At 47.3% G+C, this 62685-nt stretch overlaps 1 protein-coding gene across 1 annotated transcript; it reads right to left on the minus strand.

Moving 5' to 3' along the window:
• Window positions 1–20238: 20238 nt before the first annotated feature.
• Window positions 20239–56170, minus strand: UBE2D2 (ubiquitin conjugating enzyme E2 D2). Its single transcript, XM_064520735.1, has 7 exons — window positions 55839–56170; window positions 44801–44864; window positions 39887–39918; window positions 39703–39780; window positions 39509–39614; window positions 27279–27372; window positions 20239–25271 (listed from the first exon to the last, which is right to left on the minus strand). The coding sequence occupies exons 1-7, from the start codon at window positions 55860–55862 to the stop codon at window positions 25226–25228; spliced, it is 444 nt and encodes a 147-aa protein (XP_064376805.1). The 5' UTR covers window positions 55863–56170; the 3' UTR covers window positions 20239–25225.
• Between the last annotated feature and the right edge of the window lie 6515 nt (window positions 56171–62685).

The following is a 62685-nucleotide window of genomic DNA, read 5'->3' on the forward strand; positions in this document are numbered from 1 at the left end:
CTGCCCCTGTCTCCCGGCATTGCCCACCCCTCTGCAGCTCTGAGCATCCCCGGGAAGCCTGTGCACCTCCCCGCCCTGTGTGGGCACACAGTGCTGCGCAGCAGGAGGTGAGGAATGCGCCTGGCCCCCCGCGGCACCAGCCAGCTCGGCTAGGTGTTCACCTTCCTTAGAGCCAGCAGCAGAGCTAGCTACTGCTGCTGCAAACGCTTCCAGTCTGGGGGACCCCCGTGCTCCCTCACCGCCCTGGGCCTTCCCTTGACTCTTTGCAAGAGCAAAGTTTCCCCGGGAAGGGACTACAGGACAGATCCCCACATTCCCCTGAGTTGTGCTGGGCTACCCTGAGCTGCAAACTCTGCTGAGCAACCCAGCTCCTGCGAGCTGGGAGAATCAGGTTTACCTCCGAGCTGCTCCTGGTCCACAGGCAAACCATAGACAGGGTGTTTGCGGGCTTTGTTTTTCTGCCCTGTCTCAAAAGGAGATTTGTAAACTGTTAAACTTGTTACCCCCCCAACTGTGCATGCTCACATGTGCTTTCGTTCCCAGCGGGACCCCCAATGCCGCTGCCCTGCGACGCAATGTCAAAGGAACTGGGCTCGCCCCGGATTCGCTTATGCTGCGCTTTCTGCCCGGTGCTCTGGTGTCGTTGGCTGCTCATTGCATGGATGCGGCTGGCTCTAAAGGAAAATGAAAAGCCCCAATAAAAGCCTCTGATTGTGCATATATGTATGTGGAGGAAGGATTTTATTACACGGAATTGACAGCATGTCCATTGTTAAAACTGGCAGCTTGGAAGATAGATAATAGGCAGCCAGGCTGAGCACAGCGCCAAGCGATGGCAGATCTATTCCTAACCAACTGCACAACCTTGGCTGTGTCAGTTCATCTGTCTGCTCCTCCGGCCCCCGCTGCCACAGCCTCCGAGCGGCTCATGCTGCTTGACGCCTGCAGCCTCCGGACGTCCTTGGGAGGTAGGGTAGCGTGGCCATCCTCGCTGCGCGGCGGAGGATGGGGCCGGCACCTCCCTCCGCTGCTGCTGCCCCGGCGTGCCCTGAGGACAGGCAAGGAGCAGCAGCTCGGAGGTGGTTTGGTCGCCTCCGCTCAGCCCCAGCCAGGATCAGCCCACTGCTCAGTGATGTTTTCCAGCCTGCCCTCCATGGATGGGCCGTCACCCTCATCCTCATCCTCACCGAGCTACTGATTAACCCCAAATCCCTAAATCCCTCAGCAGCTGGAGAGGATCTCCCTGCAGCAAGCCTGAACCTCCCCATTTGAGCCTTCTTTCTTTGTCCTCTGTCTTTGGACATGGAGAACAGGTTATTATGTTCCTCTTTGTGGCAGCTTTTCACGTATTGGAAGGCCGTTATCAGGCGATAAGGGAGAAAAGGAGGCAGTAGGAATTAGACGAAATTGGTAAGGGAAGGCAAGGGATGCAGGAACTCTCTGGACCCCAGAGAAAAGGAAAACGGAGAGGTTTTTTTCTCACTAGCATCAGTAAAGAAGGGGTGAGCCAGGGGTATTCATGCATTGCCAGGGAGAAACAGTGGCAATGGATATTCCCATTTGTGTTTGGAAACCCCTTCCCAAATGAGACAGTTGTTACCCCAGGGTGATGACAAAATGCCACCATTTCCACAGGGATCTAGAGGACTTCAGGTCACCTCTTCTGACCTCAGGTATTATCAGCGGCGGTTCCTCAGCGCATGGATCTCGTCACACAGGAAACGCTTGGGGTGCTCAAAGTGGACATCTTGACCACTGCTGGATTTCGACAGTGGTTCAAGAAAAATTGAGCATTTTGCCAGTATTTTAAAGGAGGAGAATGGGGCACACCAGTTTGTGGCCTTGCTAAATGAAAGGTTGGAGGGAGGATGGCTGGCGGGGACCTATCAGCGCAGAAGGGAAGGAAAGCTGTGTGCTTTATGCCAGTCAAAATACATGAAATAGATCTTTTCTGATCACTAGGAAATCATTTTCTGAAGGAGATGATGAGCTAGTTGGTAGCAGGAAAACTGCTGCCAGGACAGGCTTCCGCAAGACTTCCTCTCTCATGGCCCTTCGTTAGGGAATTAGGACAAAACATGAACGCAGTGGAGAGGAAATGAATGCCAAGGGACCCGCCATTGGGAGAGCTTCAGGGGCTGTATCGTGGCCCCATTTCACCCAGTGCTCTCATTGGGGATGTGGCAGGACACAGAAGCAGGCTCTGGACGAGGCTGGCAGGCAACTGCAGCTTGGGAAAAGCAGGCGCCTGGCACTGGATGTGGCATCCAGCCAGTCTCCAGTGCTATCTGGGTGCTGTGGCCTGGGCTCCCTGGCCCCAAGCATCACTGAGGGGGAGCTTGGCTACAGAGAGCAGGGAAGCACTGGAGGCCTCCTGGCCTCCCCTCATCTTCTGAGCGTGTTTGGTGAGGAGCTGGTGGGCGCCCGTCTCCCTGTGCTGGGGCAACAACAGGCTGGGGCAGTCTGGGAGAGGAGTTCACGCCATTCACGCACTGCAACATGACCGTGGTCTCCTCTCAGGCAGAGGTGCCTCTGCCAGCTCCTGCCCTGCCCTCTGTGTTGCCGAAAACCAGGCAGGCATGAGACCCCCAGGAGGGTCCCCAACCACAGCAAAGCTCCCTGGCCTCCCCTCTGCACCAGACCCCTCCAAACGCCCCAACAGCAGCCGCCGAGACGCTGCAGAGGGATAACCAAGGTTGGGCTCCAGCATCTCCAAGCTCTTCTTCAGCTGCCATTCCTACCCCAGGGCCTGGGGGACGGTCATGCTGCCCAAAGAGCATGGCAGAGAGGGACTGAAATGCAAGCCTGGAAGCCGTGAAGGTGCATGATAGCGGAGCTGAGGATGCAGCGAGAGTGGGGACAGCAGGCAACGTGGGGGCCCAGCCCTTGGACAAGCCTGGGCGAGATACGCTCTACCCTGGTGTGAGATGAAGGTTGTCCCACTGTCCATACTAGGAGCACAAAGGAGGCCATGAGGGCACTGGGGAGGTGCCACCTGCTTCCCCCCGCACGGGACATCCCCAGGCTTGGGGCAGCAGGCACACATCCAGCTTCAGCTCGGGCTGGGACATTGGCCTGTCCATGGACACTAGTGAGGCAGGCAGGCCAGGATGTGGGTCTGAGCCCTGGAAAGGAACGGGCTGAAGCCTGCGTGGGGTGCGCAGAGCCGGGGAGCTGCCGGGAGGGCACTTCCCTCACCAGGCCTGAAAGGTATAACGCCGGCCTGCCTCTCCGCCCTGGAGCCTTCCTTCCGGACCCTGGCCCGGGTGGGACGGCTTTGCAGGATGTTGCTGTATCAGATCCCCCCGGGACACTGTGGCCTTTGCCCTTCTGGGCTCCAGCCTGGATGCAGCCCCAGCTCCGCGTGCCGCTTGCCAGCTCCAGCCCAAATGTGCTGGCAACCGGCTGGGGAAAAAACGCCGAAATAGCCCGAGTGGGCTCTGCCTGGCGGGGCTCCAGCGGCTCTCGCAGCAGGGGAGCTGGCCGGCGCCGCGCAGTGTCCCACACCGCCCGCCCGCCCGTACCACGCGGCTCCCTGGGGACGGATCCGCCGCTCGGGGAGGAAGCAGGGAGACCCTCTCCCAGACCCCGGCGGCCCCGGCTCCTTCGCTCCAGGTGGTGCTGGGCCGTCTGAGCCAAGGAATAAGAAACGCCCGGTCCGTCGACCCGAGCCGTCCCTCGCGGGCCCGGGCGAGCAGAGCACCCGGGACAGAGGCTCCGCTCTCGGTTGTTCACTATTTTTAATTGCTCTTTCCCAGAAAGGCTTGCGAACGCTTCGAAACCAGTTTCCAGCTGGGAGTTTCGAAAGCTGCTTCCAGTTAGGCGCTCTGCGCTCGTGGCGCTTTTTAGCCGTTATTTTTAGTAGGGCTGAAGGCAGCAGCTCCCGTTGCCGGGGCGGACACGGGCTCGGCAGCGCGCGTTCAGCCGCCGAGGCGGCACCTCACGAGCGCCTCGCCGGGGCCGGGGGGCTGCCTGCCCCACGCATGTCCCCCCCCCCCAGCCCGCTCGGCTGGGGTGCCCTCCAGCCCAGTGCTCGCTTTCCCAGCCTCCATGGGCCCCGCAAGCGGCGCCCGGCTGCAGCTCCCCCGTTGGGAGCGAGGGGGGATGCCGCGGAGACGTGATTTTACGACTCTCTTTCTCTGGCGCTTTTTGGGTTACTTTCATCTCCCCGCGTCAAGCTGTGCGGAAAGGAAGACCAAAGGCGGAGGATATAAGCAGTGGTCATCTCCGAAGAGCCAGGGCAGAGAGGAACATCTTCTGGTTTTAATTAAAAACCATTTGCTGGCAAACTTTGCAGGACTGCTCGGTGCCTTGGCTATTACCGGGTCTGCAGGGAACGGCTCCCTGCAGCAAGGCAGGCCAAGCACTGCGCAGTGCCGCGGGGACGGGCAGCACCGGGACACACGGCCGCCCACGGGCTGCTCAGCGGCTCTGCCCCACGGCGGGGCTCTGCCCCTTGCCTGGGCTGTGCCGCTTGCCCGGGCTGTGCCCCACGTCCGGGCTGTGCCCTATGTCTTGGGTCTGCCCTTCTCCTGGGCTCTGCCCCATGCCTGAGCTCTGCCCCTCGCCCAGGGTCTGTCCCACGTCTGGGTTCTGCCCCACACCGGGGCTCTGCCCCACATCCAGGCTCTGTCCCACGCCTGGGGTCTGCCCCACACCTGGGCTCTGCCCCACGTCCAAGCTGTGTCACATGCCTGGGATCTGCCCCTTGCCTGGGGTCTGCCCCATACCTGAGCTGTGCCCCTTGCCTGAGCTGTGCCTCCCACCTGGGCTCTGCCCCACATGAGGCTCTGTCCCACACTTGAGCTGGGCTCTGCCGCACAGCTCTGCCCAGGCTCCCATTGTCCCCTCTCAGCGGTGGCAGCAGTTCCCTTTGCCGTGGGGCTCGGCCCTATGCCGTGACCTCCATCCCTCTGCTGTGGCCTCGGCGCTGCCCCACGGGGCTCAGCCCTCTGCCACAACCCCCAGCCCTCCGCCGTGGGGCTCAGCCCTCCACCAGGCTCATGCAGAGCCGCCCTCCCATCACCCTGGCGGAGATTTTTTTGTTGTTGTTCTCGCGGCTTAAAAGCTCTCCAGAGCCGGGCGCGGGGCCACGTCGCAATAGCTGCGTCTAATCAGCGGTATTAGATTTGCCCCCGTTATTCACGCGCGCTGCTGTCGGCCCTCGCCAGCTCCGTCCCCGCGGCAGCGGCCGCCTCCGTCCGTCCTTCCCGCTCGCCGCCCTGACCCCGGCCCCCACGCCGGCCCGCTCGCCGCCCGCGCCCGCCGCAGGCTCCCCCTTCGGCTTCCCAAAGCTGATAACCGGCGGCGGCGGCGGCGGGGGGGGCTGCCGCTTTCCAAAGAGAAGGGCTGACCTTTGCCGCTGCAATGAAAGCCGCATGGAGGCGAAAAAAAAAATTGGCTGCGGAGAGGGAGAGAAAAATCCGCTGTTGTTTTACAATCCCTAAATAACGCCGGGAGCTTAGCTGTAAACACATGGCGATATTGCATGAGCGTGTCTGTGCCCCCCCCCCCCCGCCACCACCACCACCACCACCGCTTAAAACCGAGGCTGGGAAACGCTACCACCGAAAAGAAAAAAAAAAAGGCAAAGAAAAAAAAGCAGCAGCTTTCTTGCAAAAAAAGAAATCTCCTGAATTATTTAGCAAACGGTTCCAGCGCAACGGCTAATTCTGCTGGCAGACGCCGGCCGCCGGAGCCTGGCGTTGCGAGATGGCTATCGGCCGGGGCCGGCGAGGCGGGCGCTCGCGGCGCGAAGTCGGCTGCGGCAGGCGGTCGCCCAGGGGCGAGCGGGGCGCCACGGCCCCCCAGCCCGCGCCCCCCCGCCCCGGGCGCCACGGCTCTGCCGCCGGCCTGAGCGCCCGCTGGGCAGCGGCGCCCGCCAGCGCTGCAACGGTTAAGGCGAGCCCGGGCAGCCGTGCTTGATTTTCACCCGACACGGCTGCATTTTCAAATCACCTTTTGTTCCTGGCTCGATGGGGTGGAGGACGCGGCGGAAAGATAGATGTTTACGACAAATTCGCTCTCCTCCGCTCGTCCCCCCCCCGCCGCCGCCGCCGCCGCCACAACCGCGCGCACGCAGAAAGGAAAAACCCCGCGGGGAGAAATGCCAGGCTGCAGAGCGGCAGATTGCTGCACTTCTCCTTCACCTGCACAAAGTACCAGCCTGAGCACTTCCTCCGCCGGCAGCCCCAGCCCCGAGAAAGCCGGCCAGAACGGTCGCGCCGGCGCCGGCAGAGCCGGCCAGCGGCTCCGGCGCTGCCCTTGCAGCAGCTCTGCTCCCCACAGCCGGGGGCGTCCGCCCTTTCCCGTCTCACCTGTTTCTTCCCAATTTTTTCAGAAGCAACTAACACTCTCCTTTGAAGAGCAACAGATGAGCGAGACCCTCCCAGTGCATTTTATGATGTTAAATTTATTGCCTGGTTCGCAATTGCCATTTTAATGATGAACATTCCCGCTGGTTTAATGCGTTGCGAGCGCCGGCAATGGCAAGCATTAAAAAAAAGCAGGGGGAGAAAAAAGAGGAGAAAAACCCTGCTGTCTGCCACTCTCCTGGAGGAGAACGAACTCCAGCCCATTTCCTGGTCCTTCCACAAAGTTTTGCCAAATAGATAATGTGTTTTATAATTTCGTGGCTGCGCCGTGCTCCGAGCTCTGTTTGGGCAAGGGAGGCCCTCTGCTGGCATCGGATCGGCCAGGGAGCCGAGCCCCGGGAGCCGAGGCTGGAAAGCAGAGCCGGGGAGCCAAGGCGGGAGAGCTGAGCCCGGGGCGCCGCATCTGGCCGTGCCCGGAGAGCTGAGCCCCCCGAGGAAGGGCCTGGCTCCGTCCAAACGCAGCGCCCAGCGACGCCGGAGCACCGAAGCATCTCCTCCACAGCGCGGGAAGCTCCCACCGGCTCGGCCCTGGGCGTGAGACCCCGGGCTAGGGCAGGGACCACGGTGGGGAAACACCAGCGGTGCGGCGGGGAGCAGGTGCCACTGCCCGGGGCCAGCCGCTTTGCCCGGGGTTGGACGGCGGTCCCGGCGAGTCCCAGCAGGCCCCTGTGCGAGCGCCGCCTGGCCCGCGGGGCTCCGGCACGCTCCCCGCTCCAGCGAGCCCAGAGGCAAAGAATAGCCGGAAGCGGCCTCCAGCCTGGAAGGTGTCGCTGCGCGGAGGGCGCCGGGATGCGTGACGGCGCCGGGAGGAAGCGGGTCGCGCTCCCGGGCAGCAGGCCAGACGCGTACTCGCAGGATGCGGGACGGCAGGGCAGAGGCGCCCCGGCAACCTGGGCCTGTCCTCAGTCAGCGATGGCCAGGGCCTGACCTTTCCCGGGTCCCTTTGGCCGCCCTACAGCACGGAGACCCTGGCACTGAGCCAGCACCTTGCAGCTGGAGGGGTGTCTCTGGGGGCCTTTGGGTGCCAGGCCATTAATGCAGGTCCTGCCAGGTCCAAGGTGGGTCGGTGGCCACTGCCTCCCCACCAGGCACCTGGAGCTTGTCGGTGACACGCTCCATGTCGAGAGGCCACTGTGGCCCTGCTCGTTTCTCCAGGAGGACCACCACAGTCACTCTCTGGTGGAAACAGCTCATGGCCAAGGCACTGGAAGAGGCTGGGAAAGGCCAGCACAGCCAGGGTTGGGCTCTCCAGTCCACTGGGGTGGAGGGGGCTGGGGATGGAGCAATGTGTGGGGCAGGAGTTCCCCAGCTGGGAAGTTTCCCTTTGCAAGGAGAGGCGGTGTGAGCTGCGGTCCTGGGCAATGCACCACCTGCATGTGTTTCCACCTCAGGCACATCCACCCTGGCAGTGGCTGGCCACGGCGGAGGTGACTCAAGGAAAGCATCAGGTTTGCTGAGTAACTCCACCCAAGAGCTCCTGCCACATGAGTCCACACTCGGCTGCCCCCTCCATGCCCAGAAGCTGCAGGAGATGGCCTGGAGCAACCTGCCCCACAGGCAAGGCCAGCAACGGGCAATGTGTCCAGGAGGAACACCAGCCACGGTGCAGTTTCAGCTGTGCAAAGCCAGACCCTAGGCTTCAACTAAGGACTTGTACTTTTGTCAGCAGACCTTTTCTTTTCTTTTCTTTTCTTTTCTTTTCTTTTCTTTTCTTTTCTTTTCTTTTCTTTTCTTTTCTTTTCTTTTCTTTTCTTTTCTTTTCTTTTCTTTTCTTTTCTTTTCTTTTCTTTTTTTATTATGGTGACTGAAACTCAGCCTGGGTTATCAGAGAGATATTAAATTGCTATTGGAAGCAACCCCGGCAGGGTGGAAAAGCCATGATGCATTCTTAACTCTTCCCTTCAAGGTCGAGCCAGCCAGCCCTGGGGGATAATGCGTTTGCCTCGTCCTTCCTGTAACGAGGATCACATGTCAGAGCCAAACTAAGTCTTGAGAAAATTAAACCTGTGAGCTCACAGCCTTCCTGGAAGGCAGGCGCCGGTAGTTCTTGTCATCCCTGGTGCCTGTCCTGGAAACGGGGGTGGCCAGGCAGCGGCGCCGCTGTTCGCAGGCACTCATCCCCTACCTGCTCCTGTCGGGTGAAGGGGAGTATTTGATGGGCCAGGTGCTGCTGAGGCCCCTGGTGTGGGGTGCACGTCCCTGCTGGTGACACATGTTTGGAGGACAGCAGGGCAAAGGCAGACCTGGCTTTGCAGGCCTGGGCAAAGGTAGGAGCATTCACAGCCTGGTGAGAGACGTCGGCCCCCTTGTGAGAGCCTTGCCGTGGGAAGCCGGTGGCATGTCACCTAGCACAGCCCCGCTTGGGTGCTGGGCACACCTCGGGCAATGCCTGGGTACTTAGCTAGGGGGAACAGGGATCCCCACTCCAGTGAGCACAAAGGCCCGGCGTGCATCCGCTCCAATAGCTCGGCAGTTAGAGATGGAGGGGCTGCTTTGAATCCCCGTGTGTTTTACAGGTTGATAGCGAAAGACCCACTTCTCACCAGAAGAAGCAGTTGGCTCCAGAAGGACATGTCCTCTGAAAGCTGTCCCCCCGTCCTCCTCCCAAGACCCATGCTCTTGCTTGGGCAAAGGGTCAGACAGATGTGTTGTGGCTCCAGCTGGACAGACACAGCAGGCACAGGCAGGGGCATGTCACCCTTGTCGAGGTCATCCTCCAGGTTTGGGAGTTTCCAAGAACAAGGGTTGGGTTTCCTCCAGGGCATGGTAAGTCTTGCTGCATCATTTCTCTGTGATGTTGGTGCTGGCTTCAGCTAGACAGAGCCAGGGAGAGAAACCCAACGGCCCTATCCCTAGCATAGCTCACTCGGAGAGACTCCAAGGACCCAGAACAAGGACCCAAACTAACCTTCAGCATCTCACAGTGATCTGGGACCAGCACACAGGGAAGCAGCCCAGGGCTCCAGCCAGGCTGGGACGCTTGAGTGGGGCTGAGCCTGCCAGTGTGGGAGCTGGGCAGCGGGCACCCAAGCCTCTAACATCTGGCTGCCGGGACACATAGAGAAATGGCCATCGGCCAAGCTAGCAAGAAGTCCAAGGAGACCACCCACTGCCATGTGTACCACAGGCTGTGGCTGCTCTCAGGGCACCCTCAGCTCTCCCAGTGTTGCTTGCTCTTTCCAGCGAAGGCCAGAGGAGAGCAGAGCAGAGGGAAAACACTGTTCAGCCTCTGTTTGTGCCTCCAGCCTCTCGCTCCTTTATTACCCTGCTCCTCCTCACCCGATCTGGGCCCCAGCCTGACTCTGCCCCCCGGCTCTGTGTGGTCCCAACTGCCCGGAGCCGGTGGTGCAGGGCCGCAGCAGGCATCCCCACAGAGACGCCCACATTGGTGGGGTTTCAATGTGTCCGCGGCAGAGCCCGGGGGCCACAGCCGGCCCCACGGCGGCCACTGGCGCGTCCTGCCTCAGCTTTGCCCTTGGGCAGAGGGGATGGCAGGGCACAGTGGCACCCAGCCCGCAGCCGCACAGGCCCCGGGAGAGCCAGGGAGGCCCCGCGGAGGGAGGGAGGGTGAGCAGCGCTGCACCGCGCCGACGGCTCCCATTTCAGGGGCTGGCGGTCACGGAGCAGCTCTGGTTTCAGTGCCAAGCACACGGCGCGGGGTTGGGGCTCGCCAGCGGCGGCGGGTAGCAGGGCCAGCAGCCGGCAGCGTCACCGGGCTTTGTGCGGCCGTGTTTGCTTTACCGCCCTGCCCGGGGCTGGAGATGCAAAGCAGCTGGGGACAACGACACGAGCGAGGCGTGCAGAGTCCACCTGGGCGCCCAGGCACGGGTCACGAACGCCGCAGCAGTGCGTGAGCGTGAGGACGGCGACCCCGTCCTCGCAGGCATGCACACATGTCACAGACCCCATGGCCAGGGTAGAGGGCAGCAGGCACATGTGCCCCCAGTCCCGGTGCGCAGGACGGCGGACGCACACCACACGGACACCCCATGAAACCCCACAGCCCTGCCGCCACAACACGCATGGGCCCACCAGCCAGCCCAGAGCCCTCCCCGGGGGCACAAGGGCCACATCCAGCCCCAGCCCCTCAGCAGGGCCCTGGGTCCCTTGCTTCAGCTGGGGCGGCAGCCCCAAAGCACGTGGCTAAGGGGCAGCAATGGGCAAGCAGGAGGCGTGCAGGGATGCTCCGGCAGCCGCCGAGCAGGCTCGGGTGGAAAACGACCTTCGGCCGGGAGCAGCCAGGCTTTTTCCAGCCCTGCCCGGAAAAAAAATCCGTAACAAGCTGGCTGCAGCCGTGGTGAAGCGAAGAGGAACGGGCAGATAAGAGCTGGGTTCGGAGCACCAGCTCCCTCGGCTGGAGCCTGCGTCGAGGCCTCCCGGAGATGAAAGGCGATTGCGAGAGCGCTTCCCCATCCCCTGTGGCCAAAGAGCTGCTAAAATATTAACCAGGCCCTGCGCCGCCCCGTCCCCCGGTCCCGAATGGCAGTCGGCGCCCGCAGCGCCCGGGCTCCGGGCCCCGCGGCTCCTCGGGGGCCAGCGGCCCAGCGGGGCGCGGAGCAGGATGCTCACTAATTACCTTCCCCGCGCGGTGCCGGGAAACGGGCCCCCCCTTCCCGCGCCGCCCCAGCAAGCCGGCTGCAGCCGCTGACGCGGGGTGGGGAAGCGCTGCCTTTCCACCAGATTAGCATTTAAAGAGCACGGCCGGCTCCAGGCGCCCGGCGGCGGAGGCAGCTGGGCTGGGTGGGGGAAGGCCATGGCTTGGGGCCCCGTGCCGCTGTATCCGTGCCCTTCGGGGTGCCCCCACCCCCCAAAACCCACTGGGGCCATGCCGGTGGGAAACCGAGGCACGCAGCCGCTCACGAGGCAGTTTCACGCCGCCTCGCTGCACGGCAGGGTGCTTATTCCTGCTTTTTGGGGTCGTGCCTGCCGCGCTGCCTGCCCCAGGGACCCCCGCGCATCGTATGCCCCGGGATCAAGGGCAGGGGCTGGCTGCAGAGGTCCCACAGCCCCCCTGCCCGGCTCCCTGCGCCCCCTCCTCTCCCCGTGGCTCCATCCAGGCAGGGCGAAGGCCCTTTTGCAATGGTTTTGGGGCTCCTTTGCGTGGGAAATGCTGCTGTTTTGCCGCCCCGAGCCTGCTGCCGGGTGCTGGGAGAGAGAGAGGAGCGAGATAATAACGGCTCCTGTCGCTGGGTCCGGAAGCGGGTCTCCGCGCAGCCATCAAATTGGGGGATTTGCATAGCACAGATGGCAGCCCAGGAATTTCAAAGCGTTCCCCCGCGCGGGAACAGCTGAACGGCTCGGCGGCCGGCGCAGCTGCCGGAGGCGAGCCGCGCTGCCCGGGCGGCGGGGGGCCGGGGCCGAGAGCCCCACGGGGGCCAGCGGGCAGGGGCACAGCGGCGGCGGCCGCCCGCCCCGGCGCTGCTCTGAGCCCCTGGCCAGGCGCCGCGGGGCGCCGCCGAGGCGGGGGCAGCGGGGTGCCGTCGCCAAGGGGTCCCGGCAGCGGGGCGCCCGCCGGCACCGGAGGGCGCGACACGTGAGAGACGGCGGGAGCTAAATTTACACCGCCGCGGAGCGAGCTGCCTCCAAGGAGACGCGCTCGCGGGCTATAAATACCTGCGAGGAAACAACGGGGACGGAGGGAGTGAATTATTCACAGGCGCGAGATGGCAGGACACGGAGCCAGCCAGGCTGGGGGAGGGGGAGCCACAGAGGCGAGGGGCGCCGCGGCAGGGGCCGGGGGACGCTGGGCCGAGCCCCCATGGGGCACAGCGGGGGACAGGCCAAGCCCCTGCAGAGGCCGGGCCGAGCCCCTGTGGGGCACCAGGCCTGAGGCCCCGTGGGGCACCATGGCGGCAGCCCAGGCTCGCCCCAGCCCCTCGGGGGAGGCACAAGGGCCTCGAGGGACAGCGCCGGCCATGCCCCAGCTTGGTGCCACAGGAGGTGCCTCCTGCCGGAGGCGGCCCCAGCAGACGGCCGGCACATCCTTGGCACTGGGCTGCCGGGATGGAGGCTCCATGGAGGGGAGCGATGGGGCTGGGGAGCCCCGGTAGCCCCTGCCTTGTCGCCCGGCCTCAGCCCTGCCAGGGCGGCCGAGGAGCGCGGTAACATAATTCCCGGCGCTGGGGCCACGCCGCCGTCTCCCCGCCACCCCGAGCACGTTTCCCAGCAGCTGCCGGGCTCCACCCCAGAAGCAGCCGCGTTTCAGCAGCAGTAAAACAAACCCTCTGCGTCTCCACGCGACACCCCAGGGGACTATTCGGCGCACTGCAGCGTTCAAAACGTGGCTGCCCGCATGTGGAAAAAAAAAAGCTCTCTTTAAAAGGAGAGAGAGAAAAAAAAAAAGAGAGCTTTAGCTTTCTGAAAAAGACCTTTCTGTGCGCTGGCCCCCCACCCCGGGCTGCAGGAAAGAGGGGGACGGGGAAGGGAGGACCCCTGCTTGCACGCTCAGAGGCGGAGGGGAGCAGGCTCTGGCCCCCGGCCAAGTAACCCGGCCGAGGCCTGAAAATGGACCCAGGCGTCCGGGCCTCCCGCCTGCCCGCAGAGCTGCAGTTCCCTGGGCCTTTGCTGCCATCCCCTGGCAGCGCTGCGGATCGGTGGCCACGGCGCCGTCGCAGGGACGCTCTGCTCCCGTGGCCAGTGCACAGGGAGGGCCAGCCGCCTCCGCCGCAGCCTGACAGGGACTCCGCACCCCGGCCCTCCCTGCCCACAGCCCCCTGCAGCAGCATCCCACCCCCCGGTCCCGGGGACCCTTCCCACCATGGTGCTGCCATCAGCAGCCCTAGGGGTTGCCCCAGCTCTTCTCAGGCCTTCTCCTCCTTGGCACCCTGCACGGAGCCAAGCCCACCGCAGAGGGGGAGCTGACAGCAGAAGCCCCTGCTAAAGTATTTCCTATTCTTTTCCTTGCAACAGGTGCCACCGTAGTAAGACACAGCTCAGAGCACCCAGGGGCTTTGGTTTCCCTCTGTCCCCAGCTTCACTCACAGCCAGAAACCCCCAATCTGGCCTGACAAATAACAGGTAAATGATAAGCACTCTTTCCCTGCAGCAACAGGCCTGCCTCATGCACACATCACCAGGGTCGGCTTCTTCCAGCATCGTTCCTGCTGCACCATGGCCTGGGCCCAGCCTGCCAGCAGCACCCAAAGGAGCACGTAGGCAGAGGCAGCTTTCACTCCACAGCCTATGGCCAGCCAGAACAATGTCTGCCTCTTCAGCTTCCCAAAAGCTGCCTTTCTCTCACACATCTTATCACATCTCATCTCACTTGAGGAGGTCAGATCTACTGCAGGGACAGGCTTGGAGGGCTGCACCCCTGCTGAGGGCTCAGCACATATCCAGGACTGGTCCTTAGAGAGAGGGGTCCAAATCTGGTACCACACCAGCTGGCAAGGGCTCAGCTGCACCAGCTCAACGCACATGGGAGCATGGCTCTCACACCTTTGGGGACAGCATGAGAGGTCACTCATAGCCTCCATGGAGATTAGTGCCCCTCTGCCACACTGGCTCCCCACTGTACTCCTTGCTCCTAGGCAGGTCGCCAGAAACCATAAAGCAGACAGGACCCAGGCAGGGGCCAATCTCCAGCCAACCCCTCCTTCGCACAGAGCAAGAAAAGGTCCAAGGCCAAGAGCAGTGTCCACATTGGGGAGGGTCTGACCTCAGGTGTGCTCCAGCACAGAGGCCTCAGGGGACCTTCCATGATCCTTCCCACCACAGGATGCCCAGGAAAGCGGCCTCTGTGGCATCAACCTCCCCAGCGCTGGCAGCTGCCTCCTCGGCGTGGCAGGAGTATGGCAGGCTTGCTCTCTTCCTGAAGAAGCCCTTGAGCACTGCAGTAGTACATGGAGATACAGTGGCCTTGGGGCAGGAAGGAGGGTGGTACAGCCAGCCTCTTTGAAAGGAGTTAGTGGATTGGGAATGCCAACAAATATAAAGTCAGGAGAGAAAACCCTCCTGTGAAGGTTTAGCCAAGGCCATTTGGCTTCCTCTGAGAAAGATGGGCAGGAGATTGAGCTAGTCCTCAAAGAAAGGGAGGCAGGGAAGGGGCATGAATTTAGTAATCACTTGTAAATGGCTGAGTGCTTAAGCCTGGAGATGCTTCTCTTCACCTGCAGCTGGGGCAAACCAACCCAAGCAGGTTTCCAAACTTCCCCCAAAAGGCAGTACTGCTTCTGGCTGTCCCTACACTTGTTGTAGGCCCATAGCACTAAGAGGAGGTTTAAGGGCTCCTTATAGCCACATGCTCAAGGTCTCCTCTCCCAGGAGAGGAAACTGGAACAAGAGCCAGCAGCTGAAAGTCAGAGCTAGGAGAAAAAAGAAAGTAGAAACAAAAAGCAGTTTTTACAGCAGTTGAACAAAAGTGGATTCTCCCTCACTGGCCATTTTAGCTCCTCCTTGATAACATTAAAAGACTGTCTCTCCATCTGGATCCTATAGGGGCAAAACAGTCCCATAACTCTTTTCTGGCCTCCGTTCAGCAGTCAAAGCTGAAGGACCCTCCTCAGCATCAGCCAGAGCTCAAGCCCTGCTAAGCCAAGGTGGGGGATGTAAACCCCAGGCTCTGCCATTACCAGCCAGGCCACCTCCCAGTCCTGCTGGATTGCCTTTGGGCCCACACTGGTTTTCCTGGAACATGCAAAGCCCCTTGTAGGGCAGGTACTCAGTAACAGCCTCTCCTGTTGCCTCCAGGCCTTCTCCCAAAGGATTTGGGAACATGACACATTCCTGGCTAGAGTGGCAGGTCAGAGATGGCACAGTTGGAAGCAGGAAGCCCCTCCGCACCCAGCTCAGAGCTGGTCTTCACAGGGCTCAGGCCCATTTCAAAAGCACAGTTGTGCTGTTTCAACGCAACAACATGTTCTTCATACTTTTAGCCTGCTACTAGGTAGGTGGTTGTTCCCATGGCATCTTCCTTTGCTCCTCACACCCAGAGGGGTGATTCACTCAGGACATTCAGGCCAGTATCAGCTGATACCAGGTCAGAGATACCCCAAGTTGCACACTGCAAATGCAGCTGTGCTGAGACTCAGCCAGGTCAACCACAGGGCTAAGCATCAAAGCAAGGCCTCCAAAGGGGGAGGCCAAAAACTTATTTGGAAAATAAACATGCCCAGAAGGTATACAGCGTGTGTTACTGGATAGGAATGGGTGAATCCCTTGAAAAAGGAAAGCTATGGAAAATTTTATATCCTGTGCAAAACACCATCTCCAAGGCATTTATCAGGAGAGGCCTGGAGACACAGACCCACTGCTGAATAACATGACTCCAGCCGGTGCCAGCTTGAGAAGCAAAGAGGAGGCCTACTGCTTACCTTAGCTGGAACCGAAGGAGTCTTTGCAGTCTTCTTTCCCACTGGCATCAAGATAGGGCTGCTTCTAGAAAGCACAGGTACAGCCCTTGGCACTCAGTACCAGCTGGATCTAGAGCAACAGCCCTAGCCTTGCATTTACCACTGCTGCTGTCACCCAGCCACAAACTGGGCCAGAGGACATGTATCCTCAGATGCTACTTCTAACATGAGCAAAGGCTCCTACTGCAGCTCAGAAAGCATGCTATTGCTACTACAAACAGTCCAGCAGGAAGTCAAGTTTGCTAGAAGGAAAAAGGAAAAAAGCTACAGCAATAAACAGGAAAAATGGGGCCAAGCAGCCTGAAATCTTAAGAATTTTATTTAGTTGTAAGGTAATGCATGACACTCCTGAAAGACAGGACTGTGTAGTTACTTTACATGATAGGAAGTCTGGTCAAGGAAGGTGATGTTCAAATCCCACATTTATCAAAGCAAAGTCCCCTTCAGCTTTGGACCAGGCCCCTCAGAGCTCCCCAAGGAAGTCACCATGTCATTTCCACATATCGCATTCAGCCATGCACCCCTTCACACCACAGCAGCTCTGTGCCATCAGCACAGGCGCTCAAGGCACTGCTGGCAGGACATGCTCAGGTCTCCTCCATTCTACCTCTGGATAATCTCTCAGGCACATGGCCAAGACAACCTTTCTCTGGAGGAGGTGCTGACAAAGGGGAGATCTTTCCTATAAGCCTCTGGACAATAAATTTCATTTTCCATCGGGGTGCCTTACAGAAGCCACTAGGCCATTTGAGTGAGTTACCTGACCAAGGCAAGATTTGGTTTGAGCGAAGATTTCAGCATTTAAATATAGAAGTGCCAGCAGAGTGTCTATGCTTACCTTTTATGTCACCTCAAATCACAGCATTTTACTAGTTATCCCATATTGAACCCAGCACTGACCATTTGGCAAAAGCCTATCTGCCTGCAAGGCATCTGGTGTGGACCTAGAGAAGCACCTACAGCTTTTTTCATCAGCAGTTTCCAATGAGGGTTTACAGGTTGAAACACTGAATACTTTATGTTGCTATATAGGGTTTCAACAGGAAAAACAGAGGGGTTTATATAACACTGATAAATCAACAGGGTCAATCCCAGTCAGCAATTCAGCAAGATTAACACATGCAACACATGCTGCTGACAGCTCACCATGAACCAAGGTGTCACGTATGGGCTACGCACACAGCCATTATCTTTGTAGCCAAGTTGCCTCTTGCACCTGCTTAGTTACAGCAAACAGTCCAAGTGCCTCCACGAACAGGCTGTCACAACACGATCTTGCGTCACTGTGCTTGCACATCTTCACTGACCGCTCTGCTTAATTCCATTTGCTTTCCTGAAAACCTGAACCATTACTCTATAACGTGTCAGCCAAGGAAAGAACTGGGCAGGTCAGGGGGAACTGTGCGCAGAATTAACAGGAGCAGAATAGCAGATCAGACATTTCAGAACACTGCTCCATCCAGACGGCTCAGCAGGAGGCAGGTCAACATAGAAAAAGCCATGCAACAGCTGAAGCTGACACCAAGACAAAGTCATAAGCTTCAATGATTTCTTCCTGAAGCTCTGATGACAGTGAGTTATTCACGTGCTCAACATAACTCACAAATAGGACTATTCAATTTGCTGGGGCTGCTCCCAAGCATGGAGTTAACAACGTGCATGACACTCTGCAGAACTGAGGCCTAATTACTGAATCACATGTTGAAACAACATTAGCACAGAGCCCATGAACAGGCATTCACAATGCCACTGCTTCAACTCAAAGCTCTAGATCAAGATTGAGGAAAAAAAACAATACTCCCAAGCTGCATGAGTTCTGATAAAGCATGCTAAAAACTGCCTTAAGGGCAGATACAACGCACAGAAATCAAATCTCCCAAGCATCAGAGCTACCAGGGGCACCTCAGGACATGAGCCAGGAGAAGATTTAGATGCTAAAAAACCAGCTTCTCTTGTCTAAGGGAAAGAAGTTCAGAATCCTCAGCAACTGTAACTCCAGAGGTTACCTGCAGAGCAAGTAAATCATGTACCTATCTATATATATGCATATACATATGTATTAACACTTATTACCATTTTTCCTTGTCTTGCAGCCAGCTTCACTCCAACATCTATCCTGCCCTTCCCCAACCCTGGCTCAATCCTTTCCCAACCTGATCAGCCCACAGAACCCCCAAAGTCTGAGAGAGCAGCAAGCAAGGAACTGGCTGCTTTAGCTGGAATCATCTCCTGACCCTACCATCAGCAGCTCATGCTGGACAAGGGAGTAAAGGACCATGATCTGTCAGCCAGACACAGGGACCATGTATGCAGACAAGAGGGAAAGAGATGTACGGTGTTTGTGGCTTCAGAGCACCTGTCACATCAGAGGCACTTATAAGCTCTTCCTCTAAGTGCAATTTGTATTTCCCACCAGAAAGGCTGAGACAACTAGTAAAGCTCCAGTGTGTCCAACACAGCAAGCATGCCACAGACAGTACCCGCCACTGATCTCTAGCTTTACAGCTTATCACCCTGCCACCTTTCCTTATTCCATCAGTTAGTCCGAGGGGTGGGTTTGTTTCAAGTTTGGGAACCTCAATGGGGGGGGGGGGGGGGGGGGGGGAGGAATCCAAGCATCAGTAATGCAAACCGAGTTATTCCACTTTGCAATCCCTTCCAGAGATCCTCTGACCAAAATGATGCTTTACACAGGAATCTTAACAAGAGTGCACACAGCTCCAAGTTTACAACTGACAACTTTCCTTAGTCTGTTAGCCTCTCATTTCAATACCATTTTATGAAGGATGCCACATAAAAAAAGTTAAATGTTACCAGGCTGTCTTCTGAAGCCAAGATGTCAAAGACCAGCAAGGAGAAAGCCCTGCAAGAATTTCAGTCTTCACAGATGGTGTAAATTCACTCTTAAACCCAAGACCAAAAAAGTGGTCAAGTAGTAGATCTGGGGTACCACAGGCACAGACTGCCCTTAGTCAAGCTTTAGAAGCTGATCCATGCCTTTATCCTCAGAGAAAAAAGTTGTCCTTATGAGCATTTTGCACCAGCAAAAAGCTTAAAGCAGTTTAATGGAAGTTTGGATTTAATATCAGCTCTGACTGGTGACGCCATTTCAAATCCTCAGTTCCCTCTGTTCTCAGCTAACCACCTGAAGAGAAAGCCTGCTTCCCAAGAAGTGCTGCAAGCATCATCCACACCATTAACCTACTTTTGGTTGACAAGATCAGCTAAGGATAAACAGTAAGAGATTACATAAATAGACTTCTACAGATGTGTCCTTTAAATTTAAGATAACCAAAGAGGTTACAGAACCTCAGAAAGCTCTTCAGCTGAAAGTGATTGCAGACTAAGCATCATAGCTTCTCATCCTGTTGCTTTTTTTTTTTTTTCCATAGGCCTTTGATTTTGGTCCCTATTGAAGAAAGGATATGCGCTAGCTGCACTTCTGGCACTGATCAACATGACTTGTTACACAGTAAAGCAGTACAGAACACAAGAACTAACACTGGTGGTTACACAGCGACCAAATAACACAAGTTCAATTTATTCAAAATGCTGGCTTGCATCTTCACTCTATGACTTGATCTTTCAATCCAATCATTTATGCTTCCATCCCAAGTCTGCTCTGCAGGCTCAGCCAGACCCACTTACCATCTACAAGAAGCTCTAGATCAGCAAGTGCATCCATTCATGGGAATAGTCACTTTTTCCTCATAGTTGGGGAGGCAAGGAAGAAATATGCATGCAGCCACATCAGCAGCTTGCTAAGAGATGTATCCATAAATGATTACTCCTTGTATCTGATCACCTTAAAAGGGACCATTTCCTCACAGATCAGCAAGAAGAGTCAATACATTAGATCCCTCTTCCCCTGAGAAGTTACGACCTAACCATATGACTATAAAAAGCAAATATTCATTCTCGCACAGTGGAGGAAATAGGGAGTCAGGCTGAGAGGCAGAAACGGGAGACCAGAACAGAAAGCACTGTTGCCAAATTGGAGGAGGAACAGTAAACCATAGGGATAAGTTACTTGTGCTGTAGGAACCTCTGAACAGTCAAGATTGCTCTCATCTCCTTTGAGGACACAGATGCTTTGTGCTCTTGCACTAGAGCAGAGTCCTGCTTGACAGGACCAACAGCAAACCCACTGAAATAAGGACAGATGTTAGTACTGCCTTGTTTTTAAAATCAGAAAGCACACACTTACAAGAGCCAATTATGAAGATCGGTGAGAGCCTACACATATTTAAGACAAGAAGTAGGCAGAAGACCATCAGGGTTATTACTCAATATTGCCCACAAATTAATGCCCATCTTCAGAGTGGAAGCCAAACTTAGCAGGAAGTTAAGATTAAATAAGGCTACTGGAGATGACAGAGCAGAGGAGAGCTCAGAACTGAACCATCAGGGAGAAGGAATCTAGTCACAAGAGAAGAAAAAACATAGGAAGACAAGCTCAAAAAAGGGGTAAAAGGCACAGTTCAAGCAAAAAAAAAAAAGCCATCAAGCCACAATAAGTTTAACGGAATTATTTAATGGTGACCAAATTCCAACACATTACAACAGTACAGGTAGATAATGTTAGATCAGATCTATTCACACACACTTTCCAGATGTGGGTAAGGTAGGGGCAGCAAGATGGTAGTTGTAGGAATTTTTCCTAATACCTCTGATTGCTGTTACACACGCAGGGGTTGATCTTCATAGATCCAGAATGCTGGACAGCAGGTTTTTCCTGTTTTTAATTCTCCATTGGGCTCCCTTCAAAGCATTTCTTGTCCCTGTGTATTCCCTGTAGTAAACAGTTTCTGCCAAACCCAAAACAACTAACACGTGCCACTTTGGTCACGGACTTGCTGTAGAGTTGAGCCTAGATAGAGGAGCCAAAGAATGGAAGGAAACAAGAATTTAAGGGGTGGGGGAGGGAGAAGGGGCACTGAATGTTTTTCAGCTGTAAGGCAGTCACTGAGACAGACTTTCCTAACGCTGAGGGAACAAGAGCAAGATTGGTCCAAGGATAGTTAAGGAGTGATTGTGACAGAGGACAGCCTTCCCTCCACTCCAGTATCTCTAGGGGCTTTCATTCTTGTAGAAGAATGCTTCTAAGCTTTGCCTGGGCAAGCAAGCATGCCCAGGGCCAAAGCCAAAGGGCTCTCCAAGCTGCAGCAGAAGTGCTGCTGAGCATGTTCAGTGACGTTATCACGCTATTTCAATTCTTTAGAGCAAGATGGCATTTGAACAGTAACTGCTTCGAGCAGGACCACTGCACCTCCCACATGCCCAGGTGTTCTGCCATTTTCTCACTAGCAGCAAGAGCTGCTCTGGACACATGAAGAATGCAGTCTTTAACACAGCAAAGCACTTCTTCCACCATCCTTTCCTTCAGGCTTCTGATCTTTCACCATTTATCAGAATGGAGATCAAGGAGAACAGCTTGAGAGCAGTTTTGCTGCTGTGAGTAGTAAGATGATAACTAACATGGTCAGAAAAAGCAGCCAGGCTTTTGTGTCACCAGCTGCAGCTTCAGAGAACTAGAAAAGCTACCACTTGGACTAAAGTGGCAAGGGACAGGTTACCACTTGCTTTACTGAACACAGTAGGGACACACGATTGTATCTAACTTAGTTTCACTGTGTTTTGCTACGTCATTTGACATGTGCAGACAGCAAACAAAGATTTGTAGACACTTAAACATGCAGCTTATTTTAAAGCATCAGTATAGCAAAGCAATCTCAATGCAAAATTACTCTTGCATTGCCAAAAGGCTACAACTAAGAAATGCTGTTAGTGCTTCCTACCTAAGGATAAGCTAGATAGATCAAGTACAGTACTCTTGAGTCCTCCAGTACTGTCTACAATCAGCTTCATCCTAGTAACTAGAAGGCTGGATTCTACACAAAGGCAACATTACCTGTTTAAGCTAACTGCAACTTCCTGCATACTGAGCAGCAGCCATTTAGTGTTGAGCTAGAGGATCATGTCATCTTGTGTACAAGTATGACAGACGTACGCAAATAGCCCCCGAAAACTCAAGTTGCAAACAATACATATCAGAAGTGGGTAGATGTACTGTCAAATAATCCCAGCTGTTTGATACAGGCAATGGTCCTAAAAGATTTACATGCTGTATGGCTCACTGAACTTGAAGACATTTGTCCTCTGTTTACTCTGTTTTAGGGGATGGGTGTTGATGAACACATCTAATGCATCCAGTCATGTAAGTGTTCCAGCTTTACATCATTGCCAGAGTTAGAGGTATCTAAATAGCTGAAGAGTAACTTTATAAAAACAGACTTGCTTAGCACACAGCAAAAAGAAAAAAGGAAATTGAATAAGCACTTACAATCTATGTCCATAGAAGTCTCAGTACAGAGAGCCATGCAAAGTGAAGTAGTTAACTGTTAAAATACTAGCAAGTCAAAAAAATTTGGGCAGCGACCAAAAAAAGACTTCATCACATGAAAATTTCAGAGTTCCTAGAAAGGCAGCAATCTGTGGCTTCTTGTACTGTTTCATGCTTTATAGCATAGCTGGACAATAGAAGGGTTTCAAAATAGCAAGTCAGTATGACACCCAGCCCTAAGAATGGCTGGCATGGATCACATTTTAGGTTAAATCCTTACAAAGGGCCCCCTTACCTAGTTGACAGTATCACCCTCAACAACAAATGGCCAACCCACCTGAGGGACAGCACAGGAGCCCCTTGAGCAGTATTGCCAAGCTTCCTTTGGCCAAACCATGGCTTTTGTGATGTCACCAACAAAGAAGTCCAAACTCCTTAAACATTTCATTCCAAAAATATGACAATCACTTCAACACAAGCAAGTGTTAATACAGTATGCAAGCTGAAGTTATGCGAGCATTCAGGACTTGACTGTTACAATTAATGCATGGTTGCACTGCTTTGTCACCTACCATATGCTATTTCTGCACCTTCACAGAAAGGGAAGCCATCATCCTCAATTTCTATACCCACTACTACTCCTTTCTTTTGCTCTCCAGCTTATAACTCTTTTGTACAGGCCTCTGGATCTGTTTTTGTCCTCAGCAGTTATAATTACCAGACAGACCTGCCCCAAAAATTGTTCTTGTAAAGCAGTAACGGGAACCCACCCAAAATAGCTTGCTGCAAGGTTTGCAACAATTCCAACCAAACCTGTTTGTACATATCAAAGACATTACAACACCTCCCCCCCACCCTTTACAGAAACCTGGGTGGATGACTTCACTGTAGCTGATGCATGTTCTCTCCCCCATCACCAAGGGTCCAACAGGAGTGCTAGCCTGCATGTTAAGACAGAGGTTTAGTAAGAAGTAAGGCCAGATCACAATTAAAGGTTAACAAAAGACCAAGGGTTCAGACAAACTTGTAGCTACTAGCCTACTTTCTAATTTTGCCACTGCAGCATAGTTTTCATGTTTGAGGCTATGTTTCTATGCAGGGCCACACTTCAGTGGTAGGCCACTTAATGCTTTCTAAACCAGAAAAGACTAACACCTCATAGCATAACATAGGAGTATTAAGAGGATTCAATAGCCAGTTCATACCTCTGCACACCACATTTCTCCCAGCTCCCCAGTAGCTCTGGGTCATCCCTATTCCTGCCACTTAGCCACAATGCATGGCTATGTGCTCCATTTCTTTTTAATTGAAGCTCTGCACCATGGTTTTAGAGTCACCTTCATCAGAACACACTGCTTCACCCCCACACAGCGGTTCTCAGGCAGCAAGCCTGTCACATTGCAAAGGCAGCAGTCTTCATGCCTGCTGAAGATGCACACATATCCAAGTTTCACCTACAGCTTGCTGTACAGAAGACTCCAAAAAAACACAGCTAACATTTATATCCAGAAGTGTATACACAAGGACATCGAGAGATGAGACAAGTGGAACAGATTTAGACCAAAAGCAGTGGACATTTATTCCTCATTTGTGCAAGAGTGTAAAGATGCATTTGAAAATGGATGGGACAGACCCCTGTGGCCAGAGAGCTGGAGGCTACAGCCTCTCCTTCATAGTTGATGGCTTTGTTTACAATTATATTAAGAGGAGATAAACTTGTAGACTCACCTATTTCACATGAATGATGCTGGCAAATACACTTGTATACAAAGAAAAGTTTCAAACTACATTTTCACTAGATTCAAGTGAAGATTTTGTTCAAAAAAGACACATACAAGTACAATTTAAAACTGTATGAACATTTGCAAATGTTTAGTGCAAAGTAATTATGTAAAAGCTACATCTTATGAAAGTTTGTGCTGATGTGTTTGGTAATTTTTTTTTAAACCCTTTTACATCCATTATTTTAGTTACATAAGGTTTCACTTACCTACAGTACATATGCATTGTGTTAAGTCCCATGCAAGTGGGAATAATACCATTAGGCTTTGTAAAATGTCACTCAGATTCTCATTTAGTAAACTGCTTATTTGGTTTAACAGTCAAGTTCCTGGCACACTACACATCTTGATTTCATGTAAATTTTTAAGCTTATGTCTGTCTTGTTCAGGTGCATAGCCCTGTGTGATGCAAACCAAATTGCTTCATGATTTTCAAATGCAACCATTTGTGAATGCAGAAGTTTTAGGGAAATCCACCATTAGTTTTAGCCTGTAACAAACTGCTCTTAAAATTAAAAGCCTATTCACACAAAGTTATATGTAATGACTGTAGTAATCAGTTTATTACACAGATTAATCATTCTTGAACGTACAAGCTCCAGGGGAGCAGTTGGGTCTTTAAATATACACAAGTTTTCTGTCAAATGGATTTTCACCCTTACATCCAGAAAGACCTAAGCAGTTAAAAAAAACTTAAGAAAAATAAGAGCTATTAGCTATGTATTAACTGAGAAACCACATACAAACCAAAAAAAAGTATGAGGGAGGGGAGAGAGAGTTGAAACAAATCAACATCACTTGATGCACTAATAGCTCCAATCCATTTAAATGTTGACCAGTTAAACTTAGACCTTAAACACAGGATGTGGGTACAGTTTATCTCATTGGTCATAACATTTACCTAAGGTGTAGGTCCTTCAGAATAAAATGAATACAGAAACAGCTTCAAGTTCTTCACCTTGCTTTTCATAACTGTTATGAGTTTAAAAGGATTCCACTTAAAATCCTTCATGGATAGGCAAGACTGTCCCTAGAAATATATAATACCCACCAGAACTCTCCCATTCACATTGTATCACCCAATTAAATCAACAAGGAATGCTTTTAGGCTCACAAAGTTATGATTGAAGAACTAGCTTTTCACACACACACACACACTTCTTTGCTAGGAGTCAATGTTGGTACGGGGAAATACAGTATTTCTATTTTGTTGTTCCAAGTATGTACAACACGCAGCACTGCTGTATCAGGTAAACATGTGCACAGGGGAAGATGAGGCGTGGGCTCATAGAAAGCAGTCAAATGGAAATCAAAAGGACTTTCTCTTTCAGAGTTCCCCTATCTTTATTTGTAGAGGTTATCCAATAATTTCTTTAATTACATCGCATACTTCTGAGTCCATTCCCGAGCTATTCTGTTGTACCTGTATGCATAAAAAGAGGATTTACTCAACATAACATCCAAACAGTATATTTCAACTCCAGCAGTCTAGTCTACACAGGGCACCAACTTAAGGTCTCTCCAGTAATGCGAGTCTGTCAAATTTAAGGAGAAACTGAAGCACCAGGCAAACAGGAGCGGAACAAAAAAAATTCACACTGCTTTATGGGGGGGGGGGGGGGGGGGGGGGCGGGGAAGACAGGAAAACAACCCCAAACACACACACACACACACACACACACACACTTTGCATGTTTACAGCAGGAACAGAAGATCTTTGTGACTAAAGCCAGAAAAAAAGCCGGTGCATACTTCAGAGGAAAGTATATTTTCAGGAAGTCTTTACCTGCTCCGTCCCCTCCCCAACTACGGTATCTTTGGGGAAACTATTATCACATATATTCAATTTGGCACTCTGGAAAAAATTCAAATTGATGTTTTCTTCCCACCCCATTCTTCCACCCTCAGAAGACTAAACCTAACTCCTGGTGTATACTAGGTGGTCAAATCCTGACAGGCTCACAATAGCCTTTCAGATTGTTTTTTTCATGCCATACATCAGATTTAGCTATTTTGATGGCTATCGGGACAAAGTTCATCCATCAGAAGTGTTTATTCTGAAGGTACAATATGCTCCTTTTTGCAAACCCATTCTACTTTTGGCAGTAAACCCCCTTTATAGCCAGAGTCACATCTAGAGGAAGTCCAGAATAGTTATGTAAAGCAGAGCAATCATATAAAGAGCATATCAGTACTGTTACTCACAATTTCTGACAATACAAGCTGCTCTCATTCTACAGAGTTTTTAAGGAAAAAAAGCATAAGACGCTATAGTGGCAAGAGGTTTTCTAGTTATATACACTGACTAAGAATATTGACTGGAATTGTGTCTGTAGAAGAAAGCTCTCTAGCCCAAGAAACTAGACAAACCACTCAGGTGAATGCAGGAGAGCAAGCATTACTTCACTGTTCTGAGACTACTCAAAAGCAAGTCCAGTTATATGGTAGCTCAAAGCGTTCACATTTTTGAGAAAATATGAGTGTCCTGCATACATTAAGTGCCTATCAGCCACTATTAACTGTGTCGCAAAAGACGGACTGCTCATCTCGCAGCTCTGATTAAAGACAGGCTGCATGGACTTCCCTAACCCTGCTTCTCAATCTTCCAGTATAGTGAGCACATTTCTGGATTATTTCCCCTTCCTCCCTATCTTGTTTGCATTAGATGACCATGTAACTTCAAAAATTAACACTATTGATCAGATCTGGAAGGCAACAGGGAGGTGGAGGAATGTTTACAATAGTCATTAAGCTGCTGCTTTCAAACAAAAGAACTTAAAGCTTTTCTTTAGTGCTGGAGTCCTCTCCTCTTTTTGTATTTTGCATCACAATAGGCTTGAAAGTCCTCCCATCCCACCTCTACATCGCTTGTTCTTCCCTTGTGTTGTCAGATGGAGGTGAAACAAGGCATTTTTGTTATTTTCTTGCTTGCACAACTCCATCATCAATAGCTAGCATAGAAACATTCTCCCACTAAAATAACTTGCTCTCCCTCTGCTGGTTACACAGAATTAAAGCACACAGTGAGGCTCTTGAAGCCATTCAGCTTAAGAGGTTTATAAAGAGAGATACAGGTTTGCATTATTCTTCACTCAGCACTTCCATTAAATTATATCAAGCAAACCTGTGATTAACAACACTAATGAAAAACTATTTTGTGAGGTAAGAACTCTAGAACAAACCCACAGAAGTGCAAGATCCCCACATACTTAACTTCCAATAACATATATACCTTGTTCCTACAGCAATGCTGTTAAAATAACTGTATTAAGATCCCAGGAATATTTCTACAAAGACCATGCTTTAAGCATAAAGGCAAAATCACAGATAAGACTCTTGCAAGAAGCAGCTCCTTCCAGTTCCCCGTTACTATTTAAGCATGTATTCTGCTCTGTCAAGGATATTACAAGCTTTTGGCTTCCATACTCACTTTTCTCTATCTGTTTTGTAGATCCGTGCAATCTCAGGCACTAAAGGATCATCTGGATTGGGATCACACAACAGAGAACAGATGGACAAAAGTACTAGGGAGAGAAAAAAAAATACTGCATTAGAGTTTATGTGCACATGAAGACACCTGTAGAAGTAAGCCAGCCTCTGTTTGCTTCCCCCTTAGCCATTAGTATCACTGTAAAACACACCAAGAAGCAGTCAGTTCCACATACTTCATCCAAGTGACTTTGTACAAAAGATTCTTACCATTTAACTAAGCAGCTTTGCATGACTACAAGTTTGTTCAAGTATTTCCACAACAACTGGGAACCTCCTCAACAGGAGTATCTGATTACAGCCTTAAATCACAGGTCAATACAGAGAGAGATGTCTGAAACATTACCTGGAAGCCTTCTCAGAAAGTGTCCCTGCTTCTACATTTGAAACACAGGTTTCACCTAACCCAGATAATCCCACTGTCAGTGACATGCAGAAGCACTAATCAAAAGTCAAAATGCAGACATACCCAGGCACAAAGGAAGCCCAAACTGCTCACAGCTACTTAAATCACCATCTTTTAAAGTCCTAGCTTTGCACACAGAATTAAGAGGCTTTATCCAATTATTTTCTCAGCATAATGTGGGTTGGGATAGCTTAATTGTAAAATAGTACTCAACATGAACTGAGAAAGCACAACTTACTGCATTCACACCAACCGCAATGCCCTGAACTCTAACACTTTACTATAAATATGTACTGTATATATTCCAGAAGCCACATCCCGCTCAAATGATGATGCCTTGTGTAGCATCAACCCTTGTCCATATAAGGAGTTAGAAGACTGCTTTCAAAACTACAGGCAGCACATGCACATTCCTACATTCACAGAGTGGACAAGAAAAGGCAGTAAGTCATAAGCAAAGCACACTGGAACACTACACTAAGTGTGCCATGGACTTCTTGTCCCCTAAGAAGGGCCAAACCACCCTCCCATTGAAACAGGTTGAGAGAAAGTGGTACAAATAATGCCACTCCCCATGTCCTTTCACTGCTAGCAGCAACAGCAGCATTGTCACAAGGCATCCTCCAAGGAAGCTGAAGATAACAGCATTTCTTTTTTAAAGCCTGAAACTATAAACACTAAGCCATTCAAACTTCCATCAGTTGCTACTGTCAAGGGGAGCAGATGAGGCAGAAATACCACTGTGCTGAAAGATGTCAGCTGAAAGTCAAGGACCAGCATACATTTAACCTTGCTTCACTTTTTTTAAAAAAAGAAAAAGGTAGCTCAAAATAGAGACCACAAAACAAAGAATGGCTAGATGCAGCAGGAGAAGTGGGAGAACAGGTCAAATATCCACTTAAGCTGTGCAAGTTTAAGTAGGACAAAAAAACCTAGCTAAGCTTTCACTTAACCTAACTAGTTACTAGCTAAGCTATACGAATGTGGTGGTAAGGACACTAACAACTCCCAGTAACTCAAATTAGTTCAGTTTTCCAGACAATGCATGCAGTTCATACAAACTGCTTGATTCTGATCTAAGCAAACATGTTTCTTGTTCTGGAATAAATAAATATCATTCTTCAAGCATCCTGTCCCAGTCTGGGCCAAAATGGCACAGTTGATTGTCACATATAATGAAGAATGAACCTTTTCTCTAGTTGGAGACATCAAGAAACAAAGCCTAGCCCTGATCAACAAATCATGAAGACAACGTAGTTTTGCCTGATTAGTCTTAAGAGTTTTAGATACTTAAAAACTCAGTAATATGTAAATACTCAGCCTTCTCTCATCAACTCTGCTCATCTAAAATCCTGATAGCATTTGGGCCGCACACCCCAGAAAAGCAAAGTCTCTACTGCAAGTACCTCTAGAAGAAAGGAAAAGGAAAAAAAAGCAGCTTTCACACTTCTGAAGTGTTACATCTTAAGACAGCACAAAGGCTTATCCTTACAAGTGTCGAACTTCTACAAATAACTTTTCTAAAAAAAAAAAAACAAAAAAAAACAAAAAAAAAAAACTCCAGTTCTTTCAGGTCTCAAGTCCTTTGGTGTCAGTCATCTATTGCTGTTCATAACCCACATATTCTTTGAACAGTTTGTTTTTTAAGTTTTAAAATGACTAATTTCCACTTTTGCTGTGTTCATTATTTTTTACTGTCCACTTATAAGTTAGAGCTTATTGATTCTCTGCTATCAATTTCCACTTAGAACATTTATTCAACTACTTCTCTGAATAAGGTTTCACACAACGAAGATTTTAACTCTTGTGCTTAACTGTTGTGCTTGAGGCATGCAGAGATCACTGCTCCTGAACTGCTGTCCTTTAACATAACTCAAAGAGAGGAGCAAGTTGCTATGGAAGGTTGTAACATACTCAAGTTTAGCATCTGCCATACTTCCCCATCACTTTCAGCTATTTTCTTCATATGGCCCAAGCAAGATTCACATTAGCGTTCAGTAACATGGACATCTACCACCTTACCCCCAGCAGCTGCTAGTCAGTCAGTTTAGCATGAACATGGCAATGCCTCCAGCTGTTTTCCTGTCTGAGCACAAAGAAATATGACTCCACTGCTACTCTGCTGGTTATTCAAGCACCTTCAGGTGGTCCAAGGAGAAAACAACATCTGTCCCCTCCCTTTAACACCCAAACACTTAAGCAGGAGAAAGTCTGGTCAAAGCTTTCCAGCTAACTATTGTTACCCAGCTTGCCCCAAGCTTAGTCTCGCCACAGTACTTTCACAAGCTAAGGCTTCTTTTGAACAAGGCAATTCACCCTTCTCAGGTAAAACATGGTTTTGAGCCTGTTCAATCTTCTCTGCCTACCTTCCCCAACCATTATAATGCCTCCCACTCAGTGCCCATGGTACAGGGTGGGAGATCCTCCTTGCGCACCTCACAGCAAGCTTGCCCTACCACCATCTGCTCTAAGCACCAGACCGCAGGCAGCAACAGTGCTAGGCTGTTAACATCAGCCCACACACCGGGATATCCCTTGCTCTGTCCCCTCTAGAGCAACAGCAATACTAGAAGTTAGTGCTGCACACGTGCCAGTTTCTTCTGGCAAGATTCAAGTCTGCCCGGAACAGCATTTCCCTTGCTGAAAGGGAAAGGGCAGTTTAATCAGTGTCTAGTCCAGGGGTTTCAGTTCTTTGTTTACAAGCTATTAAGGTGAGAGTATCAGTGCTACTTCCTGGCCATTACAAATCCTGTGCCACTAATATCCCCTTTTTCCTAAGATGGGTTGTGGTTTGTAAGAACTGAATCAGTAGCTAAATGCTTTCAGTGATGAATTCTGGTGACCTAGTAAATTAGAAAAGCCATTTCACTCTTCAGTACTTCATTTGCATTAAAGTATCACTCCAACCACCTAATAAATGGACACAAGCAGTGCTGCTACACTCAGTTTTTTTTTTTTTTTTTTTTTTTTTAAACTATTCTCTATTATGCTTCCTCTTGCTGGTAAATTTAAATCTTTCCTTATAGCTTCAGCAAGCAAAACATTTAACTGGAGTTTGATCTGAAGTGGTTTAACAGCCTACTGAACCCAGGTATTTGGCCAGTATTAGTTCAGGAAGTTGCTCTGTTTAGGTTTTCCTTCAGAGCACTCCATATACTCCCATGTTTTGCACCAATTAATGTAAGCAACCTGCAGACCAGTCTTACAGCTCCTTAAATTTCATGAGAGAACTTTCTATAAGAGCTTAAGTGCAAAGGGAAAGAACGAGGAAGTAGTCAAAAAAGAGATAGTTATGCATGCGAGTTCTCCTCTGATATCCAGAATAATTGATTAAACCAGTACTGTGGAACAGAGAATTTCTGGACCCCCTTCTGCAGTGCAATTAAGCATTACAGCAGTGAAGTCCACAGTAAAACTTTGATGTTTCCTAGTCATTTGACTACAAGACTAGCACAAGAAAACAGTAAAATATAAAGCATAAACAACAGTTCACAAAATGAAGTCTTGTGACCACAGAATTCGGTTGAACAAGTACACAGAACAGGTAAGTCACCAGTAATGTTGTTTTACACCACATTCTGTTTTAAAGCACACCCTAGTTGTCCCGCATGATAAAAGGTAAAGTCTGCTTTAGTGGTGTCAGTTTGACAGCATTCCTTCTAAAGTCTTTCACTGAATAGAAGTGTGCATGGTTCTGAAGTCAAATGTGAATTTTTGATAGTAAGAGCAAAATAAACAAAACTACACTTCCCACTGATCCAAAGGGTTCTCAGATACAGAGCTGCTTCTCATCTCTTCAGTTTTAACTGTCAAAGCAGTCCAGTCTGTGGTAAAACACTAAGCACAAACAGCCAAGCTTGTTTCAAGTTCCCTTTCATTCACAAATTGATTTTGCTTTTAACTTTATGTTTCTCTGATTCTCAATGTGCAGCCTGTTTAACTTTGATACTTCAACTCTGATCCCCATCTACTGCAGACAATAAAGAACAGCTTCTCCTTTAGTAGGCTGACTTCTATCAAGTAGCATGGACCAAATATTTCATGACACCTAAACAAGGAACCAGGAGAAAGGAATTAGCCAAAGAATGCTAACAGAAGAGTGTTCCTAAAAAATAATGGGCTTAATTTTCCCTAAACACATTTATTAAAGCCCAATCAAGCCCACTGACCACACTTTACATTTAGTATTAAGAATGCTCCAGCAACATGTTCTTTGAAACAAACTGTAATCTACCAGTGTAATTCTGCAAACCCCTGATCCACCTTCCCATTGCAAGACTTCCCTTGAAAGAGCACATAATGCTTTATAATTCAAGGGCAGCCTTACTCAAGGTGGACTTTATGTGCAGGGAATCACATCATTCACAGTTTGTCAACAAGGTTTATTGCTGGATGAGAATCCAGCCCATCTTCTCAGAAGGCTTCAGTGCAGTGCTCTTGAATCGATAAGAACAGCCGACCATTTTCATAATAAGCTATTTCGTCTTTCTGGTTCTTCCAAACCTCAGACTGAATTTGCACATACCTGCAGTTTCAATATGTGAACTCCACAGCTGGGTCTCTTCAGCCACAACACTGGAACCTGAGCCAGCTCAGCCACTAGCCAGGACAAAACTCATAAAATAAGCTCCCTACAGACCTACTGCTTCCTAGCAGCAGCACAACAAGCAATATGGAACACAGTATCACCATCTGTCTACCAGAACAGAACATGCTAGTGGCACATAGAAAGCCGAGAAGCATGAAGAGCTCCTGAAACTCAGAGGCAAATACTGCTTTATAAAGCACAAGCCCCAATTGTTAGGAGTGAGCTCCACAGCCAGGAAGACATCTTTCCTAGTGTCTCAATAGGAGCAGGAAGTAAAGGTGCACAGCAATTAACTTCTGCTGATGGCAGGGATGATTTTGCAATCAAGTGACTCTCAGGGTAAGCATCATGCTTAGCTATAAGACAGCTTTACATATCCAGGGTATGCAGTCACAGCTGAAGGCCTTCTTTAGACCTCAGAAGAAGCCATGTGTCCCAATATAAGGCTTCTACATATTAGAAACAATTGGACTAAGTCTATTCCTACAAAGCTTGACAGGCAAGTCAGACAATTGAAAACTTCTATCTAAATCTGGTTAAAGCATGACTCTTCCAGACAAGAAGACCCAAGAGTTGCATCTTCTAGATTCTTTAGATACCAGCACTAGAAAGTGCTAGTTCTAGTGCTTGTTCTGCCCTGTTACCCTATACTGAGACAGTGATCTAGTTAATATAGAAATACACACACTTTTGAAACAGAAGCCTGAGATGACCTGCAAGGCATGGATTCCAAAGAGACTGCCAAAGGAGCTGGTGTTTATCTCCATGTTCTCACTGTAGAAACCACCTTCAAAATTCAAAACAAAGCATTCAAAAATTGTCTGCGAAGCCAGAATGGGTCTAACGTCCACCAGTTCCAACTGTCCCTTTAATAGAGTACTAACCACTATATACACAAGCTAGTATTTAAGTCTAGCTAGAACTGTGAGCAACAAAGCTTGCTCCAGTAAAGCACTAGGCTCTTTAAGGGTGATAAAGAGAAGTGATTGAGAAGCAACAGAATGTCCAGCTGAATCACAACAGGGAAATACAGCAAGCATCAATTCCTCCACAGTGATGCGCTACCAGAAAGGAACATCTTAACTGGTTATGTTCTGACTCAACATTTCTCTGGAGGGAAATGATTACAAAAAATAAGAGGCACCAATTCAAAATTCACCTAAAGTAAAATGATTTATTTAGGATTAGGTTAGAGGGCACGAAGCAGCCTGGGTCAGACATGGAACATCAGTGAAAGCCCTACTTCTCTCCATGAACACTCCTATCTTAGCTTTGATATTAAAAGCAAAGAGCACAGAATTCTAAATGCACAGGAGAAGAAAAACAGAACAACTGCCTTTTAGAAAAGAAGTTATTCCTGTTGAATCAAGCCCTGCATGGGGCAAAAGACCTCAGCAGACAAGCTGAGCCTTCTCCCACCAAAGGAAGGTCCACCTTTAAGCAAGCAGCTTAAAGGCTGCAACCAAGAATGTTTTTTACAGTATTGAGGTGATGAGACTGAGACACCTGGCATACAAGCAGCTTGTCAAGAACAGCAGGGTGGTATCTACCCAGCTATTAGTCCTGGCTGAAGTCACACAGCAGTCTCAAGGATGACCACATAATCAAAAAGCTTCTGCACTGACAGAACAGGTGGATAAAGCAGAGGAATACCAACTCTCGCACACCATGTCAATAGCATGAGTTCACAGTAATGGAAAAGCAGCCCATCCTTGCCTGCTCTGTCCCAGATACTGGTATAACATTTGTCACTTAAGTTCCTTCCACAAGAGAAAAGTTGTCATCATTCTGGAGAACAGGCCACAGGCTTTGCCATAGTGTCGGGCTTCCTGATCTGTCAGTGAACACAAAAGCCAGTTTCTGCATAGGACAATAATGAAGTTTTGTCAGCTGAAACTTAATTCAGCTAGTTACTCTGGGGATTACTTAACACCTCTGCTAGCATAAGTTACAGTTGTGGACACATCACTGCTCAGGAATTAATTCCATTTCAGAGGATTTATTCAGCTGCCCCACTTCTCATACCAGCTAAAGCTCCTGCTTTCCTAATCATCAGCCTGACAGCTAAAAAACCCTCTCATCTAGGTCTACTACTTCTTGGATCTGCTGGCAGCCTTGTGCCGCTGTCAAGGTGCACGTCTGAGGGACTGCCACACTGAAGACTTACGGGCTTTATTTTTGGGGACAAGCACAGAGCAAGTGCATGATGGTTGAAGGACTGGCAAAACATAAGCAAGTTCTCAAACAGCTGGAAAGGACCAAGTGGGAAGGAAAAACCCTACCATTTGCCTGGCTCTATTCTCTTCACATGAGGGGCTGAGCTTGTCAGGGCTCCTGGGAGTACAAGGCAGAAGTTGAGTGACACTGCTTGTATCTAGCACAGGCATAGCCATGATGTGAATTAACATGCAAGAGCAGCTCAAAGAGGCAGCATATTCTGGGAAACATGTGAGTGGAAAGGTTTGACTAAGGTGAAACCATTCCCCTGGAAGCAAGGGTGTCACATGAGTGATCAGCTGCCTAATGTGATACCAAGCAGATTAAGAAATTTGGCTTTATATTCCTATTTTAATATTTCATTTGCTATTTTAGTCTCATATTACAACTGAGATACCTTGAAACTTGATCAAATGAAGCAATGCTGAGCCATTTTTTTCCTCATATACAAAAAATACATATGAAATTTGCTGACCCTTTCTCATAAGGAAGGAGTCAAAATAACTTTAGCCCATGTTCTTCATAATGGTACTCTATTCCTCCAAAAAGTTAAGACAGACAGCTCCTGGAAGGATCACCTATACAAGCACCACATTTGAGTTCCAGACCCCAGGCTTTGACAAGTGTATGCCTCAAGTTTGAGAGTGCTGTATCAGCACTCTTTCATCAGCACTGACAAAAAATTAGAGGTGCGTAGCATAGGAGCACACAGAAGAGACTGCTCGATCAGGGTTAACTTCAGATGTTAGCTTCTGAGTGACTGGCTTGGAACTGTGAATGGACAAGATGCATCTGGGTAAACACCCATAAAAGTAACCCTAGACTCTGCTTGAGGTAGATCCTACTTCTTCACCACAGTCCCATTTCAGACTCTTTCAGCAATCTTACCTAGTCTTACAGGAAGCATAGCTTTAAATCTGAGTAGTTTAAGCTTCTTGCTTCAAAGCAACTTAAATTCCTGCTAAGCCAGTTCAACAATTTCTGGATGATGAGAGAAGAGAGAGTAAGTTTTGCCCAGTGCAACACACCTGGGAAGTTACACAAGTAATTATATAAAGTTCACAAAAGAGCTGAAAGTGCTAGAATTAGTTTCCCATTAAACCCTAGCTCAGCACACATGTACACAAATCATTATTTTGTGGCAAACCCATGACTCCTCCTTCCCTCCCTCCCATATTTGGGTAAGCATAACAGAAATCAAAAGCCAAGAGGATGATCAGTAACGAAGTTCCCCATTTTCTGAGGCTAGGACTTGAGACTTCTAGTGATTTGAGCTACAGAAACCCTGAGTCTTCAACCATGCAACTGAAGAGAGAAGCACTAGGAAGATGAAGCTCATTTAAAGTTTGCTCAGTACTTGGGTATTCCCAACAAGTCTTAAAACAGTGATTGTTAAAAACCTGCACGAGCAACGTCATGAATTCAACTTAACACTGTCCATTCTCGCATGCTCAGTGCAATGTGAATTCTGTGAAGTGAGACTGAAGTTACTCACTGCCATTCAATGCACAGACTCTCCCAGGGCACTGAATATAAGCGCCATAGTTCATTAGTTAAAAATCACTGTCAAGACACACATACTGGGGAGAAGGGGGAGAGGACAGGGCAAGTTATCCTGACCTTTTCTAAAGGAGTACTTTGGTTAATATTAAACTCTAGCACGCTACTAGCCAAATTCAAGAGAAAGCAAGGTGTTTCCCAAAGACAGTTAAGAACAGTTGTAATCAGCTTGTTAAGAGAACATTTTTACTTTAAGCCTGACTTCTGCTTAAGCTTTGGCATTTAAATCAACTACCAAGGTACATGCTTAAGACAATATTTTAAGATCATTTATTCTACAATGAATACGCTACTCTTCATTGAATATTTTTAGTTCAGCATTACTAATATCAGCAACTTAACTATTTTACTATTTCATGAGACACTTGGTGTTGTTCTCCCAATTCTTCAAGACCCATTTTAACAAGTTTAGGAGGTGCAAGCACTTAAAGATGGAAAGCAAATCCAAGGTGGTAAGTCACATCTACTATCATAGCCAAGATTACTTCAACGAATTACTGATAGAGGGATAGAAACTTTCATATCTAGTGGTCTGAAATGAAATTGTTGCAATAGTCCCCAGACTCAGACATTAGCTATCTAAGAGGACAGAGGCAGGCTCCCAAACTAGACGCTTAGAATCCTCCCCCGGGGTAGCCTACCTTCGTCTAGAGTGTGAGGAACCAAGATCCCCAAAAGCAACTTATACTGGACAGTTAAGTAGCACTGACACAATCTTTCCCACCATTTCCACCAAAAAGTGAAGCTACAGATTTAAACCAAGTCATGGCATACCACTTTACCTCTCCCCTCTCCGGATGGGGCGGGGGAGACTATGTTCCAGAAGTCTGGGCTACTGCACAGCAATTGCAATAGAATATCCAGTCACATGAGCAGCTGACTGATCTCTACCACATGCCTCAGAAGCAAGCAGCTTGTGATAAACTGTTTCCTAGAAGAACTGTTTCTAGCTCTCTCTGTATATTCTGAGTAAATACACCTTTCTGAGCTGTGTTCTAGTTGAAGATTTTAACAGCTTGCTCCCACTGGTATCCCCTTTTAAAGGTGCCACAATTCAGGAAAATACTTTAAGAAATCCATACTATAAATATTAAGTTGCTGCTTTTGAAGGATCACAACTTTCAAGCCTAACTACTACTGTTTTAAATCTTGTTATTCACTTAAATTACCTAACCCTACAACTTTTCCCATCAACAATATACTTGCTCTTTGCTAACTCTTTGATCAGGCACACAGAGTTTTAACCTGATGGAAAACACATCCACCCTAGAAGATTCAAGTTGCCTCTGTGGAAAATATCAATGTTTGTTCAAGACAAGATTGATTCCTCTAAGTATCTGCTCTTCCCCCATAATAACTTGAAGTCTGCTTTCTGACAAACATCCCTGTTATTTTTGAGGGAAACACTCTGAATTTCTAGAAAGCTATCCATAAAGATTCCTCTCACTGCCTTTAACTCCTGCACAAAACAAGTGCCAACAGAAACTCAGAAAAAAATGTTCTCTCATCATCTAGCTCTGTATGCATTTTGTGCCATACGAAGAAGAGTCTGTGGGATCATACGAGTGAAAGATGAACAGCAATATAAATACATCTATTCTCAAGAAGTATGCTTTAAGAGGGGTGGGAGGCAGTGAGAGAGAAGTGGCTAAGTAGTAAAGTGGTTACGCTGATCCTATGGCTTACTTTAGCTGAGCCAGGAGGATGCAGCTTGAAGCAGACCACAGGGGTGAAAGGGGGAGAAAGGACTTCAAGGCAGAGCAGGGGAGGAGCTAGAGATGTCCAAAGCATGTTGCAACACAAATACAGTTACACTGTTAATGCCAAGACAAGAAGTTTTATGACTCCTAATACACCAGAACAGCCATAATAAAAAGGGCATTCATGTTCTAACTGGACACTTAAATTCTTGCACCATTCTTTTGCTTTTAACCATCCTACCAACGGTATATTTTCTAGTACTTTCAAATCTGCTGTTTACCACCCCACTACATATAAGGCCATTCTAGAATCTCTAAAATGAATGAAAGTAAGATACTATGCCACATTATCACATTCTCCAACTACAGTATTACAAACAGACAGCAATTCCATCAAACACAGATACATCTTTACCTCCAACAGCAGCTAGTACTTGACTGAAAGCATTCATAAGGAAAGTGGTGTCAACCTGACAATTCTGCCCCCTATTAATACCATTTCTTCAGTACTTTCAACTCATAGTAAAGACTTTCAGTTTCATGCACTAGCAGATTCACCTCAGGGAAGGAACAAGTGAGATATTGTTTTTGCCTTTCCATCTGCTTCTACAAATGCAGAAGACTTTAGCTGGACAGAGAAGGTAGGAACTTTCACTAGTTCAGTGAAAAGAAGACAGTTATAAGCAAGAGAAGGGTAACAGGAATCACCTGTCTGAACCAAAAGAAAGTGTCTGGGAATATCAACACATGTAGTTAGAGAGAATAATTACAGGTAACAGGAGAACCTGCTAGAGCCAGGAAAGGATGTGAGACATATTGTAGTACCAAGTGTCAGGTACTTAAAAGCATATCCAGAAAGTTGTGACACTTGGCAGCCGTTGATTAGAGCTAACAGAAGCTACAAAACAGAATGATTGAGACATGATCCATGTACAGAAAAGATCTAGAGTATTCTGGATTGCCATGGCTAGGTCTGCAAATGATAGCTAGAAGACAAGATTAAATATATGGTCTTCTTTCAAACTGTTTAAAACATCTCTGACCTGCATTAAACATGAATACTGCTTTAATAGGCAAGAGGTATCTTCCATAGGTACCTCAAGTTTTCTTTGGCTAAAAGCAGCAATTAAGATATTGCTAGCCAATTAGTTTTGAAACATGTTTTAATAGTCCATGTCACTGGAAGTTTTGTTAAAATAAGCAGCTAACACTAACTTCTGATGTCCTGTTGAGGAAAAAAAGGATCTATCTTAGGGGACCAAAAAAAAGTAGGTTTTTCAGTTAGCCTTTGAGGACACACTTGTTTTCCTACATACGTTTTACCTGGTGTGGTTTTTTAGACACTGAAGAAATCTTGCTTTCCCATGCACTAGGTTAAAGTTATTTTTTAGTTCAAACATTTGGACTAAGTACAGTCTACTGAGGACAGGTGCCAAAACTATTTACTTATTAGTGTAAGACCACTAGTAAGACTTATCTGATCCACTGGCAAAATTAATCAGTCTCCCTATGGAGAAAGGGAGATCAGATGTAGAAAGCATCCAGCACTCAGGAAATGGTTATGAGGTAGATGTGGGGCCACATGACTGAAGCTGTGACCATAAGAACAGTTAATAGTAAGAATGCAGTAGTTTTCACATTCTAAACCCAAGTCAATAGTTCATTTCAGCAGAGTCAAATTAAGTGAGCATGGGAAGTACCTTTTGAAATAGTTAGTGCTGGAGACCACTGTGACCGTAGAATATCAAGACAAATGCTGCCATTACTGTTAATATTTGGATGATAGATTCTTGTTGTAAATGCAACCTGCAGAAGAAGAGAAATTTCAGTGTAGGCTCACAAAGGTACATTACAACACATGGTCCTAAATTGATTTACAGTACAAGCCACTCACCTTAGGTGGTTTGAAGGGATAATCTGTTGGGAAGTGAATTGTCAAGAAAAATACACCACCCTGATAGGGACTGTCATTCTGTAAATGAAGAAGAATCATTATTCACTTTGAGAAGTTATTTACAAGAGAACTAGTGTTTAAGAAAAAAAAAAAAATCTATGAACATCAATCCTTTCATACTTACTGGTCCCATTATTGTAGCTTGCCAATGGAACACTGAAAAAGAGAAAAAGTGATTTACTACAGTTTCTGTTTGGAGAAGCTCAAGTAATGAGCTACTTACTTCCAGACAAAGCACTACAAAGCAGGAGTCTATTTGTAAAACAAAACGTTCTGAAAGGCTGCAGGGAAGCAAGCCAAAGAACTAAACAGAGACAGGATGAAGTAAGTACCCAATGCTCCACACTCACTTGATTTACACTTCTAGAGATTGCTGTGGTAGCATACACCCATCATACCCCCCAAAACATCCCCTGACGACAAAAATACAGAGTCAACATTTTAGACCTAGTACAAATTTGTACACTCAATTTTGTAGTTCCCCCGTGAATTTCTACAAGTACCTGAACCAAAGCCCAGTTTTCACGGATTGCAGTGCCCTTTTAGAGTGAGCTACAGCAAAGCAAAGCTGTAGCATAAGCATGTCCTTTACTAGTAAGGATCTCTCCCATATAGATTCTTAGTTGAATGGACTGTCTGAGGGTAAGCCTAAGCCTTGCATTTGTCATGTGGAAAGAGATAACCTAAAATCAGCAGCATCTCATCTATTTTAGCTTAGTCTCCACTCAGCCTCAAAATTTCAGAGGAACAAAAACCAGTATTATTTTTAAGAGAAGCAAGAATGACAAAGGAATACAGGAAAGCCTACTAAGTATTTGAGACCAGGATATGCTAGCCTGTGTTGTAGGTTAAATCAATAAAAATTAAGTCTCATTCACATGCAGCTGTTCACAAGAATATCTGAACCTGGTAATACAGAATTGTGGAGAATGCCTTTATGCTGTAGAAAACAAGCAAGATCAATGCTGTTACAAAGGAAATAAAGTAAATTCTCATACAAATTAACATTGCCCTGGGATTCCTGTGCTTTCTCTGAAGGTTATAGTGCTAGTCTGTTCAATGTCTACCAGTTGTCGAACAGTACTGTGGGAACTCTCCCTCTGCATGGGCATCAGTTACATATTTATATTATCTTCAGAACAGGGGAGTTGTACAGAACACTGTTCAGTTGTTACAACACAATTCTTCCTTAATGCTTTCTCACAGCATAGAAGTTGAAGCCATCTGCAGGTTATGTATAAAACCTGCAACTGATGTCTACAGCTTTCAAGGCTGCTACCTGTCTCAAAGTAATCTTGGCCCACAGGGGCACTACTTGTTCTACTCTAGCATGAGTGGCTTTTAATCACACACAATACAGGCATTACAACGGGGTATGATATCATACAAGGGGGAAAAGAGTGGAGTACAAACAGCCCTGCCAAGACTAAGGGAGAAGAGGGGTTAGGATTAACAGATTTGTAACAGAAAGTATTTTAAACACCACCAGCTAGCAAAGAAAAATTACATCTGATATAGACTCAGGAAATCAAGACAATGGCTCATGTACTCAGTCAAATGTAACGTTCAGTCATCTTAAAATACTTTAGGCAGCATGAGCAAGTCCGTGCTACCTGTAGAACAACAGACAGCAACCCAGAGGAAGAGGGGTAGCAAAGGAGGAAAAAAAAAAGTGAGGAATGCTGCCAAGTGTAAAACAAGAACTAAGAATTTCACAGGCATAAATAGATACTGATAAGATCCACTAGGATTGTACTGGAAAATACAGGTAACACTGGATGTTAACCTGCACACATTTGCACATTTAAGAGACAACCTGATATAACCAGCCATTTACCCTAAATCCAAAAGAAGACAAAGAATTAAGAGAGCTTTACCAGTGAGCCTTAACATTTTACAAATTAGATGGGTGCTTCCTTCCAATTCCTATCCCAGAGTTGGGAAAATTCCTGGTTTAATTTAAGCTTTAGATTCTCACGACATCCAGGACAAGTTTGATGAACTGAAAGATATATTTGTCATGCAAAACTTATTTCAGTCAATTATTTACTTTGAAATCAACCATTCAAAAAGTTTGTTTTTTTTTTTTTTAAACTAAGAAGGAAGTCTGACATTCAATAGCTGAGCAGAGGTACCTGCTTGGAAGTGAACTAAACCACTGTGTAGTGTTTGGGAAGTATACTAAAGCTTTGGCAGTGCAACCCCATCACAAGCATCTTTCCAAAACAAATGGGGGGGGGGGGGGAGGGGGGAATTAAAACACTACTGAGAGAAAGGAAATCCTGCCCCTAAAGTTAACAAGGCACAAGCAGCTTTTCTCTTTTTTACAAGATTTATGAAATACAGGGATGAAAAGCTTATAACAGGGAACAGATTAATCAACCAGGCTAGAAAAAGTACCATTTTGCAAGCACAGCATGTTCTAAATTTTGAGGAACTTCATTCTAACAAGGCAGCCTAGTCAGAACTAGAACATTGGGTTAGGTATGGAAGAAGTCACCTTTCCATTTCTATTCAGTTACTCATATCTCCAAAATGTCAGCTCTCAATAGTGAAAGCCTTTCATTAGGTCTTCCAGAAGCAGAGGTCGCATAAAGACACACGAATTTAATATTTTTGCTGAATACAGAAAGCTTTAAAGCAACTTTCCATTACATTTATCAACTCATTTTCCCACCTTCTCCATCAGATTGTCTCAAGCACCTTTGATGAAGTGTTTCATAACTGATCATAACTGTTTCACTTTGATGAACAGTTTCTGAAGAGTACATCATGGCACAAATCATGCTTCCCAATTTATGGGATGAACAGCCTCAAGCTGGCCCTGTATCTTAGTAATTTCCCTTCTATGCAGTTTCACAACTGCATACTTTGAAACACATTTTGAAAACAGAAACAGTTACAGAGTAGCAAAAGCAGCTTGATACAACTGTCAGGAACCTCAAAAATAAATGCAGCTTTGACTTGTCTGAAAGCATCACTAAAAAAGGCTACGCTTTTAGATATTTTCATTCTTGAGTCTGTCTTTAACCTAGTCCTAGATTTTTATAGGTGTGAGTTTCTATACACTTCAGCAGTTGAGTAGTTCAGAAACAGCTTGATCTCAGCAGTTAGTTTTTTCCTTTTAGAAAGGGTATGTAAGCTTAAGTTCTTAGAGCATAAGAACAGCTAGATCTTGAACTAGCAAACTTGAGTTTTCATTATTATTTCCTACTCTGAGTCAGATGCTATGCCGAACAGCACATTTGTCAGATACTGCACAACAAGTTACAAATCCACACTTTTTAACAGCATACCACTTAAAACTAAAGTGGCTGAAGTGTTCATTATATAGCCTTTCCTATATGGCAGAGCTGCTTAAAAAAAAAATATGGCTCGATTTCTACTTCCTATGCATTTCATATATTAGATATTGATGCAAACGTATTCACAACACAAATACCTGAATTTGCAGCAGGGCCCTTGGTAAAACCAAAACAAAAAGTGAATTTACAAGTGTAAGTTATTACAAGCATTCTGCTTGCCAGTACATTAAGCTATGAACAAGAGTTGAAGAGTTACTACGAAAAAGCAGCTTACCAAAAAAAGTGCAAGTCTAGTTAGAGAAAACCTTGCTTCTAAGCATACAACTCGTGAAACTGTTGCAGTTCAGTTTAAAGTTAAGGCATTCTATGAAAAACTTCATGAAGTACAGGCCAACAATTAAGATTCCCTATTCACAGCTAATCAAAGCAGACAGGGAACATTACCTAGAACTGGTTTAAAGAAGCATCCGTATAAAGACCATTTAGTTAGTGACACAACATAACATCTTGCCCTCCCTAGCCCGAGACATGCCAAGACAGCAGTAGGTCTTCTTCCTACTATAAAGCAGTACATTTGAAAAGAAAAATGCAGAGTAGGGCTTTTTAAGCAATAACCGATTTTTCCTGCTTCAACACTTCTTACTTTCTAAAGCTTCAAAAAGGAGAGAATAACAAGTTCAAAGCACACACATCAGGAGAACAACTTTCCGTAAGAATGAAACAGGAAAGACCACCAGCTGATGTGTACACCAAAGAGACATTCCTAGGCATATGGAATCAGGCAGTGCCAACTGATTTGAATACTGTTTTTAACATAGCAGTACCATCTGATTTACAGATGCACTACCTGTACTTCCTTATCTCATTTGAGGCTATGTCCAAATCAAGTGACAAGTTAGTGGATTACAGCAGGATTTAAACATTCTGATTTTGCTTAGCAAGCAATCCAGAAGTAGTAAACCAGACTGAGCGAACTCCTGCTTAAAACTGGAGAAGAGCCAAGCCTGGTTTTCAGTTCTTATACTCTGATGTGCTCTATAATACAATAACACAAAACAGATTAAAGAACAAGTGATGTTTCCAATGTTCCTGTAACTCATTGACCATGGTAATTATTACAAACTAAAAAAAAACCCTAACATTACTGCATGATTCAAGCTTTAATTCACTAATTAGTTTCCCTTCATTCACATTTTACCCTCTTATCCCTAAGGATTACATGTAACCCTTCCACAAAAGGCAGTGGCAACTGCAGTTCTTGTGTAAAATACTGTTAAACCTGACCTCACTGTACTAACGTGAGGACTAAACCAGTTTCTTACTTTACAGGACCCTGTGATTACACTACCTATAATTTAGAAACCAAACAAGTTCAGAAAGCTGTAGGAAGCTAGCTTGCTGCTTTGGCCACAGAGCTGCTGAAGTTTACAAGCTTCTGCAGATAGCACGCCATGTAAAAAAAAATAGTAGAAGACTAACTTAAAAGCAAGCAGCTTAAGATGTGTTTAGCACCCACAGCTGCCCAAACTGAAGTGACTGAGGGATCTTCAGTGATTCATGAGAAAAGTATTAAAGGATATGGAAAGGCAAGAAGTTTAAGGTTTATATGTAGAGTAATATCTAGCACATGCTTAACCAAAACATTGCAAGGGCTCTTCTAGCTGAAGAAATAGACAGGAAAGTTAGAGACTCAGGTGTTTGGTGGGTTAATATTCAGATACTAGCATACTTACTGTCATCACCAACAGGCCCTGCTGAACACTGTGCTGGAGGATCACGTGCCAGATCATTCAACTCCTAAAAAAAACAGGAACGGGTTTTTTTTAATTTCAAAACCAATCATATATTAGCTTTAAAAACACTGCTAGTAATACTTGGGCTACCATGCCTACATCAATATAGTTTTTCTGACACTGCAAGAAAATTAACCCCACAAAACTAATGCCAGTACCCCAGAAGGCAAAGCTGTACCTTAAAGTAAAATATTTGGCACATATCTTCAGTTACCTGCTGTGACTTAATAGTTTGGAAGTCTAAAGGAATGTTCCTTCAGTCATAGCACCAATCACATTAGCTTTGCCTTCATTAAAACTAAAGTACAGAATTTAAGAAATCCAAGCATTATCAAGGTATTATATACTCCACTATCTGTAGGCCATAGAAAGATAAAATGGCTTCAGTCCAGACACACTCTGTATTAGACTTCAACCCTTGTGTTAGAACAGCTCCCAAGTTGCTCCTGCTATCGCAAACTAGTCTATTTCAAGGACACAGTCATCTTTTTGCAGTATATAAAACTTCAATAGCCTGGTTGCCTTTATCACCAAATCCATGCATCAGGGAACAGAAGTGAACTGAACGAAATGCAAGATCTTATGCAGCTACAGAACTGCTAGTCCGTGAATGGAAATTCTCACAACTTATGTAAAATTTTAATTTTTTTTAAAGTACTTCTGTCAGTCGAATCTTATCCTGAAGAGACCCTATTAAGAACCTCAAAATTTCTCTAGCTTAACGCACTGAGTAATTCAGAACACCTCTGAGCTATACTATATTTCAGTTTAAAGTAAATTTCCATCTAAGTCAGAAGAAAAAAGCACCAAGAGCCATATTTTATGCAGAAGGGTTCACACTGCCACTGGTAATTCGTGTCAGCAAATTGTTTCTCCTAAATATACTACCAGGTATGAGCTGGTATTCTTGCTACTCGTGCTCAGGAAGATTTAATGGGAAGTGGAAATAGAAGTAAAGCTCTGAAATCGAGCTTATCTGCTCTAATTCTGGCTCAGCCATTGACCTGCTTTGCATGACTTTGTTAAAGAGGTAAAAACAATGGGCGCAGACAGGTTAGCTTTTGCTCATGAGGGCTCAGTCTAAAAAGCTAAATATAAACACCAGACAACTATGAGGAGAACTAAATCTAGCATCCAGGAAACATTCCCATGCTGTCCCCAGCCTGCTGTGTGCTCAACACTTTACAGCCCACAAGGGCTACTGCGACAGGCTGCCTCACTTCACTTATCCACAGCGGAGTCCGAGAAAGAGGGTTTATCTGAAGCTCATGAAAGACAAAACACTGAAGGACAATGATCAAGACAAAGCAACTGCAGGATGGGAAAAAGCTTGCAGCTTAACAGCCTCTTGTTATTTACAGGCAGCATTTAAGTTCTTGAATAGACGACCTCTAGAGGTTCCAGCTTCCACTTCTCATGAATAGGGTGGCCACCACTGACCAAACCCTCCACCTAAGTACAAGCTGCCAGATACCACAACAGGAAGCAAAGCCCCACTACAGATTCACCTGTTTGATGTTGCCTTACACCAGACAAGCGAATTTCAAGATCCCCACCCCCAACCCCCGCAACAAGCAATTCCCCGAGTCTTACAGTGGAGATGCAGAGCTTCACATATTCAGACTCCTATATAGCACATAACTCTGGTTTTCCTCTCAGTGAGGCTCCCAACTTTTAAAGAGCCTAGCTGAAAGCCTCCTTACTTGACATCATGGACAACTGAAGGCTTTCTGGTGTTCCCACTGAGCATCTTACAGAGCTGATGAAAGCAAGCCCTGCTTATCCATCTTATGGTTCAACATGTACTTGGACTGGGGTAGATACTGAGAATGCAGCATCTGCTGAACAGCTACATCTACACCTGAAGGTAGACAGCATCTCCAAGCACATCTGTAGGAAATAAGGGAAGAAAAACCCTTTCAGAGGTGTGAGTCATGCAAGTCAATTCAGAGCAGCCAACTTCACTCACACAAGGATTCCCTTTTTGAGTGTAAAAACTCTGCTGCCATCAGTAAGTGCTCTCATTCCCCATCAGCATACTTTAGAATGGAGAGAGATGTACAGAGGGTGGGCTAAGTCCAGATAAGTATGGTGAGCATCATTAAGAGTAATAGAAATGTACTGTTCAGCCAAAACCGCAAAGAAATACACATAATAACAAATTTTCAGACACTAATTCTGCAAAATACAGTGCCCCTGAGAACAGCAGCCTGCCCCATGCTCCATTTCAACATCAGTAAACCAAGAGACACTCCTTGCCATCAAGGCAGCAAAGGAACATGCAGTCAGTCATGCACAACTTTGATGACACCTTTATGGTCACCTGAAGGCCACATACATTCTTTGTGGTCAGTCAAGTCATGGCTAGAAAGAATGAAGTGACTCTCCATATGCACAAATTCAGAAGGACAGGCATGAAAGTTTGCAAATACGGACTACCCTAATTTTTCCCAACAACCCTCAGGAAGTGGATAAAATTCATTTTCAATCACTACTGGACTCCAATCTTCTGGAGAAGACACTGATGCTATAGCACTCAAAACTCTGGTCAGATGCATCTATTTTAAAAAGCCTCTAAGCCTCTCCTTCTTGCCACCTGTAACTCTTTACTCCAGTTTTATATATACACAGGATGAAAAAAATACTAAGCTTCATTAGGGGAGTACAACTATAGGAAGCCATATTTTTCATACAAGATGACAACCTACCATACATCTTCTCTTCTATATAGGGAAAAAATAATTACATACTCTGCCTACAGCTTGAACATGTTTTATTATCTAATGGAATTCAGAACTCTAAAGCTACCCTTATGTTTACCCTACACCTGGCAGCTCAAAAGCAGTACTGCAGCACAGCTCCCACCTACAGATGAAACAGCACACTTCATGTGGTTAACTTCATGACAAGGTGGAGTCACCCTGCTTCTCAAAAATTTTTCTCAGTTCCAGTTAGAAGGAATACCTGCAGTTCTTTGAAGCTTTGTGTAGTATCTCACCAGAAAGAGAGGACTTATAATGAATACTCACACCACCTGTTATCAGTGTTGCAGCTCACACTTAAGGCTGTATTTCAGGTTCTGCTCTAAGAGTTCACACCAGATTAGTGTCACAAATTAAGAGGCCCGTGTGAGGAGCGATGCCTAAGCTTTTGCATTTGGAAAAGCTTAGCAACAAGTCTCAATCCAAGCCTCTGTTCAAGTGTTGCAGAATTTTGCAGAACAGCTCAGATGACAAAGTAACTTCCACAACACATCATCTTTAGAGTACAGTCATTACCCACAGTAGACATCTAGTTGCCCTTGAACACCAGAGACTAACTTATTACAGGATTTGCTGGCAAGGCACAGATGACAGAAGTTTTTAGCATGCCATTCTCCTTAAGCTGCCTTCATGCTAGTAAGACTTCCACTAGTCCCTTCTCAGACTTGCACAGCCAAGTTTAAAAGAAGAATGATAATTATATCCAGCTGCATTCATCCAGTACAAACACAGAAGAGTGTACACTGCTGCAGTACAGCATGCCAAGTTTTTGCATCCATCCAAGATGTTATCTTGCCTTTTGAAAATTTTGGTGCAGTTTCTAAAGTACTCCTAACAATAGGAAATCTAGCAAGGTGTTTGTTGCCAGATGTTACTGAGGTAGACTGAAAAGCAGCTTATAACCCAAAATGAATGACCTGAGTTCAAATAAAACTTAAATTCATAATATATGTAGGATTCAATTACATTTTGTATAATCTATAAGCCTGCCGTTACCACACATATCAGATCCTAAGCTGCAAGGCCTGCTAGTATTTCCTAGCAGTCAGAGATGACTTCTTAGTCAATGACAAACTCTGATCTTGACAATGCTGATTTTAAACCAACACCTGAAGAAAGCTGTAGCTGGTAACCATTCAAGACCCTTTCTGATCCTTAGGCACATGGAGGCTTTACTTCTTAAGAACTTAAGAGTGAAGAATTAGGCAGCCTTTAGATTAAATTTCAGTTTTCAGCTCCTAGAAGGCTACCTCAGAATGAATCATCTTTAGCAGCAAAACTGAATTACCCAACTTTAAAGCTTCTGCCTTCTCACCTGCAGCACACTGCCCTTGGAGTTGGGCCCACTGCTGAGGATTATATTAACTTGACCCATCTTTAGAAGTTAAAAGCATTAACTGGTTCCCCAGCAAAACTGAGTAAGTTGGAGCATGCTGCAAAGCAGAGCAGAAACCTTGCCCAAGATCAAACACTATCACTACACCCGTGAACTACTTATCCTAATTTAAAGCCACAAAACTCCACAAGAAACTGACATTTTAGAAACACAAATCCACTTTTTGGAGCTAAGTTCTCAACAAAAAGAGTATACACCTACTCGGAAGTTCCAGGAAAGCATTTTAGAGAAGAGGGAATATAGTTAAGCCACAGCCTTACCAGCTGTGCTACCAAAGTCATGAGTAACATCAGCCGCCAGTGAGGAGTCAGGGTACTCTGAAAAGGCAGTGCCACAAACCTCACTCAGATCAAGGTCAAATGCTACCCTTCTCCCATTACTCCACTCCCTACTAGCTAATATGTTGTAATTATAACTGTCATATCTTGATCAAGGAGTTCAAACTGCACAAAAAGTTTTTAAAGCACTGTCAGACATAAGTGTTAAGTTTTATTTTAAAGTTTAATCCTATATATTTTTCAAGTTATAATTCACTTTAATTGCAAGCTTCAAAAACCTCTGTTATAGAGGTTCAAAGTTATTCCTCTAGAGAACAAGCCACCCTACATACCACACTCTTCAAAAAGCCACTCTGGCTGAAAGATCAGACTAGTTTTAAGGATTTTAAGGTAATGCTGATACAGCCTTCAGCAAGAATAACCAACATGAAAGATAACTACCAACATCATAAGGCCAACCTAGTGAGTAGTAAACACCACTGTCCTGTGGCAGTCAGTTCCAGCAATTTTAGACAGACTTTGGTAAAATTCCCTAAATATACTAGATATGCTTGCAAGCAGTTAAGCATATGTGCAGTCTATTTTTTTTTTTTGACTCTATGGTGTCCTGTCTTTCCTCCTTATTCCATTTTCAGCAAATTAGTCTGTAAGACTATTACTAAGAGTTACTCAGAGACTCAGATTAGCCTGATAAGCCTAATTTTCACTTGCAGTAGCAGCCTGACAGCAAAACAAGCTTTTAATCTGACTTTAGCAAGTTCCTTTGCCTGAAGTCCCTGAAGCCTTCCTTGACGAGCACTCTATGACTGTGTTGTAAAATTGTAATTTATCTAACTAAAATAGAACTTCGAGCCACTTAACCATTACTTGGCAGCAGCTGTCAGAGCAGCTCTGAGCAATACAGGATCAGAGCAAAAGTCAAACCAATAGCAACTATTCCTTACCTCAACATGAGCAGCAAGATCACAGCTCAGATGAGCAGCTGCCAGCCACCTGAGTAGGTCTGACAGAGACAGTAAGCATCATAAAAGTCTGCTGAACATTTTTTAGGCCAGTGGGTTCTGCATTTATCTGTTACAGAAGACACTGTGTAGGATAAGGTGCAATAGCCTGTTACTGCAATGCGTTTTACATCACTTTATAGATGTACTAACTGCTTATCAAGCAGTACCGTTCTGCAAAGTAGTGCTCACATGTGTACACCAAGGTCAGATGACTGATTCCAGGCAGCATCCAGAAGCGCTCTTCTGGTCTACGAGGCTTGAGTGATCCCAGAATACGTGCTGTTCTAAGGCTACTTCCCCCTATTAACAGAAGTATTTTAATCTTCAGACAGATTTTAATCCTTTTTGACTGAATCTGCTTTTTTGATACTTGAAACGGCTCAGGTCCACTGACTTTCTTGACTTCTTGCAAGTCTCAGTAGAACTGTTAGAAGGCAATCAGTTATCTGAGTAACTTAAGAAAGAGTCAAGCTGCATCAAATACAGGGGAATAAGCAAGGTACACGTTATGAACAAGTTCCAATATACTGGTCACCTTTCATCTCTAAGCCTGAAAGATGAAAATACCCACAGCAATGTATAACCTCCTCCTGGTGGGGAATACAAGTATCAGCATGATAAATAACAGAAGCCTCACCAGTATACTGTGTGCTGGCTACAAACAAGGTATTTAACTCAGATGGGCTCCACTAGCAGCAAAAAGCTACAACAGAAGGACTAGGTTGTCTCTACTAGCGGCTTTAGAGCAGCACCAATAGTTCAGAAGTGAGAGTTTGCTCAACACAGGCAGCACGCATACCATACAGTTTATACTTCAATATCATTAGAATAACTGATAATAATCCTGATGTAAGCCATCTGCTTGTAGTCTTCATTTTGACAGAAGTGACACTTAAGCATTTTATAGGGTCAAACAGCTCTGGACTACAAGTGAGCCTTGTTGAGCCCAGGCATCACTACAGGCTATACTTTGATTCTGTGGAGCAGTACTGCTCATTTGCAGAGGTCCAAAAGCAGGTAATAAGCCACCATTCCTCCACCATAAGAAAGCCTTTTACCTCAGCAAGGCTCAAGCACTGCTTCTGTTGTGCCACTCCCCCTCACTGTAGGGATCTCAAGCAGTTCATATGGGGTAATCCCATAACACACAGTGAGCTAACCTTTTATTTGCTCTCCCACTCAAAGCAATTCCAAATGGTGTCCTGCTTAATCAGCTATAGGAAATATAGTTTCCAAAAATTAGCAATGCAGACACGGCTGTAGCTGAATCCAAAGCATTTTGGCTTAAATCTTAAACAGAAACTGTTAATTACAGTGCTCCACTATAAATCTTATCCCATCTCTGGATACATGTAAAATACATACAACATGAAGATAACAGTAACATTAATTATCCCTGCACTTCATGGCTACTCTGCAATTGGTTGTTATTATTACATATAATACAAGCTGCAGTCCAACAGCAAGTCTCACTGCTGGAGACCTTTAGGAGCATGTGCTTAAAGAACAGCTGCTGCTTCTTAGTGCAGACACGTTATACCAGCTTGGGTCTCTGGAGAACTCCAGAGACAACTGTGCCTCCACAGACATGCCCAGGACTAGGGCTGACCACAGAGGTTCTTGTACTAGCTCCCATGCCAGTATCAACACCGCTTGCCAGACCGCAGTCAACTTTATTCCATTCTGCCCCTCTTGCCACCCAGAAGAGTTCAACATGCAAGAGGCCATTTTAGATAACATCATTTGCACTGCATCAAAGGCTTATAACTAAAGCAGAAAATCTGAAGAGTAATTTCTCAAGTTCTCACCACTATACTATCAAAGCATACAAGAACTCTGGAGAAAACCTCACAGTCCATAGTAGAGGACAAAACTCAAACTGCCAAGTATTTATAAAGCCAGTGGCAAAATTGAGAAATGAACACTAAATATATCGAGACTGATAATAGCCTCTAAAAATGCCTAAATAGCAGCTTTTGTTTCCATTGCCTTTCTTGTACTCAAGTCTATTGGGATTATTTCTACTTAATCCACATTCTGTAGGCCTCTGTTCTTGCCACAATGTGTAAGAGCAAAGGCGGTAAACTTGCTGTTCTGCAGCTTATTCCAACAAGGACAGTCACTACACATGAAATACTGCTGCTGCTTTCCCTGAAGACCAGAACCAAAAAAAAAAAAAAAAAGGGAAGATATAAACACTCTCCACAGGATTTAAAATAGCTGGAGTGTACACGACCAGTGATTACCCAAGTAGGAGTGAAATACAACCACAGTAACTCAAGTTAGAGTACTCCTTTTCCATCTGTAGCTTGACTCACAGATAACTTTAAAAGTAGTGATAGAACAAGTGGTTATATTCCCCATCACATACTTGGTTTCTGTTGGAGATTTTGGCTACAGCCCTATCACCACTACTCCCCTCAATAACCACTCAGTCTACTAAAATGCTTCCTACTTTGTAGAGCTCAGTATACACCATTGCTTTAGTGATGCTCAGTATCACACTACTTTTCAAGTCTTCAGAGACTCATGTTACCTAACAGTCCCCATTATCCTTCAGGATTCTTTTGCTCTGAAAAGGAGCATGAACAATTAATCCATGAGTAACCAGTGTTAACAAAGACTAAACACATTCAACTTCTCTTATGTTTCAAGTCTGCATTTTTCAACAGAAGTGCTCTGTGAGAATGTTTAATCCTGAACCTAACTAAACTCCAGAGGAGTTTCATTTAGATTTGCCTACTTCACTTCATAAGGTACTGGACAAAAGTTATACCCTCCCCACAAAACCCCTGTATTACTTGTTTTCTCATCTTTTCTCCCCACCCCTTCCCAGTCACATTTATCCTGTTCCACCATTCACTGTAGTGCCTCAGATATATTCTAGTAGTGCCTCAGATATATTCTAATGGCAGGTATAGGACTCACTCCCATAGAGGCAATGGTCTTTCAAAATACCTCAAAGTCCACACACGTATTGCTGCAATAATTCAGAACAGTCTTCACATTGCAAAAAGTGTCCCTAAAACAAGTGACAGAATGTTGCAGACTGAATTGATACTAAACTAGAATGTAACTTGCTTAAAAGTAAGACTAACTCAGCAATATCTGAGATCTATGTGGATTTTCTGCCAAACCTATGGATGAATCCACTTCTCCCTTATCTGTCCTTTTTGATAACCAATTAAGTAAAAAATATAACCCATTACTGTACACTTTTATTAGGAAGTTTGAAAATACTAACAATTATTCTCTAAATCCTTCCCTTTTATGCTCTACCAATTCCATGAGCATAGGTAAGCCTTCAAGCTCTCTTCAACTTTCTTCTTGGCCTTAGCTTTAACTTGATCAATACCATATATTAAGTTTCACAAAAACTAAAAGATAACCTACCACCATTGCAAGAACATTAATATTTGGACAACATACTATACAAAGAAGAAAAAACACACAACTAGCAAGAGATCTTGAATATTTGGCATCAGGTTCACATTTATTTCTCAACGAATGAGACCCACATAGATAATTCAGACCAGAAATCCTACAGGATGGCTGGGTTCTAGATCTGAACCTTGCAGGCAGATTCCAGGCTGACAGCTACACCCTTCAGGGAGAGGACACCAATTCCATGCCTGATTCACCAAGGCAGTAAGAACCTGCTTGAATACTCCTCTCTGGGAGAAATGGCTTTTTTTCCCTGTCTAAAAGATACTATGATGATCAAGCAAGCTACAGCTTCAAGATTGGAGGAGAGATTCAGGAGAGATTTTTATAGAGAGCTGGCATATGGACCATGGCACACCTTCTCCAGAGGAAAGGATGTCTCACACACACTTCCCTACAAGCATACTAGATAGCTTCATCAAACTAATAATCTGAGTCATTGCTATTCTACAATACATCACACTGTTTTGACTAGTTGAATGTGACAAAACTTGTTACGCTTCACATTTCACCATCTAGTACCTAAGAGCTCCTTTTTCCTCAAGAAGCGATGAAGAACTTCAACATAAAGCTTAGAAGTGAGCTATGCCAAAACTTTCAGTGAAAGTAGTGTTGCGCTACCCCATGTATCCTCTCCTAAAAAACAGCAAGCACCACTTAAAACGCCAACTCAGTACGTGGTATCTTGATGTTTCTAAGTGCTAAACATAAACTTTCCAGAAACGGGGTAATTTGAGAACGCACATGTGTTCAGCAACACTTCATTAGATGCAGCAGTTGCAAGACTGAAGCTGCAGGATGCCATCTCCCAGGGGAAATCCTCCCTCCCCCCCCAAATACCCCTCTGCAGCTGCGGTGGGTGGGCAGGGGGCCTCCAGCGCAGCCCCCGGCCCCGGCGCGCAGCCAGGCCCCCTGGCGGTGAAGCAGCTCACGGCAGCGCGGCTCCGCCAGCCGCCCAGGGCACGGCCTCGGCCGCAGCAGGCACGTTGCTTCTGAGGAACAAGGTGTGTGTGGGGGAGACCCTAAAGAGAAATCCTCATTAGCTCCGAAAATAAAACAAAATTTGCACCTACAATTTTCTTCCTGAAGATGTCAACTCCTAGAAAAAGATTAGCCCCAGAGTCAAGAACTGACTCCTTCAGAGCACTTGTCTAAAAAAAGTGGCAACTTCTGGCATCCTGGTAAGAATTTCAGAGACCTACTCTGAAGAGAAAAAAAAAGTGCCACTTTATTCTAGACTCCAAAAGCATTCGGCATCTTTGGCCGTCACAGCAGCATCAGCACAGTCGGGCCTGCTAACAGAACAGAGATCAGAGCGAAAGGAGCAACAAGGAACCTGGTCTGCTTCAGACCCGCCACCAAGTTTCTCTGGTTTCACCTTTTTAATCTTGGCTCCTACCAGCCTTCTTCGTTTCTGGGAAAGGTGTAATGTTCCCTTTCCTCAATCTCTAGTCAAATGATGATCGTGTTAATACCAAGAAAACCAACACACAAGCCCCCTAACAAAAAAAAAAAAACAAAAAAAACAAACAAAAATTCACAGAATTGTTTACTTCAGTGTTTAAAAAGGAAGAAAAGGTTAAAACACCCTTCGAGAACTCGAAGCAGTAACTGGCCGAGCAGACGCTGCCCTGCCCGGGCAGGGCCCAGCTCTCCCTTCGTGCCTCTGGGACGGTCCCAGGCCCCGCGCAGAGCCTCAGGCGTGAGGCCGGAGGAGCGGGCTGGGGGTGCGCGCCGCGCCCCAGGGGAGCTCCCCACCTCCCCGAGCGGGCCAGCCCCGGCTCCCCCCGGCCGGGCCGAGGGGCCAGGCCCGGCGCGGCCGAGCGGGCCCATCCTCCCGGGCCGCGCAGGCCCAGGGGCAGCGACCTGGCCGTGCCCACGGGGCGGGGGGGGCAGCGGGGCCGGCGCGGAGGCCGGGCCCGCCGGGGCAGGTCGGGTTATGTAAGGCGAGCACTAGGCCGGGCCGGCGCCCGCTCGGAGCGCGGCGGCAGCGCGGCGGGGCCCGGGCGCGGGGCGGCGGCGGGCGCGGGAGCCGAGCGCGGCGCGGCGCGGGGGGCGGGCGGCGGCCGGGGCGGCGCGCGGCCCTGCCCTTACCTTGTGGATTCTCTTCAGCGCCATTGTGTGCGCGAGGCGGCGAGGAGGGGCGCGCGGGCGGGGAGGGGGCAGCCCGCGGGGACTATTTTCCGAGGGGGAGGGGAGGAGGAGGAGTGCGGAGGTGGCGACAGCGCGAAGGGGGGAGGGGGAGGGGAAGGAGAAGAAAAGGGGGGGGAAGGGAGGGGAAGGGGGGGCCAGAAGGCGGCGGCAGAGGTGCGGGGGGGGGTGGGGGCCTCCAGGCGGGCGGGCCTCACGCGCTGCTCCCCCGGCGGCGGCCGCTGGACTCTCGCTCGCTGCCGCAGCTCCTACCGCATCCCTCCGCGGGCCCTTTATGCGCTGCCGCCTCCGAGCCGGCCTCCCCCCCCGCCGCGTATCACTCCGCCGCGGTCTCCCTGCCCCCTCCGCTCCCCGTGCCTGCCGGCTACCGCGAGGCTGGCGGCGCGCGGGGGGCCGCTGTGGCGGGGCCGAGCCCGAGCCCGGGCGCGGCGCGGCGCGGGGGAAGGGCGAGAGAGGGGAGGAGGTGGCGGGGACTATTTGCCCTGCGCCGCGCGTACAGAACTCTCCAGAAGGGGGAGGGGGAGAGCGGAAGAATACGGAGCGGGGCAGCCGCGGCCGCGCGGAGGGGGTTGGTTGGCGGCGTGCGTGACGGCGGCTTCTCGCGAGAAGGCGGGAGGGGAAGAAGTTCCGGCCGCGCCGCCGCGGTGGAGCGGCCTTGGCCGTGAGGCGGCGGGTAGCGCCCGGGCCGGGCCTGAGGCGGCGGCGGCGCGGACAGAGCGCGGCACTCGGGCCGCCCGCGGGGAGCTGCTGCCCAGCCCCGCCCCGGCGGCGCTCCCGGCCCCGGGGGGCCCGTGAGGGCCGCGAGCGGGCCTAGGACGTCAGCGGCTGAGGCGGCCCCAGCGGCGGGCTGGCGCGCCTGGGCCACGAAGGGCCCGTGGCCTCTTCCCGGAGGAGGCGCGGGACTCGCGGGTCCCGCCGCGGGAGGCGGCGAAGCTGCGTGGGCCCGGGGTGTTGGTCACCGGGAGGTGGGGAGGGCCCCTGAGCCAGCGAAGGCCCCGTTGCGTAACTCCTCCAGGGCCGCGTTAAACAACACTAAAAATGATGCTGGCAGCGCCTTGTACCTGCCGGAGGAGCGCTGAGGTGTCCTGTTAAGTATCCCTTTGCCATGTTGAGCAGCACGAGACTGGTGCACAGCAATTTCTTCTTAAGGCGGGGAGGAGAACACTTTAGATAGCAGTATGTCTCTGCAAAATAAAGGCTTGAACAATCAAGCACGTTTTATTTATAGTAGCAAGAAAGTACGTGAAGTATCGGGCTTACCAAGCATACCGAGATCGCACCGTTGTGTGAAGAACTCAAGGAGTACCAGCAAGTGCAGTGCTTAAAAAGACACCAAAGTGCTCAGCAGGGCAACAGTCACGTAGGGAGAGGAATACTCAAGCAATGACCTTCCTTATAAAGTCCCACTTACAGAGGAGGAAGAAAAAATCATTTCCATTTAGATGTTAACTTCTCTGCAGAGAGCACCAATAAGGACGAAAATATGCTAGTTTTCAGATGACTGAGTGCCCACTTGCATTTTGTGTGGCTTTTATCAAAAAGCCATCAAATAATGCTTCTGATTGCTCCCAGTCAGTAGCCGGGAACGGGTTCTGTGACGCTTCAGCAAACCTCTGAGCCATGTAACCACTTCCTGTTTGTGTAGCTACGCCATCAAAGCATGAATGGATCATAACCACAAACAGCAAGCTCAAAAACAAAAGGGCAGCTTCCCTTTAGGTCTGAATAATCAGAAATTGAGGGAGCTAGGCTGGGAACAGTCAACAGGCCGCAACTTATAGACACGGATTTTGTTTTAAAATTTGAACAAGTCGCTTTTGTAGAGCAGTTCAGCTTAACAACAAGCTGTCATCGCACAAACCTGTAGCTAAAGCAGTTCTCTTACAACCTGTGAGCCCTGGGACATCTTACACTGTTGAGATGTTTTAGACTCTAATTGAAGTATTTTCTATTGACCCTGCTTCTCTTCCCATTGCCATCTTTCGTTTATGAATAGGGACTGGGCAGTGACTCCTCCATGTTAGGCTTGGGATGGCTGGTGCCTTGTGCTGTCTGCATACTTCCAGGCTGGCAGCTCTGATAATTTCTAGCAAGAAGAACACCAAGAGCATTTTTAATCAGTGTTGGAACTCATAAGACTTTCAAGAAGGCATGAGTTTTTGCTCCTTCACAGGCTCTCATAGCAAAGCCTGGTTTCCTATAGATTTATGTCTTGGGCAATTGACATTTCTAGTGGATTGTACTAAGATTTTCTGTTATTACCTGTCTTCCTCTCCGCACCTTCTGGTGCTGTGGTAGATTTGTGTTTTTTGCCGTTCTTCTTGTCATTCTCACACCTGTGCATTTCTTGATAGAGAGGGATGGAAGGCTTAAATGACAGACATTAAAGAGAAAAAAAATAACTCCAAGCTGCAAGAAGCGGATCTGTGCTTGGGACTCCGCTCCAAAACTTCCCTTGAGATCAGATGCTATGCTTTTGATAAAAAGCACTTTTGCGAACCAGTCCCTGTAGCCAGCAGAGTTACTTTTAGCATTAATTTGCCTGCTGCTTTTGAACTGCGAAGGTTTGGAAACCCCACACTATTTCTGATGAAGAGCTAGCAACAATAAAATCATGCCGACTCCTCCCAGAGCACCTGCTCCCTTCTCCTCCCAGCATAGCTGCTGCTCACCATGTTCAGAGTGGAGGCGAAGATCTCTGATAGTGCTTGCACCAGTTGCAGAATCCTGTTAGGGAGCCTGGGAGCTGCTGCCTCTCAGCAGTAGTTGTCATCTGTTCTCCTGCTGACTTTGCTGCCAGCCTTTCTACAACAATCTAAGATTTCTCTTTCAATGTATTTAGGATAGGGTGTGCTTCAAATTATTTTCTCTCTCTTCTTCCACATTAGGTTTCTCCCCACAGAAATCCTGTTCTCCTGCTTTTCTCCCCTTCCTCTGCCATCTCATAAAATCCTCTGACATGACAGAGAAAATATATCACACACTCATAAAAATGTTTTTCTGGGTTTTCTGGGTCTTTTCAGCAACTTTGATTCATTCTTTGGTTTCTTGATCTTTTCCCTCTTGTCTGTAGCCTTTTGCACCCCTTGGGTTGCCAGACACCTGTTCATTCACCCGCTAGACACCATTCATTCATTCATTCAGAAAAGCAGACAACAGTTCTGGAGAACATCTGGAGATGTTCAGGTACTAACCCCAAGGAGTCTTTCCCCTTAAGGCCATCCCCAGTCCTGGATCCATGGCAAAGCTGTTCTTTTTCCAAAGCATTCTGCTTTCCTCTTGCTGCCCAGCCAACATTACAGTAGTCAGATCACGATCAAGCAATCTTATTCTGGTTACTAGAAATGGCATTGCAAATTCCTCTTTACTCGGACACGCTCCTTGGGCCCTGAGAGCAGTACAGTCACAATAGCTTCACCCCTAGCCCTGCTGTAACTTGCCCCATCCCTGGATAGGGCAAACATCTGTGTTGCCTGCTTTGAGAAACAGTTGAGAGGACCCTGCTTTGTACACCACTTTGCAGCATAAAAACAACCCACGTTACCCAAGAGCAATGTGTACCTTTAGGTACAGGTGACATCCTCATGGTCCAGCCTTGGACTATTAGCACAGACCATCATATCCACCATCACTGTAGCCACCTAGCTTCCAGGTCAGGACTAGCTCTTACACCATAGCTGTGTAAAGACATGCTCCAGGCTCAAGCCAGCAGCAGTCAAAATCTCCACTCATGTTGAAAACAGCACTTGGCTCTTGCTCTGCTAAAATGCATTTAGGAGTTTAGCTCAATGCTAAATATCCTGAATTGAAGTCCTACTAGTGACTGCTAGGAGGAAGAAAGGCCTCCTTATCCTCAGGCATCTTCTGAAGCATCACTCTAATGTTTCTGGGGCAATTTTCAAAATATCTTTAAGTCACATCCTCTAAGAGCTGCACCTGCAACTTTCAGAAGTCTGCACACCAGCTAAGATTAATGTCATTTGTTTTTCCAGTATTCTAATAAAAAGCGTTGGAATTTCTCCCCAAATTGGAAAACTAATTTTAGCTCACAATAACAGCAGTGCCAGTCTCGATTGCTATTTTTTCCTTGTCAAGCTTTGAAAAGTCTTCTCTGAGTAGTAAAGCACTGTAAAACTCAGTCCAGAGAATCAACAATTTTGAAAGTGTAAAGAGATACTAAAATAGTTACATTGTGATTTTAGTACCAGGGATGACTATGATTTGCTCTTTCTTACTAGACAGATGTGAACTCCTCTAAGAGATAAAAAAATTAGAAGAAAGTCATTTTTATCATTGTTATTCACAAGGTCAGTCTCTTTACATTTCCTGAAAAGCCTTCATTCTCACCTGCAACTACAGAGATTTAGCCTATAGCTTTAAAAAGATAGATTTTTAACTCCTTAAAGTCTACAGAGAATTGAAGACAGGGACATGTTGCAACTGGAACGGTAATTTCCCCCTGATTCACAGTTATATCTTTGATGTATCAACAGTTTAAACATTTCCACTGGAACTAGAAGATGTCTTAAAAATGCCATGAGAATCAAGAAATACCAGGCACAAACAAACATTAACCTAAGGTCACAGGGTGCAGAGCTGGGGAATCCCTGGCCACACTGAACTCAGGCCAGGATTTCTCCTCTTGTTTTTTTCCTGCTTTTGCTCTACAGTTTTCATTTGCTTTGCATTCTCTTCCCCTTTATTCTCTCTCTTTGCTGAGGTTTACTGTTCAGATTCCCCCTTCCTTTCCCTGTCTGTAACCTTCTCTTGCTGCCTTTCTCCCTGCCTGTTGCCTTTCTCCCTTGCTTCTCCTCCACCTTGTCCGTGACACTCGCAGGAGTCCTGCTGCTCTCAGTCTCTTCCCACCCCACTCCAAACAGAAAGACAATGGGACTGACACCCCACACACGCTTTCTGTATCCTGCATCAGATCGTGTTCCAGTCCTGTTCTCATCAGCAGCAGAGAAGATTTAGGCTGCATCTGCTCTGAAAAATCTCTGATGTTCTCCATCCAAAGCAACCCTGGCTGCAGCTGAAGCATTGCTTGTTAGCCAGACATTATTTCCCTGCACCCTTTGCTGCTTGCCTCTTGTGTAGCTTCCCTCCACTGGATTTCCAAAGATGATCTACCTGCAGCTTTCTGCCTTCTCTCTTCCACAGAGTGGGGCATGGATGGCAATGGAGGTGGTCCTGCAGACCAAGGATGCTGTGTCCCTCTCATCAGGGGCACCAAAATGCTCTTAGCTTCTGTTCCAAAGAAGAGCATTGTGCGATCTCCTCTCTCTGCCTGCCAACATCATCCTGTGCAGGAAGGGCTGGGAACTGGTGCAAAACAGCACAGCATCATTAGAGGAATGAGCTGGGCCCTGCCTTATCCTCAGATGATTCCTGCCTCCATATATCTTTCCTTCACTACCTTCCTCTGATCAGCTCTGCTCAACAGGGTCACAGTACAGTGCTGTATTCAGGGAAAAAACTTGACACACTTAGGCAAAGGCACAAAAATTTAGAAATGTACTAACTTCCCAGCCTACACAGCCAAATCCATTTTTTCTAGGCTTTAATAACTAGTGGGGCCATGGTTAGAAGGTGAAAAAAGGTTATTCTAAAGGACATGAGATACAATTAGAAAAGGAAAAACCTCACACTTTGCCAGTGTTATGCACACACTAGAGGCTAAGCGGCCAAGAAAACTCCCAGAACAATGGACCTGAAGCAGTGAAGAAAGTAGAGCTAAGGGTTGGGGAAAAGAGATCTCTATGTCTGAGCCTTAGGGGCAAACAGCAATGGATCTGCATTTCTTCCTATAGCCAGAAACTGAGGAGACTTACTTGTCTATGTAGCTGCTAAAAGATTTGTGTTTTTGAAAACCAGGCACGAAGGCCATTTTTTCCCCCTCCTCATCCTTGTTTCCTCCAGGAGCATCTGAAGTCCTATTTGCTGATCTGGCTAACCAGAAGAGCTCCTTTAGTGAGGACTGTTCTCAGCTATAAGCACATACGTTCCCAACCAAAATGCGCTCTGCCTAGCAATGCCACCCAAATGTACAATTTCAGAGATGTCTTGCTGTTCTTCCCTCTGGTTCACATCCTGCAGAGTCACTTAGCAATGGGACAGTGAGCTGAGGTCCAGTCTAGTTGGTATGTTATCCACAGAAGCATGGACCATGGCAATTCCAGTGTAAAGGCTTGATCCTCTGATCCTGGGAATTCACCAGGCTCGCAGTCTTTCAACCTCAGAGAGAATCCTTCTGCTTCTACAGTTGCTTTCAAAGAACAGCCCTCAGCTCAAAGCATTTCTGAAAAAAAAACTTCTGGACTGAACTAGTATATGTATATATGTCACACGGAGACTCCCACCACATAAAAGACATGCTTTCTTCCCTCTTCTGCTGCCAATCCTAGGTTTGGGTGTACTCAGATGCAAGGGCAACCTGTAACTAAGCTATGGCATCGTTGTTCTATTGTCCTCTCCATCCAAAGACCAGAGAGATTAGCCTTCACAGCAACAGTTATCAAGGAGCTAATTCTGGTTTTTGTTTTTGTTTTTTTTCCCTCAAATGAAGAGCTGTAGAGATGCTCTTTTTAGTCTTGATCCAAGTCTAGAGAGTATGCAGTCCAAGCTGGTGTGTTATGGAACATGGGAGATCACAACCAGGAAGAAAATACATAGAATCATTCCCAGCCTAGAGTTTTGAAATCTAAAGATGACTCTTAATATAAAATGATTGGAATCCTGACAAGATTGTTCTCCAAGTCTAAATTGGAACTAGAAGCTCAGGAACAGTCAA

The sequence above is a fragment of the Dromaius novaehollandiae genome, chromosome 15, assembly GCF_036370855.1.
Source record: "Dromaius novaehollandiae isolate bDroNov1 chromosome 15, bDroNov1.hap1, whole genome shotgun sequence".
Classification (NCBI taxonomy): domain Eukaryota; kingdom Metazoa; phylum Chordata; class Aves; order Casuariiformes; family Dromaiidae; genus Dromaius; species Dromaius novaehollandiae.

What these genes read in the sequence shown, in the direction of transcription:
- UBE2D2 (XM_064520735.1), bottom strand. Translation starts at nt 55,862, where the DNA reads ATGGCGCTGAAGAGAATCCACAAG. An exon ending in AGGGCCTGTTGGTGATGACA is followed by an intron (nt 39,919 to 44,800) that starts GTAAGTATGCTA and finishes TCTCTTTTTCAG; the next exon opens with TGTTCCATTGGCAAGCTACA. An exon ending in ATCCCTTCAAACCACCTAAG is followed by an intron (nt 39,615 to 39,702) that starts GTGAGTGGCTTG and finishes CTTCTTCTGCAG; the next exon opens with GTTGCATTTACAACAAGAAT.